The 72,089-nt window shown below is 33.7% G+C and overlaps 4 protein-coding genes and 1 non-coding gene across 5 annotated transcripts; 2 read left to right on the top strand and 3 right to left on the bottom strand.

The window, feature by feature from the left end:
* Positions 1 to 22,604: 22,604 nt before the first annotated feature.
* Positions 22,605 to 22,710, bottom strand: LOC111878041 (small nucleolar RNA R71). The gene has a single exon (XR_002845606.1). It is a non-coding gene; the product is annotated as a small nucleolar RNA R71 (small nucleolar RNA).
* A 1,217-nt stretch (positions 22,711 to 23,927) lies between these two features.
* Positions 23,928 to 24,494, top strand: LOC111877962 (uncharacterized). The gene has a single exon (XM_023874461.2). It carries the CDS (start codon positions 23,928 to 23,930, stop codon positions 24,492 to 24,494), a length of 567 nt encoding a protein of 188 aa, XP_023730229.2.
* Positions 24,495 to 41,397: 16,903 nt separating this feature from the next.
* LOC111877963 (uncharacterized) lies at positions 41,398 to 42,057 on the bottom strand. Its single transcript, XM_023874463.1, has one exon. It carries the CDS (start codon positions 42,055 to 42,057, stop codon positions 41,398 to 41,400), a length of 660 nt encoding a protein of 219 aa, XP_023730231.1.
* A 5,212-nt stretch (positions 42,058 to 47,269) lies between these two features.
* On the bottom strand, positions 47,270 to 51,531 carry LOC111877964 (uncharacterized). The gene is made up of 6 exons (XM_042902090.1): positions 51,399 to 51,531; positions 50,563 to 51,060; positions 49,966 to 50,109; positions 48,878 to 49,359; positions 47,952 to 47,957; positions 47,270 to 47,890 (listed from the first exon to the last, which is right to left on the bottom strand). Exons 1-6 carry the CDS (start codon positions 51,529 to 51,531, stop codon positions 47,270 to 47,272), a joined length of 1,884 nt encoding a protein of 627 aa, XP_042758024.1.
* An 11,033-nt stretch (positions 51,532 to 62,564) lies between these two features.
* Positions 62,565 to 67,243, top strand: LOC111878005 (shaggy-related protein kinase kappa). The gene is made up of 13 exons (XM_023874512.3): positions 62,565 to 62,876; positions 63,699 to 63,964; positions 64,178 to 64,270; positions 64,373 to 64,432; positions 64,630 to 64,902; positions 65,631 to 65,705; positions 65,817 to 65,873; positions 65,946 to 66,086; positions 66,152 to 66,202; positions 66,282 to 66,377; positions 66,472 to 66,555; positions 66,653 to 66,755; positions 67,040 to 67,243. The coding sequence occupies exons 2-13, from the start codon at positions 63,809 to 63,811 to the stop codon at positions 67,129 to 67,131; spliced, it is 1,281 nt and encodes a 426-aa protein (XP_023730280.1). The 5' UTR covers positions 62,565 to 62,876; positions 63,699 to 63,808; the 3' UTR covers positions 67,132 to 67,243.
* Positions 67,244 to 72,089: the final 4,846 nt, after the last annotated feature.

Here is a 72,089-nt window from a genome sequence, read left to right as displayed (position 1 = left end):
ATTGACATAGTCTGTAAGGAGGCAACTCCTGTTCAGAAGTGATAAGTCAGAATGGAATCTGGAAATGTTTCAAAGTTAGAAATTTCAATCTGTGTAAGGTTAAGGAAACTTAATGCAAGAAGGATACTTCCAAGGAGTTGATCTCCTTTGGAATGCTCTGTAATGATTGTTGTCAAGTCTTTATGACTTTGTGCATAATCATTACAAGAGTATCAATGCATATAAGTTTAGAATCTAACAGATTTCAGTAAATGGCATGAATTTGGAATTCTTGCATTTGCAGTAAGGATTTGGGAGTGTGAAAAGAGAATCATTGAAGTTATGTTCAATTGATCTAGTTCACAAAGTAAAGATCATAGACAAACATAGTATGCATACTTGGTGTGTGGCATGACTAGTGTTTAGAAAAACATAGTGTACATGCTTGGAGCATGGGACAACTATTGTTTTAAATTCAAGAATAAAGTTGATAGCTGAAACAGTATACAATGAATAATGTGTAATCATATGGTGATAAATAAAAGGTGTTTTATTTATGTTCAAAGAGTTGATACCATATTGGATTCAATTATTATTGTGTTTCATTTTGCATGTTTTGACTTCCCGAATAAACTGGGTTATTCTTTCGGAATGACTAAGTTATTCAAACTATCCACAGTCGGTCATATGTTGGAAGTAGATATGAATTAAGACTGTCATGATGGGTTGTAGAGGTCTAAGGTGTTGGACAAGGCTACAGCAATCATGAGTGCTCATAAGTTCTGAGTATTGGATTCAACCCGCGCTCATTGGAATCACTTCATGGATTTTATCACGAGTGATCATGAGACGATAATATCTTATATTCTTTAAACCTAGAGATATGAGTTGTTACTATGAGTCGATAGTACATTGATTGCACGAAACCGCATTTGGTAACTCTGTGCTATAAAACGTGCCTTTGTGTATGACTCAACAAGTAGTAGAACAAGCCATATGAGTCGAAGTTTATCCGTTCCTTTTACCTTCGGGATAAAAGCGATATCTGTGGGCCCCTCGATGATTTGATGATGACAAATGGAAGTGCTCGGCCGGGCCAGGACTGATTTGATTTGTTCAATTAGTCAGTCGTCATAAATCGGAAATCGGGAAACAACAAATGGACAGAGAGAATGATTATAATCCATGTCTCAGTCCATATGATATCTAGAATGGAGGAATATATGATCCCTTATCTAATGGACAAGTCACTGACAAAGGTCAGAGTTCATCGACAAGGTCAGAGTTCGACAGAAGCTTTTGAGAGCTACGATTGCCGGTTGGTTCCTGAAGTCATACGCAATAATAGTTTTAGACTTATCCAAGTGGGAGACTGTTGGATTAATGTCTAAGTCCATAACTATATTTGGTAAGACTTGACCCGACCCGGCATGGTCCATTTGGGTTGCATACCATCATGCACTTGGATGAGAGAAATAAGACACTTATGGTTATTAATATATTATAAGTTCTAGTATATTAATAATAAGAATGATAAGATTATTTAATTAGTATTGATCAAGAATTAATCTAGGATTAATTAAGTGATCAAAAAGAAGACTAATTAAATATATGGGTTGATTGTGTAAATCATCCATACTTGTATAGTGGGCTAATGCTCCATGGATAATCAAGTTGGGCTAAAACCCATAGGATGGTCCATGGATGCTCCATGGTGTATTTGTACCCATGGATCCAAGGAAATGGAAAGTCATGACAATTAGGGTTTTCCCTAATTGTAACACTATATAAGCATCATATTATTCACCAAAATTGGCACTAGTGGGTGTACTAGAAGGGCTAGCCGATTTCATGAAGTGTGGGTTTTCTCTCAAGTCATTCCATGTGTTTTGATGATTGTGATTCCACTTGAGGTGTCACACTTGGGGCACTAAGCACTCAAGCTTCATGAAGACTTTCTACACCAAAAAGGTATGTATTCTATCTTGCTATAGTTATTGTTTTGTATGCTAGATTAGGATAATACCTTGGAAGTTCTTATTTGTATGTATAATAGAGAAAACATAGATCCAAGGTATTTAGGGTTGCATGTACACTTAGGAGTGTTAGAATGCTCAAAACCCAACAGTGGTATCAGAGCCTAGGCTTGTTTTCTTGTTATACCTGCAATAGAAGCTGAAAAAACGAAGCTTGGATCTGATTGTAGCAATGCGTTCTTTGGCTGAGTATATTGTTGGTTATTACCCCCCGATAAGCTCAAGTGGAAGGGGAAACTTGAAGCTTGGATCTGATTGTAGCAATGCGTTCTTTGGCCAAAGATTTAGTGAATATGTCTGCTAGTTGGTCAACAGAAGAGACTCGACAGACTTGAAGATTTCCATTATCTACATGTTCTCGAAAAAAGTGGAAGTCCAGAGCTATGTGTTTGGATCTGGAGCTGATTGCATGATTTTTACACATGAAGGAAGCACCTACATTATCACAGAGAATGGTAAGGGGATTGGGGAGAGTGGCATGAAGATCATAGAGAAGATGTTGGATCCATAATAATTCTGCTGCAGTATATGCCAAAGCCCTATATTCTGCCTCTGTACTTGATCTAGCTACCACCCGTTGCTTGCGAGAAGTCCAACTGATTAAGTTCGAGCCATGAAAAATAGCAAATCCATATTGTGATCTACTATCATCTTTGTCAGACATCTATCCGGAATCAGAATAAGCTAGTAACGAGTGTGCCTTGTTAGGGTGAAAGTGTAGACCATAGTGTAGAGTTCCATTGAGATACCATAAGATGCGTTTGACAGCTTGCCTGTGAAGCACATTGGGTGCATGCATGAACTGGCAAACCCGGTTAAGAGCAAAGGTGATGTCGGGACGAGTTATGGTTGCATATTGAAGTGACCCGACAGTTTGTCTGTATAATTTTGGTCTAGGAAAAGGATCACCATGAAGTTGAATGGAGTAGAGAGATCAGTTGCTGTGGTAGTGGGCTTGGAGTCAAGCATCTTGGAAAGGGCTAGGACAACAACAACGGAAGTATGAACAAAAAGGGGGGTATCCGAATGACAAGCTTGGAAACCATGGGTGACAAGGTTATTCTTGAGGCGATTAAACCAGGCTATAGGAGCCTATTTTAGTCCATATAACACTTTGTGGAGTTTGCATACTGCAGTAGGATGAGATGGGTGTTGAAATCCACTGGGTTGCTCCATGTAAACATCTTCTGTTAAGACCCCGTTTAAGAATTGCATTATTGATATCCAACTGTCGAATGGTCCAGTTTTGAAATAAAGCAATAGATATGACCAACCGAATGGTAGTTGGTTTGATAATCGGACTAAATGTTTCAAAGTAATCGACACCCCTTCTTGGTTGAATCGCTTAGCTACGATTCTCACTTTGTACCTTGCAATCGAGCCATCTGATAGTCTCTTGATTCTGAAAAGCCACTTACAACCAACAATGTTAGCATTAGTTGGACGAGAAACTAGGGTTCATGTCTTATTACGAATTAAGGCATCATGTTCCTTTTTCATTGCAGTCAACCAATAAGTATTTTGAAGGGCTTGAGAAAGATTGTGAGGTTCAATAGTGGGTGCACGTGAGACGATTGAGAGAAAGGCGTTTGGTTTTAGGGAATTGGTATGGGCACGGGTAACCATCTGGTGTTGGGTATCCGTAGCAGGTCGAAAGATGGTTGGAGGAGTGTGTTTAGCTTGAGAGTTGATTGTGGGATGCTAACGAGAGGGAGTATTGGGAAGAAAGGGTGATGGTGAAGGGGTGGAGGATGATGGTGAAATCGAGGAATCAGAAAGATTTTGAGTTGGGTCAGAAGGTGGGGATTGAAGTAATTGTGCTTGTTCAAGAAGCGAATTGGAGGAGGTTTTTGTTGTCGAGGTGGGAGAGTTGGGTGGGTCACGAGTTATGGAAGGAGTAGCAAACGGAAAAATATCCTCGTTGAATACAACATGTCGTGAGATAGAGATTTGTGAACTAGGGTGATGAAGACATATGTATCCTTTATGTGATGTGTTGTAGCCTAATAAAACACCGGGTAGAGAACAGAAATCCATTTTATGAGAGTTATAGGGTCGTAGAAAGGGGAAACATAGACAACCAAAGGTTCGTAGGAAGGAATAATGAGGTGTTTTATGATAGAGTTTGAAGTAAGGAGAGTTGTCGTGAAGAGTGGGGGTGATGGTGCGATTATGGACATAGGTAGCAGTTTTAGAAGCATGTTCCCAGTATTCTTGAGGAAGGATGGAGTGTGCAAGTAAGGATAGCGCTTTTTCAACAATAACACGATGTCAGCGTTCGACAACTCCGTTTTTGGCTGAAGTATGAGGACAGGTGATACGATGGTTAATGCCATGGTTTTGAAGATAGGTAGAGACGTTTCTAAATTCACCTCCCCAGTCAGATTGTACGTTTTTGATTTCAGAATAAAATTGGGTTTTAATCATTTTGTGAAATTGGAGAAATGTTGATAGAACATGTGATTTGGAGGGGAGAAAGTAGATCCAAACAAACTTTGTGAAGTCATCAACAAATAAAAGAAAATATTTATTTCCATTTATTGATAAAGATGGGGATGGATGTCACACCCCAAAAACCAAAGGCGGAAACATTTCCGAGGCGGACTCCACGTTGAGTATCAAATCCAATGCACATAGTAAGCATAGTAAACACAAAACTTTACATTACATAGATTCATTTACATTTGCTTTAAGACAAGAGTTACATGTGTTATACATATACATATCATATGGACAAAAGTAAAGACGTGTCTTCTATGCACTCCGTCTTTGCCAAAAGGATTGCGGGGTACCTGTCTAACGTGGACCTGAGAATACAAGCAGTTTGAAAATCAACATAAAGCTGGTGAGTTCATAAGAGGTTTGTTTTCTGAAAATGTACAAGTTTCCTTTGGTTTTCCGAAAAGTTTGTTATCCAAGAAAATCCCATATTTTCTTATAAGTATAGTTTAGTTATCTGATTTTTATACGATCCGGTTATGTACAGTTTGTTATCCCCGGGAAAACCCTTATTTTCCTAAAAGTAAAGTTTAGTTAAATACCACACTGTATAGTTTAATACATAAAACTATATATTGAAAAACCACTGGGAATTATCATCCAGTATAACAGTAGATATTTTTAATACATAAAAATATTGATTGAAAACCATGGGAATACTATCCCGTACTAGATATAACTTCAAAACCATGGGATTAATATCTCGCACTAGATATAGATTCTCGCACTAGATATAGATTCAAAACCATGGGATTAATATCCCGCACTAGATATAATATAGTTTTAATACACAAAAACTATGGATTAAAAGTCATGGGAAATACATCCCGCACTAGATATAGATTGAAAACCATGGGACTAACATCCCGCACTAGATATAGATACTATAGTTTGAAAATAGATATAAAATCAAATCCGTGAATAAACTTATATTAATACGTATTGTGAGTCGGGTAACCATGATGATGCGACACCGAGACCTCCTTGACGTTCATCAGATGTCAGACGATATCCATAATTTGTCACCCTAGGCGTGCCCGCCTAACTGTAGCTAGCAGTTAAGGTGTGGGATTGTCAGTCCCGAATAGATCTATTCACAAATTCCAGGCTCTCCCTCCAGGAGACTTTGGTTACACTTTCGGGGAGGATTTACTGATAACCCAAAGGGTAATGACGAATCTCACAAGCTAGTATTAAATTATTCACGGTGTTTTCAGACGTTATCAAAGCATACTAATCGTTTTGAAACATAATACAGTGAAAACAGTTATATACAATGGAATTATCTGGCAATATATTCTAAATTAAACAGAGATAAACTGAATCAGACATAGTTTATCTAATAACTTTACATACATCAGTACGCGTTAAACAAGAACTAAAGATCCCAAATTATTCCCATAATAATTTGATTGGTTTGATTGTTTCCTTTACTGAAATCCATATAGTTATAATTGATAAAACATCCCTTATGCTCAACATAATACATAAGGGGTAAAGATATCTATATGTTTGCCAGATATTTATTGAAATACATCAATTTTAGGTTTTGAAAACATTTCTATTTTGCTTGTATTCCCCCCTGAAAACATTGAAAACCATTGAAAAAGGGTAGGGGTATGAACTCACCAGTCGAAGAACGTGTCGTCTAGGATGCTAAGTGTCAGTTCGAGGCTTGATAACGCGCGAGGTTCCTATGTAATATGGAATGATACACAAATGTATCTAATTAGACTTTAATTTACTAATTAGATAAGATTTTACACTCCAAGACGCGAAAACACTTCAAATTAAGTGTTTGGAGTGACCGGGTGACATCTACGGACGTATAAGGCTTGGATATGGAGTTTACTCCCCAAGAGTAAACTCACAAGAGGGTTTACGGCCCTAATGACTATAACCACATGATTTCACGGCCGTGAACTCATGGTTGATGGGTTTTAAGGTGCTAAATGGTCAAATATCTCTTGGGAAAATTAGCTAGGATCAAATCTAGGGCATTGAAATGGATTTAACTCACATATGGACCATATATTGGAGTTTACGTCAGTAAACTAGGAGTTTAAGGCCGTAAACTCCCCCACACACATTCCTTTGATGCTTTGGTGGTCCTAGGTCTTTACAAGAGTTTCTAGTTAATTCTACAAGCCATGGAATGACTTTAAGGCACCTTTTGACCATGTTTTAGGAGTTTACGGCCTAAGAACCCATTCTTGGGGGGGGGGGGGTTACGGCCGTAAGCTCCTATGGGGGTTGTTCTAGCATGTTTAAGTCCCTTAAATCGATTGTGGTTGGTTCTAGAATTTAATCCAAGGCTATTGGTGTGTTTAAGTGGCATTTAAACACTTGGATTTGAGTTTACTCCCCATGAATATGAGTTTACGGCCCAAGCATGTTCTTGGGCAGTAAACTCATGTTTACTCCTCAAAAGTGATGTCTAAGGTGTTCTAATTCCGATTTGATAAGCCCCTAAGTCATATCTAAGCCCCAAATGAGGTTTAGAAGGGTTTTATGGCTCAAAAACCCCATTTACATGTGTTCACGGCCTAAGGATGTTCCATATTTCTCATACAATTCACGAATTTGAAGGCCAAAGGTATTATACTAGGAGCTTGGATAGTTACCTTGATGATTTGAAGCTTGTTTTGGATGATTTTTGGACCTAAATCTTTGGTTTGAAGAGAGAGGTTAGAGAGAGAGAGAGAGTGTGTGTGTAAAACTTCAAAATGAAGTCTTTTGAGCTTTAAATATGTTCTAAGTTTTGGACACGGTGGAATTCTACCCGATACTGACGTTAAACGGGGCTTTTGGTCACACCCGATTAAGTTGTCGTAACCCGACGGGAACGATTCTAAAAATTTTCAAATTAATAATTTGGGCCGTTTACATGAGTTTCTAAGGAGTTTGGACACTCATGATGTTATAATAAACATATAAATTTAAATAACTTAGCCCAAAAACGAAATCGCTAAAGACGGGTTTTACAGACGAAATGGGTTTCGGCGATGGACAACTTCGGGTTGTCACAATGGACCCCATACATTAGAGTACATTAATTCAAATGGTTTGGAGAATGAAACATGAGTACTAGACAAATGACATCTATGAGTTTTGCCTAATTGGCATGGTTCACAAACAGAAGATAAGAAGTGGTGGAAACAGGAAGTTGAAAACTAGAAACTAAACGCCTTAAAATGGCTTCATGAGGGTTGGCAAGCCGATCATGCCAGTCGGTTATGGAAGTTCGCACACAGGAGAGAGCCATTTTAGAGTGGGATTTATTTGATGGAATCTCCAATTGATAGATATCATTGTCAACGTAGCCTCTAAGGAGGGGTTTTCCCTGCAAATTCTTAACAAGACAATGATTAGCCCAGAATTCCATAGAGACATTGTTGTCTTTTGTGAGATGGGAAACACTTAGAAGATTTTTGGTTAATTGAGGGACAACAAATACTTTAGGTAAAAGCAATGATGATAGTGAAGATGAACCAAAATGCGTAACAAGTAAGTTTTTACCATTTCCAACTTGCAATTTGTCATTCCCTGTGTATTGTTCAGTGATGTTAAGCTTGCAGGATTGTCATTCCCATATAGATCTATACACAAGTGTCACACTCTCCTTCTAGGAGACTCTGGATATAATACATAACTTTTGTTGGTACTTAGATAAGTAGTTGAAGACGTGTCTCACAAAGCTATATTGACCGTTTACTTGTAGTATGATGAAAACTCCTTTTTCTTGTAAATGCATATATCATCCTTTTATAGTATTTACATGATATAAAATAATTATGTGTAACGACCATAAATTTTATGCCAAATTTAAACTTTTTAAATCATAAATAAAAACCAAATAGCATTGTTTACAAATGTTTTCAAATCATTTCCCATCATAGTGTCCCAAAAATCATAACATAAGGACGAGGAGCGGTACGGTCACGCCTTCGCCTTTCCATGACCTCCTGAAGTACCTGAAACAGTAAACTGAAAACTGTAAGCCCGAGGGCTTAGTGAGCTACCCCCAAAATACCAATACCACACTGACAATACCATATTCGTAATAATCAATCAATCAACATGCATACTGGGCCATCGGCCTGACTGGACCGCCCTATCGGGCCTTCAGTCTGTCTGAATCTATCCCGAGCATTCGGCATGACTGGCCCGCCACGTGGGCCTATAGTCTCCCCAGTCCGCTCATAGGGTATATTGGCCTTCAGCACAAAGCAGGACCACCTCAACCCCACCACAAGAAAATAACCATGTGCACATATAACAGGTAATCACATAACAGTCCATAGACGAACAAATCGATCTAGCAGATCATAAGGCATAGCAACATCCTAACCAGGATACCGAACTAACCGGTCACTAACATAGCATCATCCTATATACCAGGATACCGACCTAAACTAGGTCACTAACATAATATTGTCCTAATTACCAGGACGCCAATCTAATCAGATCAATAAGCACATCAACCCGTACATGTACAAATATCATATATAACTATCTCACAGATCATCGATCATAGTAATCTCCCATAACCAAAGCACTGACCTAACCAGGTCACTAACATATCAATCCTAACGGATCATAAAAGCATGACAACATACTGTCTATCTGGATACCGATCTAACATATCATAACCACATGTAGCATACCATAACAATAACAACTAGAGGGCCGACCTTGGTGCCGTAGACCCTATCGATATAGTGAGGATAACTCACCTTGCAGATGTCGACACGAAAGGTAAACACCAACTCTCGGATCACTTGACACAGGCTCCACCACCTATCATCATAGTACGTCATACTTATAAGTCTTTAACCTTATAAGGTACTCCACAACCCACTAGTTAACCCCTGGTCAAAGCCAAAGTCCTCAGTTAAGGTTAACAGTCCATGTTGACCTTAACTCGCTGAGTACCCTTGGCTACTCGCCGAGTTCCCTGAAGTACATTCCAACTCGCCGAGTCATCGGAGTGACTCGTCGAGTTCCTTTGATTCTCGATCAAGCTTTAAGGCCACCCGTCGAGTTCCTTCCTTGTAACTCGACGGATACACCTTCATATACATCCAAAAGAAAACTCATTCGAATCGGCGATTTGTTCTTCAACTCGTCGAGTCTGATGGCGATCTTCATCGGACTCGCCGAGTTGTTCATCCAACTCGTCGAATTCATGGCCATCTTCATGTGACTCGCCGAGTCAACCTTGCGACTCGCCGAGTCCATTCAATCCTTTTTCCACACAGACTTGTTTTGAGCCATGCAACGGTTCCAACTCATAGATCCAAGCTTGTAGGGCATGCTTATCACGTAAAGTTGCAAACTTTACGTGCATGCATGGCTATAAAGGCTCCAAATGCCTATTTTAAGTTCTTAATGGAATTTCATGCTCAAGAGGGACCCTAATCACAACCAAGACGGTGACTTTATGCTTCTAAAATCCAAGAAGGGTCCAGATCTGAAGTTACAACTTCAGATCTAGCCCATAGCTCATCATACCAACTTGAAAATCCATAAAAACCCTAGAAACTAAACAAAAGAGAAAAGGGAAGTAAGGATGGCACTTTGATACCTCCAAAGGATGCTAGCTGAGGTAAATCCTACTTCCCACTCCTTCCTTTCTTCAATTTCCTTTGCACTCCTAGCTTTCTTCCTCCAAGATTCTCTTTTCCAAGCTTCAACACCACACCAAGGCACACACACATGGATTAGGGTTTTAAGGGGCTCTCAAAGACTGTAAAGAGGCCAAAGGAGGCTAAGGCTCCTTTAAATAGAGGTGCAAACCCCATGATTTAGGGTTTCCACTGTCAACTCCTACTCGTCGAGTCCCAACATGGACTTGTCGAGTAGGTCACTTAACACACGATCTCACCCCGCTGCTACTCGACGAGTAGGCCAACCAACTTGTCGAGTAGAGCTTAAGCTAATAAATCTTATTTAAGCAATACCTGAGAATCGGGGCGTTACATTATGCCTTTAAATAATTATTTTTGTATTGTGTCTTGAAATGGTAAAATAGTGTGTATGTCTCATAAACTATACCTATTATAGTTTATAAAAATGTTTCAATGAAATGATGAATCATTTGTATATACATTATCATTTTTACTATGATAATAAAATGAATTGAAATAGTTATATATTTATTTTTATATAATTATATACTTTTTCTCAACATGTTACAAAAGGTTATAATTTTATAAACTATATTTATATAGTTTATTTTTGTAACCAAATTTGTACCCTATATATATATATATATATATATATATATATATATATATATATATATATATATATATATATATTAAAAACAACAATTGTAACGGTTTGTATAATAACACAAATTTTCTTGTGCTTTACTAGTATTCCCCTCTTAAAACATAGAAAAATCATGAAAATTGTAGGAGTATGAACTCACCTCGAGTGTGTTCTTGACTGGATAACAATGTGAGAGTGATAATCTTCAAGTTAGCACACTTGAAAGTGTTCGTGTCCTATGAGTTTTTTTTATCACACGTTAACGTGTATAAATTAGTTAAATTAATATGAAAGTGTTTATAAAAACACTATATTATATAAGAGAACTTACCAAATCCTAAGAATTATCTTTGAAGGAATGGCTTTTATGGGAAGTGTTCTTGATGTTTCTGGGTAATTATATGAAGATTTAAAGATGTTATAGGAAACTGTATGATGGTTTGATGATGCTCTTATGAATTTTGAGAGGGAAATTTATGCGAGAATTTGAAGTGTGAATGAGAAATGGGGAGTGATTTCGGTCTTATATATATATATATATATATATATATATATATATATATATATATATATATATATATATATATATATATGGGAAAAGTGAATATGTGGCTGTCATGTATGTAATGTTAGGTATAGAACTATCAAAACTGACTATATTTTGATTAAAAAACACATTTTTCTTTCATTGTTACCTCTAATAGGTTTCATAACTCCTTCAACACCTATCTTATGTATATTTGTACGATTTTTCTATGGTGGCTTATGGAAAGAGTTTTAGTGACTTTTTTAATGAACAATTTCAATCTTTCAATATAGTTTTCTTTATTAAATTTCAATTTAGAGACCTATAAGTAGTTGGTAAAATATTTTATACATAGTTTGTGGTGCAATATTAAACTTATATAATTCCATAAAAATATATAAAAAGCTTAGCATAAGCTCTAAGAGATGACACAAGAAAGATAGATGAGAGATTTGATTGTATTCTGTTAAAACCGGGTAGTTTTTTATGGTTCTATATCTAACATTAGGTACATGACAGCCACATATTCCCTAAGCTCTATATATATATATATATATATATATATATATATATATATATATATATATATATATATATATATATATATATATATATATATATATATATATATATATATATATATATATATATATATATATATATATATATATATATATATGACCCATATGTTATTGCAAATTTTAGTAAATTTAACTTTGCAATTATGGAAATGTCTCCCAAAATGCTAGAACTTATAGTCTCCTCGATAGAATCACACTACACTACTATGTTGCTTTTATTGGTGTCTACGTATGGATTACATATTTTTTTTGTTAAGATAAATTTGAAGTCTTTAGCATTTTTAAGTGGAAACCAAATAGTCATTAACCCATAAATAAAGGAAAATTAAGTAATCTAATCATTATAAATAGGGATTTCAATGAAATTAACCATACTTTTTTCGTTTTTGAAAAACAATTACTTTTTTTTTTCGGAATGACTAATTTCGGAATACTGTTTATATTTTAGAGTTTTTCTTTTCAAAGAAAATTTTCTACTATTTTTTGGGATCCTGAATAATACATTTCGAACTGTTTAATATCGTCGTTTTTCAATAAAATATCTATTTTTATGTATTAAAATCATATATAATTCATATTATTATGTTTCTTTAACTTTATGTTGATTTTAAGCACAACAAACAAATTTTTTTCTTATTTTCGGAATTGCTTTTGAAATTTTAGAGTTTTTATTTTCTGAACTCCGAAATTTTAGTTCGGAATCCAAAATACCGTTCTGGAATCAGTCAAAAAATGGGTTTTTTTTTCCCGTAATATCCATTCTGACTAAGTGATTATTTTTGCTAAAAAAAATTTACTTATTTTTTCAAATACATTTTAAAAGATGATCAGATTACTTAATTTCCAATAAATAAACATCCAAAATTTCATAACTAACAACACATTAGTCTATAATATCACATCATGTTGTCAATTAATGTAACAAACATCATGATATTTTAGTTTTTATCAGTCACTTTTTAAAATTGTTCAAGATTATAGAAATGTTGAATAATTGAAGGAGATGGGGTAGACAAAGTTGACCATTGTCCAGCTGTTGCTTTGCATTATTTCAAATCTAACAATCGCATCCTCATTTGCCCACTTCTTTCCACACCTATTTCCCTTTTGTCTTGGCTCTTCCTTGGCACGTGGAGATACACATATGTTGCATGCATATATATATATATATATATATATATATATATATATATATATATATATATATATATATATATATATATATATATATATATATATATATATATATATATATATATATATATATATATATATATATATATATATATATAATTTGGTCACTATTACCTCTACTGCCCCATCTAGCTAGAAGAATGAATGGGTATTCAAAGATAAAGCTGATGAACAGAAGCAGCAAATCAAGATCTATGGACTTCTCAGATCAAACAATCCCAACTCCAAGAATCCAGAAACCCATCTCAATCAACAAATCAATCATCACCACCACTCATCAACAACCAAAAACTCCAGATCGTTATGATGATGATGATGATTATAAGCAATATTCTGGTAATCATCAAGAAGAAGATGCAAACTTTCCAATGAAAATGCTGACCAGAAACAAGTCAGTTGCTTCCGGTGGTACTACTGCTAATGCAAACGGTACAAGCACTCCTAGTAGCAGATTCAAGATCGAGAAACAGAACAGTACCGGAAGAGCATTGCAGATAGCGGTGACAAGAGCTTTTTCAATCAGAAGATCTTCATCTGTGTCTGAAAGGTATGCCAGGATCCATGATCAGTATGCAAATCCACTTGATGATGTTGATCATCTTGAAGCACAAGAACAAGAACAAGGAGAAGGCTTACATAAGAAGAAAAAGAGCAGGGGAAGTATACTGAAAACATGTAAGCGTATTTTTGGACTCTAATTATTTCATTTTGTTTTTGCTATAAACAGATTATGGTTCTTGCAAAAATATAAAAAGTCCGACGTATTTTTTCAGCACGGAAAACTTTCGAAGTTTGAATGATAATCAATTGTTTTGATAAGTTGATGTTTTTTGGTGTAAAAACGTTGATATGTTTCTGATGAAAAATCAGATACGATGGGTGAATTCAATGCTAATTATTTACTTTTTGTAATATTATATACTCATTAGTTATTTTAGTTTTCGTTGAATGTAGACTTTGTTTATAGTAGCATTGAAGCATAATAAAATATCGACATCTCTACACTCATAATCTAACCCTGCCATCAACTATCATTATTCAAATTATATGTAGGATCCGTTTGAAATTTGATGAATTAGATGTTGATTTTTGTGAGTTGAAATTTGGGGATTTCCAAATGTCAACATCGTAGCAACTTTTTATTTATTTATTTATTTTGTTTTATTTTGAAAAAGAGGACGCATCTTATACAACAAGACATTGATTTGTTTAGAGTTGGTAAAAATGGACTCAACTTGTCGATCCAACCGGAACACAACCCAAAATTAGCGGGTTGGGATGAGATATTCAAGCCATTTAATTTAAATAGGTCAACCGTTCTAACCCATTTAATTAAATAGGTTGAGCTGGTTAAAAATTATCAATCCGTTTTCAACCCGTCAACCCATTTAATTTTATTATATATATTTAATTTAATAATTATTCGAATATTATCATATATTAATCAAAGTATTAATTTGTAAATTATAATGTTACATTATTATTATCTATGTTTAATAAAATTCAATCTAGTTTCATCTTTTTTTAACGTCGATAATACTGGTCACTCTCCAAAATTACTGTAAAATCAAACATTTCTAATGCTATTTGAACAATTTATTTGTATTCATGAATTAGGATTGTGTTTCGGTCATAATTATGAAGTTTTATTTACGTTTTATAATTTAAGTGATATAATACTTAATTATATAATTTATTTAATTGATTTTAAATGAGTTAACCCAAGTTTAAACCAGTTATTTAATAAGTTGGGTCGGGAACTACATAAACATGTCAACCCGGTGACAATTCATTTATCTAAAAGGTTGGGTTGGATTGAAATTTTCAACCCAATTATTAAATGGGTTGAACCCGAATGCAACTCAGATCAACCCATTGCCACCTCTAGATTTGTGTTTTTTATTTTTAAATTCCTAATACATAAACTTTCACCTGTTTCTTCTATATGGAAACATATTTCATTAATAGGAACAATCAACTATAGTTTGTCCATTTATAAAATAGTGTTCAATGGTTACTTAAATCTCACATCATATGCAAAGGAATAGTTTGAAGAAATGTGAATCTTCTTAGAACATCTCTAATGGTTGATCTATGTTATAGCTTAAAATTATTGTCACATCATTATTCCATTATCAATAATCTCTAAATAAATGGTCTCTTCAATGATTAACCTCTTCCACTAGTTTTTTTTAATGTTTTATATAACCCCCTGCATTTAGTTAGTCATTTTTAAACACACATTGTATTAAACGCATTTTTATAATATATCTAAAAGTTCGTAAGATGTCACAAAATATTTGATATAAATTAAATAAAGTGACAAATCAAATTAAATACTAAATAAATAAATAAATAAATAGAAAACTAAAATATAATAAAGGGGTAAATTGAAATATAATTAGAAGACGAGGGAGGTAAAATACACAAAATGTTAAACTATATTGACCACTCGAGTGGTCAATAAAAATAAGCAAAAAAATGGTGTGCTCCAATGAGAATAAGTGTTCATTTATAAAAAATCAATAGTAATAAGTTATAAAAAAAAATCTCATTAGAGATGCTTTTAGACAAAATGATGACACTATATATTAACAAGTCTGACATGAAATTTTAAGGCCTTGTGTGAAAATCAAAGTGAAACACTACAAATTTTTTTCCTTAAAATATTTGTATTAAATAACTTTGTTACTGTTAAATTCAAAACTTAAATTTGTTAACATACATCTTGTAAATTCATTATCACAACATTATATCGTCACTTATTAGTAATAAGTTGTAATTGTTATAAACAATTTTTCAAAAAAAAAAAAGATAAAAATTCATTGGATTACTATTTTCTAAACATTCACCTACTAGCACTTTTAGAAACAAATTCATATATTATACTTTCATAATCAATATTATCAAGAAATTTGTTCTCAATTAAAATTAAATCCAAAACGTTTAATATATATTAATACATAGTCGAACACAGATAAGATTTTAAAAAATTTAGTTATGAACAACTTCTTTCTACTGATTCAACTATAATGGGAAGAGTCAATAATATTATGTATGTTAGACAAAAAAATTGGATAAGTTTTTATCATTTTTAAAAATTTTAGTATTCCATTAGCTATATTATTTTCAACTGATAAATCTTTTTGTAACAATTCTAGTCTATTGGATAAATCATCAACATCTTTGTGTGAGATACAATCATTTTTCAACATCTTTTCAAGATTTTTGCAACTTGACTTTAACCCACTAGTATTTGACGCCTTTAAATTTTCTGTTGTGAATAAGAAAACCGAAAATGTCTTCATATAATCATACGAGTTATAAAGTCAAATATGCCAAGTTAATATTCTGCTAGGTAAGTTGCTTCACTTCTGATTTTTATATAAGTTTCTTCGTGAATAAGTTTATACAAAGCTTCTAATATATCATTAGATTGAGTCATTATTGCTTTCATGCTTTTAATTCTACTTTCTCATCTTGTACTCACAAAGATTTAAAAAAAAAAAGACTTTTCTTAGGCAAAGTGACTTTTAGAATTTATAAAATATGAAATGGTTCGCTTTCATACTTTTATTAATTTTTTGGGTAAAGTGTAATTAATAAAATATAAAATGTTTGCTAGAACTTATGTCAGAAAAATATTTGTATTTTTCTTTTGATATAGACACTTTCCTTAAATTGGTGATGGATTTTAAAATTTATGATTAGATTTTGATTTTTTTTTCATAATTAAAATGACTCGCAAACAAGTGTTAGACTGTGTATACAAGTAGCCGAGGTGACTAATTTTCTTTAATGATAGCATACAAAAACATCTTTTATATAAAAAAACCAACACCATAACTATAGATTTGTCACAAATTTTGGAGACCCTTAAAATCGAAGGTCACGTACGGTCGCACCGTCCGCACACCTCATGGCCGCCACTTTATATTAAATTAATTTTTTAATTGTCAAGGTTAATATTCAAGTAAGGTTTCAAAGATCATTTACATTAAAGAATCATCATACATTTTGTAACACCGCGACTCCCAGGTATAAAATTTAAAGCTTATACTCACATTCTTAGACCTACTCGACGAGTTGGATGCCCCAACTCGTCGTGTAGAAGCGGATCAGGCCGCATGATTTATGAGATCTACTCGATGAGTTGGACGACCCCAAATCGACGAGTATGAGCTGGAAAATGAAACCCTAATTTCCAGGGTTTTACACCTTATTTAAAGGGTCATTAGCCTCCCTCTACCTCCGTTACCATCACCTTAAGCTTAGAAAACCCTAATCGCGCCTACTCTCCATTTTTGTGTGTTAAGTAGCTTGGAAGGTGGATTTTGTGAAGTGAGCTTGGAGCAAGGAGAATCTTGTGAATCTGATCTCTACTTCATCTTAGCATCATCTTGAAGGTAACAAGTCGTTACCTTGACTTCTCTCTAGCTAGATCTCTTCATGTAAATGTTTGAGGCTATTTCTAGTTTGTAATGGAGTTATTTCTGGTTTGGGCATGATATGAAGTTGTAACTTCTGATCTGGACTCATCCAGCCCCTTATAGTCATAAAGTTCTAGTCTTTAGCAAGTTATGGCCTTCTCCTTACCTAAAACTTCTTCCTTAGCTTGGTTTTGGCCTTAAAGACCTTGCATGCATGTAAAGTTTGCAACTTTACGTGGTAACTATGCCTTAGGAATCTAGATCTACAATTTGGAGCTTTGGGATAGCTTAAAAACATCTGAATAAGAAATGGACTGAAGGGACTCGACGAGCTGCATGGTTAACTTGACGAGTCAGATGAAGATTGGTCGTTTTTGGTTTCTGCATGGACTTGGCAAGTTAGTGAGATGACTCGACGAGTTAGTTAGGGTTTTCCCGACATTTGGATACCGCATAGACTCGACGAGTTGTCTGGACACTCGGTGAGTCAACTAGGGTTTCCACGATATCTCGAGTTCTGGAAGAACTCGATGAGTCAGTGGGCTACACTCTACGAGTTGGGTTAACATGGACTGTTGACCTTGACCAATTGACTTTGACTTTGACCAAGGGTTGACCAGTTTGACTTTTGGGGGTATTTTAGTAAATTGGAAATTTATGGAAATGGATCACTGGTGGATGTAGGTTATTGAGTTTGGAGTTGTATTTGGAGAGTTGACATTTTCAACCCGAGCTACTTATGAGGTGGGTTGTCCTCACTATACTAATAGGATCGAAGGCACCAATGTTGGCCCTTTTTGGATTTGTATCCGGGTTTATTGCATGTTGATATGTTAGTGACCTGTTAGGTCGGTATCCTAATATATAGGATGATGCTATGCTAGTGACCTGTTAGGTCGGTATCCTGGTAAATAGGATGATGCTATGTTAGTGACATGTTAGGTCGATATCATGGTATATAGGATGATGCTATGATTAGTGATCTTTTAGATCGGTTTGACTGTTATATATGCTAGCGTATAATATTTATGTGCACATGATTGTTTGATTTGAGGGTTGGGTTGAGGCGGACCTGCTTTGTGTTGAAGGCCAACATACCAGGGCGGACCGAATAGACTGCGGACCGAATAGACTGCAGCCCCAGTAGGGCATACTAGTCAGGCCGAAGGCCCAACGAGCGGTCTGGATAGGCTGAAGGCCCTGAAAGGCAGTCCAGACGTGTCGATGGCTCGGAGAGCGGTCTAGATAGACTGATGGCCCTACGAGGCGGTCCAGTCAGACTGATGGCTCATTATGCATGCTGTTTATTTATTTTATATTGATATGGATTGTATGACGTTGGTATTTTGGGGCAACTCACTAAGCTTCGGGCTTACAATTGTTGATTATGTTCCAGGTACTTCTGATGATCGCGAGAAGGCGAAGACGTGATCATGCACCTCCTTATGTTTTTATAATTCGATTATGGGATACTTTGACTTGAAACCATTTTGAAAACAAATTTGTAATAATTATTGGTTTTTAAATGATTTAAAAAGTTTTAAATTGACATGATTTTTATGAGTGTTATAATTTTGTTAGCTTGTTTATTAGTGTATTATATATATATATATATATATATATATATATATATATATATATATATATATATATATATATATATATATATATATATATATATATTATAATTATAAATTTATAATATTATATTTTTAGAAATGTATTGTATCGCAATTAAGTCATCCAAATGCCGAGTAATTTATTTTAATTATAATTAAATAATTTGATACAACATTATTAAATGTAGTCTTCTAATAGAAAAATGAAAGTACAACATTATCATTTTCAAAATTGCTTCAATTAAAGTAATAAATATAGAATGTTATAAATAACATATAACCAAAGGTAACATATGTTGCTTTATATATATATATATATATATATATATATATATATATATATATATATATATATATATATATATATATATATATATATATATATATATATATATATATATATTTGATTTAAGGGTAAATTCCACAAAATTACTATAGTTTAGGTTTGTTTTTAAATAAATGCCACAAAAATCACTAAGTTTACACAATAATTTGATTTTGACATTGTGTTATTTTTTGTTTCAAATTAGATACTCCGTTTCTAATTTGTTATAATTCTGACAAGTTAACTGATCAACCCGATTGCCTGTTCATGTGACAAATTTGATGACGTGATTTGCTGACATTGCATGCTGACGTGACACTTTTGATGGCATCACATTCTGGGTGTCGAAAATGGAAAAAGAACAAAAAAATAGTAACTTTTGTGATAATTTTCTAAAATGGAGTGACTTTTGTACAATTCAATGTATCATCGATCCTCACATGTTTCTTCTTACGGTCTACTTTATTAGTATGTTTATCTTATTTCACACCATATAACGGTTCCAACGATCACAACCTCTATAACGATTCCAGTGACCACATCTCCAAATCTACAACCCCCTCCTCAACCGCCACCACTACCAGGCCCACCCCAATCATATCCACCGTATCCACCATTAAATCCACCACCACCACCACCACCACAAATGAATCCACCCCCACCACCATACCCGTTTTTCACATGATATTATTCCAGAGATCTATTCGTTGTTGTGCTCAGAAAGCACCATTAGAGACTATATATCAAAAACAAAACGAAGAGACTAAAATCAACCAAAGTCACTATTGTTTTAACCATTTTCCGTTTTGACTTTCCTAACCGATGACCACATAAGAACAAGAGGAAAGAGAACACATAGAACCATAAATGATTTGATCTACATGTTTCTAGGAGCATAGATAGATGTTATCTAGCAAGGAACTTGAACGTTCCTTGCTATCGTCTGACCTAAAATGCAAAGATATTTGGTAGTTATATTGTTAAGTTGTATTTTACAGCCAAAAAGAACCTTCTCAAAGAAGTCGACATAGACGAAAATAGGATATATGGAGGATTGGATATGAAACTAGGAGAAGAAGGATGAAGAAAATGTGTAAAAGGAAGTTCCCACAACGTGGACATTTGGTTCCCACGACATGGAATTCAGAAGGTTCTTGATTCTTGCATAAAGATTTCTTTCACAATGTGACACATTACCTTTCACGTCGTGACCACATGTCAATAGAAGAATCCTTTACGAAGATCGACAGTTTCCTTGGTGCCTACAGGATTACTTGATTTTCACGTCGTGACACGCATATGGTCACGACAGGGCGACCAATTATATGGAAACTATATTAATCGAGCATTATATCGAACTTGAAGAATTCTGACCAGAAAGAGGCGATAGACTTGCGACAAAAACCTCTGGAGAACCCTTGGAAGATCAGAAATCGATTGGAGATTAAGCCTGGAGATTTTTAGAAGAAAAACAACATTGAATCATCCGGTTTCCTAGTTTTTAGTATGTCTAGTATAGTTAACTTTGATTCTATGGTTGATTTCGAATTAGTAATCTTTTATGTTGTTTTAACTAGTGTTGATAAATCATAGTCCTTGCATGTTGAAGTTCTAGCTTAAATTTCTTAATCTACAATTTTTGTGTAGTAGATGATTACTCTATTTGTATAAATTTGTTATCTAGTTGTTTATGAACATTAAATACTTAGATCTAATTATTGAACAAATCCTAGAGTTAGGTGATATAAGTTAGTAACTTTAATAATGTTAGAAAAAATAATTAATACATAATTTATGCTTAATTTACTTGTCTTGATCCTAGATAGGTAACTCATAGATTTACCATTCATAGCCAAATTTATCTATATACCAATTTGTGTCCAACTTTTGTTTTGATCATTACATGGTAGCTCATAAATTGGTAAAAACTAGGAATTTGAACTTAATAACTATTTACATAATAATTTGGTAACCAATATAATTATTCTATTAGAAATAAACCATAGGAAAAGGGGGACTAGGAACTAAATGAAAGTACTCTTTAATCTTGAATTAAAATTATTTTCTATTTGTGTTCTTAGTTTTTAGTTGTTTAATTGCTAGTTGCTTTATTTAAGCGGCTCGTCTTGCAAAATTAGTGAAAACCCTCACTTTTAGTTGTTTTTCTTAGTTTAACTTATAGTAGTTATTTTATTAATTAAATATTGTTCCTTGTTTTCGATACTCAACTTACTTTACTATACTATAATTTGACTATCTATACTGGCTAAGTGTGTTTTAGCTAGTTAAGTTTGGTTAGGTTTATAAATTAAAGACAACTAGGTAATAATCTGTGTATCAAGTTTTTGGAGCTGTTTCCGGGGAATGACTTATTTTAGTTTTTAGTTTAATTTCTATTTGTTTATTTTGTTTTTTCTATTTTGACAGGATTCACCATGTGACAGTCTTACTGTCACGATGTGAAAACTGTGTTTTTTAGTTTCTCGTTTATTTCCTTTTAGTTTGTTTTTACCTTTTCCTTTTGTTTTGTTTTAGTATTATATGACCAGGGGATCTACTTTTAAGATTGTGCCTCCACTTGACGATCCATAATTTGCATTTCACAAGAAGAAAGATAAAAAGGTCAGTGAATCTAGGAGCAAGTTTCAATCAGACAAGGTAGAAACTTTCGAGAAAAATCCCGTCAAGAAAGGCACCAAATACGAACCAGAAACGAGAGCGGTTTAGAGGAAGAAGTTAAAAGTGAAGCCAGATACATGGGGACATAGCCAGAATGACCATGGAAGAATATAACAGATGGATGCAAAATGACAACCGGCCGGTTCTTGTGCCACTAGAGATTCCAAAAGAGACGAACTTCGAGCTAAAGGAACACAATCTCTCTATGCTCAAAGATATTCCATTCTATTGGAAAGACCACGAGGACGCCTACAAGCATATCGGTGAAGTGTTGGATATCGTGAACTACTTCAATGTGCCAAACGTTTCACACGATGTGGTATTGTTATGAATGCTTCTAGTGACATTCAAAGGAGCAACTAAGGATTAGCTTAAACCACTTCCACCTGGAGCGATCATGACATGTGCCAACTTACGAACCCGATTCGTTCAACAGTTTAGCCCATCTTCAATAGTGTCTAAGTTGAAAATAATATCGCAAACTTCCAACAACATGATGGTGAATCTTTGTACGAAGCTTGGGAGAGGTACAAGCGAATGATAAGGAATTACCCTCAACACGACCTTAATGTGCAACAAGAGATATCCATTTTCTATGATGGAATAAACGTTACCAAAAGGCAACATCCTAAACTCTCAAGGACCCATGAAAAAAAGGACCTGATGACTAACAAGCAGACCTGGCAATTTCAGACACGAAGACACGAATCTGTGAGAGACACGACACGACATGAATACACGACACGAATACATCTTAAAAATTGAGATAAAGCTTATTTCTCATCGTGTAATCGTATTGTGTCAAATTTGTGGCTGACAGGTTTTCATGACATTAATACACGAATTGCTAGGTCTACTAACAAGGCTCTCATCGAAGAATTCGCCAAATATTCGCTAGAATATCATAACCCTAGAGAAGATGTGATGAGAGGAAACATAAATGAGATGGAGCTTCAGAAAACTTAGTAACGCTGATGCAAAAGCTTGATAATATGGATAGGAGGATAACAAAGATGGGTCAATCCATACTCACTATACAAGTGGGTTATGAAAATTGTCACATGCCACATTTGACAAAGGATAGTGATCTAGACGATAACGGGAATCGGAAGGCTCAAGTTTCTTATCCGAGTGTGGATATGTATGATGAAGATTGGAGGGAGCCTAAGAAGGAGTGGTTTCCATACGAAGAATACAAGAAAGGGAAAGAAGAGAAGTATAGGCAAACAGAGCGAGGCTACCAAAAAGAACAACCACCACCGAGAAGAAACCCGAATTTGAATCAATGTTGAATAGGTTTATGGAAGCTAGTGAGAAGAGGCATGATGATACCAATGCTACATTGAGAAATCAACAAGCCTCCATCTCAAATATCGAGACTCGAGTCGAGCAATTGACCAAACTTGTGCACGAACGATTAATTCTTAGCAAGTCTGAGCTAAAACCGCAACCTCATGTTATGGAAATATCTACTGAAGAAGACATTAATTCTAAGCCTTTGGTGATCCTCAATGCAGCCACAAGGAAACCCGATCCGCAGCCAAATGAAGTGAAGGGCGAGAAGAAAATTTCTTCTGCCCAGTACTCATGACGTGAGGAGCCTCATGTCACATCGTGGCCCCAACAAAACAACATTCAAACTTCTTCCATCAAGTCATATCAACCACCACTACCTTATCCTTCTTGAGATAAGTTGAGCCCACTGGAACAAGAGCATAAAAAAATTATCGAACAAGTGAAGGGAATTCCGATTAACATACCATTCATCAAAGCCATAGTAAAGATGCTCAAATATGCAAATTTTATTCAAGACCTTCTTAACACTCATCAAGAATTAGAAAAGATGTCTAAAGTTGTTCTTAATGAACAATGTTTAGCGATTGTAATGGAAGGAATACCACCTAAGATGGGAGATCCACAATGTCTCACTTTTCCATGTAAGTTTGGAAATGCAACAAAGACATATGCTATGGCAGATTCTGGAGCTAGTATCAATATGATGCCGTATTTTTTCGACCAAAAGCTTAACTTACCGAAATTGAAGAGCACGAGAATGGCGATGAATATGGAAAATCGATCGGTTACTTATCCTCGAGGCATTGTAGAATATTTATTGGTGAAAATTGGAAAATTTGTTTTTCCAATTGATTTTGTTGTTTCAGATATGAAAGAGGATGAAGATGTGCCTATTATTCTTGGACTTCCATTACTCAATACCACAAGAGCTTTAGTTGATATTTGCAATTCGAAGCTTAGATTACGAGTAGGAGATGAAGAGATAACATTCGGGGTCAACAAAAAGATCACACCTTCAAAAGCTAGTAACGAAGTCTTTTTATGGACGAAGTAAGTAAAGAAAAGTATGAAGAAGATAATGAGCTTGAGGAGTTGGAGAAGTTGGTGGAAGAGGAGTTACGAACTTGGTAGAAGCTAATAATACAAGAAGATGTGAAGCTTACAAAGCCTAGAGCTTCGACTCCAATGACCTTTGAAGTGTTTGCATTCACTACCCCAAGGGTAGAATCCAAGGAAAGAAGATCTTACTGACGAGGGGGAGGAAAAATATTTCGCATTTCTTGAAACTCTCACCCAAAAGTCGAAAATTTTCACAAAATTTGGAAAATTTTCTCGACTTTTTGTGCCAGATTTTTGTGGTTGCATTTTTGGCACACATCGAGGGGGAGATTTGTCAAGTTTATTCCTCGAACGCTTCTCATCCTTTATGGGTTTTATAGTCACTTGTTGATTATAAAAAGTGGGAGAATGTAGAAATGGGTATTTGAAGCTTCTCGGGTATTCATTTGTGGATTTGAAGATCGGTGTTACGTCGAGGGGGAGTTGGTATTGATTGTACGAGCTCGTTTGGAAATTGAAGCCGGGACATCCAGTTCTAACTTTGAGGGGGAGAATGTTAGGGTGAAAAGTTCTCCTTAGATGCGGCTTACCCTCTTGTATGTGTCATGGGTTGAATCTTTCCTATAAATACGATGTGAGTGACTCTCATTTATGTAAGAACTTGTAAGACCCATTTGAGAGTTAAGTTAGTGAGAGAATAATCAAAACCTACTTGTACTCTTACTATTCTAATGGAGCTTAAATGTGTTTATTTACTCCTTGTGTTCTTGATGTTTGTATGATTCACTAGATCTTTACAATTCCGCGCATGTCATCATAATAAGGGCCACTACAAACCAGAGAAAATAGTTATATTTCACCTCAGAACCTAAAATTGGGATACTTTTGGTGCTGCTAGTGAAATAAATATCATTTTTATTACCCCAGATGGTCCAAAGGAAGGCTTGGATGACCACTTCATATTTGACTGAATCAAATTTCGACCAACTTGGATCAACCCCGCATTTAAACAGATCATCGATGCAGCTGCATAGACAGGTTGGGGAGCTATTGCCAGCAAACACTAAGGGCTGTCATAAGTTGTTTGGTGTAGAGCATTTCAGAAACAGATGGATAACCGAATCAAGATCGCACTTGCAAGATGGGCATATCATGGAGTGAATGAGGACACCTCTTTGCAACCGATTGTCTATGTTAGGCAGTTTAGAATGGTACCACATGTTTATATGCAAGTAGATCACTATGGGATTTAAATGATTTGAACATCTCATTAAATGGTGTGACAAATGACTCATGAATTGTCGACATTTATCAGAAAGTCAACGTGAATTCCCATACATTCACAAAGCATTTTATGACACTTATTTCTTTATTATGTTCCTTGGAAACGTATTGTATTACTTGAGTATTTTACTCCTGCAATAATAAAAAAAATCTTGATGTTTGTTTTTGAAAGTCAGTACCATGTGGTTGGGAATGTTTTTAGTACATAGTGAAAGTCTTCCGCTGCATTTTTCCATTAAACGGTTTAAAAAATGAAGTAAAATGATAACGTTACAATTGACCACAATCACTGTTTAGATAATTGCTTCCAACTTTAGAACTTGTAACACTTGGTTCTGGTATAAGTTTATTTCCCTAATTTTTTATAATTCCTTTGAGACTCGACGAGTTGGAAGCTTCAACTCGGTGTGTTGAGAGGGTTTTAGCAGCGGAAATTAATGAACCAACTCAGCGAGTCGGGGTGTCCCAACTCGGCAAGTTGGCGGATGGGAAGGAAACCCTAATTTTTAGGGTGTTGCACCCTATTTAAAGGCCTTAAGTCCCTTGGCTGGCCTCCTTACCAGCCTCCTCTGTCCAGGAACCCTTAATAGCATGTATCATCTTCTTTTGTGAGTGTGTGAGCTTGTGGAGGGTCTTGAGTGTTGATCAATTGTGCTCTTTTGAAGAAGCTTGGAAGTTGGAGGTGTAAATCTTGGAGGGAAGACTTAGATCTAGAATCTCCCCACTTTTTGCAATCTCTTGGAGGTATCAATTTTATACCTTGCTTTGTTATCATCTAGATCTCTTTGTTTTGGGGTTTTATCTTGATTTTGGTCTCATGGTTGGGTTGTCCAAGAAGTTGAGTGTTCCATGGGTTGTTATGTTAGATTTGACCATTTTATGGCCTCATTTGGCTTAAAGTTGCAAGCTTTACTAAGTTCTAGTACACATTCATGCAATAAGTCCTTTATTAGCCCATCTTGAGCCTTAGGGTTTCTTTTTAGCATACATGGACGTAAAGTTGGGAACTTTATGTGATTTCCCAGCCTTTGGATGCCATATTTGCATTTTGGGTCTATGTCTTTGGAGTTTAAGGGCTTAATGGGTCAAACCTCACTCTAATGAGTCTATGGTTCGGGTTTGACTCATTGTGGTGGTTCCTAAGGGTAAAGTTGGAAACTTTACCCTTCTAGACATTATTTTGGAGGAGATCTGAGATTTGGAATTCTTAGATTCGATGGAAGCAACTTAATGCATTAAGCTCTTGGATTTCTGGCTAACTCGGCAATTTCATTAGTGAACTCGGCGAGTTGATGAGATTTTTCCCGATATTTGCAGTTAATGGAGAAACACGACAAGTTGAAGGACAACTTGATGTGTTGGGTCAACTCGGACTGTCAACTTTGACTTTGACTTTAATCTTTGACCAAGTTTGACCTTTAAGGGGTTTTGGGGTATTTTGAGTGTATTTAAGAAATTTCTTCTGTATAGGGGTTGAGTGGATCTGATATTCGGAGTCGGGACCTAGTCAGCTATCATTTAGTATTCGAGGTGAGTCTTCTCACTACACTCATGGGTCGAAGGCACCATGGCCGGTCCATTAATCGATATGATATGATTAGTAATGGAGTATGTAATGGTTACTATTTGATATATGTGCAAACTTATGTGATGACCATGGGAGGAGCCCATGACACTTGGCAAGACCATGGGAGGAGCTCATGGCTAGGGATACAAGACCATGGAGGTAGCCCATGACATTCCAAATGAAGACCATGGAGGGAGTCCATGGCAAATTTATATATATGTGTGCATGACATTATGTGATTATATGTTTTGCGTGTTTTGGGAAAACTCACTAAACGTTTGCTTACAATTTTGTTGGATGTTTCAGGTACTTCTAGTTCTAAGGGCAAGGGTCTGACTTGATGGCGCGATGTGCATTCTCCAGTGTTTTCATATTGAGTTTTGATACTCTGTTCTTTTAAAACACTATAGTCATGTAATGAGATTTTCTGGAAACAATTGTGGTTGGTATTTATAATTATAAAGAGTAAAATTTTCTATAAACTTTGGGCTGTTACATAACTCTTATGGAATAAAACAGGACGTCTGCGCTAAACAACACTACGAAATTGAGTGTACATTAAAGAAAGAGGAAATGTGAACCTTTGTGGAATCAAAAAACTGTATATGACTTTATTTTTTTCATTTATTATTTATTTTTATTTTATTTTATTTTATTTTTTTGTTTTTGCATATAGTGGTTATTGAATCAATCTATTCAAAATGTTTTTTTTTTCTTTTGGTTTTTGTAACAAGCGAATTCTTGATTTAGTTTAAGATGATGTTGGTTTAGATTAAAACAATTATTGGTTTTAATTTAAATATTATGTGTGAGACCCGTGTATTACACAAAGTGATTTTAAAAAAGATTAAACATTAAAGTGTAAACAAAAAATATTTTTTAATGTACAACTTTAAAATATCCTCCTTAATAAATGAAAGTTTTTTTTACCACATGTCAATCTCTCATGAGTTTTGACACTTGTCATTTTGTAGTATTTTTGAAATATATATTATCCATTTGTCAATTTTTTATTTATTTCGATTTTTAAAATTAAAATCATATATATGTAAAGTATTAAATATCATATATATGATATTAAATTGCAATAAATACGTTTATTCTTTTCTTATTTTAAAGTTGTACATTAAAAAATATTTTGTGTTTACACTTACTTTAATGTTTCATTTTTTTTAAATCAACCCGTGTAATACACGGGTCTCACACCTAGTAAGAAATAAAGAAATGTATTTATTGCAATTTAATATGATATATATGATATTTAATACTTTACATATATAAGTATATGACTTTAATTTTAAAATTTAAACAAACCAAAATTTGACAAGTGGATAATATTTATTTCAAAAATACCATAAAATGACAAGTTTCAAAACTTATGAAAGATTGACATGTGACAAAAAAACATTCATTTATTAAGGATCGATGATGTTTGTTGGTTAAGAAACAATTGTTGGTTTAGATTCAAAAGTTTATTAATTATAATGAAATGAGACTTAATAAAGGATAAAATTTTATTGGCATTAATAGCAAAAGGCCAAAAAAAAGTTTTATTAAAAAACAGTAAAAATAATTGAACCTACGAGGGAAATAAAACGAAATTAAATATTTTGTTATCTTTTTCCAAATATTCCCAAATTAGAAGGAAAGAATAAAGTTTCCTTACATTTCTTGCTCTCCTCCGATTTCATGCATTCAATCTGAACTGCGATCAATGTTTTAAAAACCCGTTTGAACCGGGAACGGGGGAGTGAGCGGTTCAACTATCACCGATTTTACGTCGATTTTTGAACCGGTCGGTTTTTAGAAAAAAATCTGGTTGAACCGGTCAAAATAAATCGGTTGAACCGGTTAAACCGAATAAAAACATCTGGAAAAGAACCATTTGCATAATAAACTTTGGTGATTTTTTTTTCAAATATATTTTGTTTTCTCTAAATAAAAACATATGGTGTATGTTATAACGTTTTTTGATATGTTCTCTGTAATCTAAAACTATATTTTTTCAGTATTATACATTATTTTCTATTTGACGTATATGGATTGATGTAAAACACTAAAACTTCTGATTATGTGTTATTTTAATATATTTGGATTGATTTACAACTTAATTATATATATATATATATATATATATATATATATATATATATATATATATATATAATGTTTGAACTTGTAAACATCAAATCATGATTTATATATGTACTAGGCGAATGCCCGCGCGTTGCGCAGAAACACTTATATAGTTGAAGTCTTTATAATTATATAATTTTTTGAATATAACAATAACGTTGTTGTTAAATTTGATATAATAATTTCTATATACTATATTGATATAATATATTGATTATTTTGAATTATATGATAATACATACATTTATTATAACTTCATAATCTCAATCGTTTGAATGACTTCTACCCGCGAGTTACACATAAATAAAATTAAATATAATATATGATTTGATGTTATTTATAGTTGTTTTTATTGTTAATTACTTTTTTAAAATTTATTTGCTTAATGTTTTAATTTCTATCATTATCATTATTTAAAACATCAAACATTGTTTTTTATTTTAAAGCTAACAATATAATCATTTATATAGAGTTGTTTTTAACTATTGTTATTGTAAGTTATTTTAAGCTACTTATTTGGAAACTTTTAACGATTATAAAAATATATTTAAGAAATATTTTAGTTAAATTGAAATAACAATTTAGTTTTTGCTTTTATCACTACAATTTATCACTTTTAACTATTTACAAGATATTCTTTAGATTTTTTAAATGGAACTGAAATTTATATTTGAGTTGACATTGTAATGCGCAGAAACACCTATATAGTTGAAGTCTTTACAAATATATATTTTTTAAAAATATAACACTAACGTTGTTGTTAAATTTGATATAATAATTCGTATATTAATTTAATATAATATATTGACTATTTTGAATTATATGATAATATATAAATATATTATAACGTCGTAATCTCAATCGTTTGAATGACTTCTACTCGCGAGTTACACATCAATAAAATTAAATATTATATATGGTTTAATATTATTTATAGTTGTTATTTTTAACTAATTTTTCAAAAATATATTTGCTTAATGTTTTAATTTCTATCATTATAATTATTTAAATCATCAAACATTATTTTTTGTTTTTAAAGGTAACAATATAATCATTTATATAGAGTTATTTTTAACTATTGTTATTATAAGTTATTTTAAGCTACTTATTTGAAATTTTTTATCGATTATATAAATATATTTAGGAAATATTTTAGTTAAACTGATATTACAATTTAGTTTCTTGCATTTATCACTATAATTTATTACTTTTAACTATTTACAAAATATTATTTTGTTTTTTTAGTGGAACTGAAATTTATATTTAAATTGACACTGTAATGTTATATTTAAATTAACAATTTAAGTATTTTGTCCAAACTGTTGAAAAATTGTAGCTTTAAACTGCTAATGGTTTACATGCAACAACATTTTTAATCTAATAAATTAAGTATAATATGTTAAAATTTAATGAAATAACTTTATAAATAGAAGTAAAGATAGTATTTTAAAATTGAAATTTAGTGTATTTATGATTACAATTTAGGTTTGATATTTATTTAACCTTATTAACCAACTTACAATCATTATTAGAAAGACACTATAATTTATCACTTTTAACTATTTATAAAATAATCTTTGGGTTGTTTAAGTTAAATAAAATTTATATTTAAGTTGAGCCTATAATGTTATATTTTAATTAATAATGTAAGTATTTTATACAAATTGTTCAAAAATTATACCTTTAAAATGATAATGGTTTACATCCAACAATATATTAAAACTAATAAATTAAGTATATATGTTAAAAGTTAAAAAACATAATTTTATAAGTAGAATTAAAGATATTATTTTAATATTGAAATTTAGTTTATATATGAATACACTTTAGATTTGATATTTATTTAACCTAATTACCAAATTATAATTATTATTATAAAGAAATTGAAAAGTCATGGGAGTTTCAAATGAATGTGGTGAAAGGAAAAAAGAATGGGAGTTTCAAATGCATGAGATTCAAGAAAAAATGTTAGCTTTATAAGTATGTATGATGTATGTGTAGGAAAATAGAAAAAAAAATATAAATTATAGAAACCGGTTTACCCGACGGTCAGGACCGGTCCTGAAAAATTAAATATTTTCAAAGGCCCATAATAAACAAGAAAAAAAAGAATCTTATCTTTATGATATTTTTTTTATTTTTAAATAAAAATATATAATGAATAAAATTGGGCCCTATACATGCCAACTTTGCCCCCTCAACGCCCCATGCCAACGGTCTAACAACTTTTCCCCAACGCCCCATGCCAACGGTCTAACCGGTTCAACTGGTTTAACACCGTTCACCGTACCCATTCAAATTGCGATCGATCATCTTCCTCACTCGGCTTATATATCTTGCTCGTGGTGCCAATCTATCTAGCTCTCAAATAATCTCTATTTACTCAGGCAATTTTCTATCCTAATCGCTTCACTGGTCTTCCTCTCGTATATGAGTATATCTCACCTCTTGGTAAACTGCGTATCAAGAAGCGGATTCTTCCTCTGCTTATCACCAATTTCACCTTGTCATTCTCTCAGGAGTCTCTCTTCTACTCGAATCAGGTATGGAGACATTATTTTGAGTTATTTTTCAAGGTTTTCAATGGTTTCTTACTTACCTCAATGTGGATGCTTGCATATTCCTTTTACTTATTTTGGTCATTAGTTCATTTATTTAACAAAACAAAAAAACACTACCCTTATTTTGTATAATCCCAATTTCTAACATATGACGAGTTCACCTTAAGGTAGTGTTCTCTATGTGCAGACATAGATAGCTCTTTTTATTTATTTATTTATTTAAATAAAAGAATGAAAGCAAGATGTAAGTTGTATCCTAAATTCTGGAATTTTGGAAACAGCAAGTATCCTATTCAAAAAAATGAAAAATAAAGTAAGTTGTATTTCTCAATTGTGGTATGCCGTTTTCCAGATTTTAATCTTCTAGGTTTTGGTTAATAACTACATTAAGGGGGTGTTTGGGATTGAGTGACTTATTGGGTTTTTAAAAAGCTTATAAGTCAAAAAAAAATGTTTGACAAACTCAAAAGCATTTATCAGAGTAGCTTTTCCATTAGCTTCAAAAGCATGTAAAATTTGGCTTTTTAATCAAAAAGCACTCCCAAACACCCCTAAGTAGGTGGATTATAATCTTTAAAATACTCGTCTCTATTTCCAGAAAAATCATTTCTAAGAATTTTCTACAAAACAATTCTGAAACTAAAGATGCATTTACGATCAATTACAGCATGGGTTAGCTGAATTTCTGTAGAAAATAGATGAGAGGTATGAGGAATTATATATTTCGCATCCAAAATTATATTAATAATTATGAGAATTTGGTTTTTTGAGTTCCAGTTTTTATGTTTAATTTGTTTGAAACTAGTGATTAATGCTTGCTTTTCTATATGTAAAGGATGTGAATTTACAGGGGGCATACTAAAAGAAGTAGAATCGTTCATGTAAACTTCAGGTGAGTTTAATATGTCATGTACTTGGGATGTTTTTCTTCGTTTGCAGCTAATTGTTCCCCTCATTCTTGAGGATGTCATCCCTAAAGCACATTGTTGATACTTCATAGACAGGCCCATAAGGGATGGATGATCTACATGAAAAAGTGGATTACTTTCAGGTAAAAAAAAATACATTTTAAGTTGGATTAGTCTTTGAACCTCTAGCTCTTTTATTTTGTTCACATAATCATGCTTAGCAGACTCATTGCATTTCTGAAAATCCCGCTTGCAAAATCGAAGCTTAACTTTTAAGATAAAAAAAAAATCAACTTTCTGCCTAAAACTTAAAGCTAATGCAAAAATAGCATTGTAAAATTTTCTAACTCCAATTCTGATGCTTATTTGGGTCATTTCAAATAAAACCACCCTTATATCATTGTAGCATTGTTTCCTTCTCGAAGAGTGGATTGACTGATGAACTAGAGTTTCTGTATTTAATGCTAAAAATGGTAGCTAGTAGCATTTCTATTGCATTTAATAATTAATGTTAAAATACAGAAAAACTTTTTGTTGCATCTCTGAATGGGAGGTCTGAATCCAACATTGACTTGGGTTATGCTTCGGATTTTGAATTTCTCTATTACATCTTATTTAATTATATACAATAAGATTTTTTTTAAGAGTTAGCTTTAATTGTTTTTGGCACACTAGGTTTTTGATTAAATGCTTTGAGTATTATCATTTTTTTTCTTATTTAGGACATTTTTTTTGATAACTTCATCCAATTATAACATCGTAGTTTGATTTTTTCATTTACAACATTCAGCTTTAGTTTTTTTCTTATTTAGACATTGTACATTGAAAATCCACCCAATTATAACATTCTAACTTTATTTTACAAAATACCCAAATTACCCTTCATGGGTCGTGTTGAGCACGATCCTTAGAACGTCACTAGTATATATATATATATATATATATATATATATATATATATATATATATATATATATATATATATATATATATATAGGGTTAGGTTCATTTGAGACCATCTATATTTTGTGAGACCGTGAGACGCATTTTTTTATTTTTTTTAGTTAATTCAAGTTCCGAAAATAATATTTAAAAAAAGAATTTTTGGATTTTTCCATTTATTTTGCATTTTAAAATTATTTTTTAGAATATGTACAGTGTAATATTCTATTAGAATATTTCACGTATTTTTCAAAAAAAATGGAATTTATTTTTATTTTTTTTAGTTAATTCAAGTTCTGAAAATAATATTTAAAAAAAGAATTTTTAGATTTTTCCATTTATTCTGCATTTTAAAATTATTTTTTAGAATATGCCAGTGTAATATTCTCTTAGAATATTTCACGTATTTTTCAAAAAAAATGGATTTTTTTAATTTTTTTTAGTTAATTCAAGTTCTGAAAATAATGTTTAAAAAAAGAATTTTTAGATTTTTCCATTTATTCTGCATTTTAAAATTATTTTTTAGAATATGTCAGTGTAATATTCTATTAGAATATTTCATGTATTTTAAAAAAAAACGGAATTTTTTTTATTTTTTTTAGTTAATTCAAGTTCCGAAAATAATATTTAAAAAAAGAATTTTTGGATTTTTTCATTTATTTTGCATTTTAAAATTATTTTTAGATTTGGTCTTACGGTCTCACAAAATTAGAATGGTCTCAAATGAACCTGAATATATATATATATATATATATATATATATATATATATATATATATATATATATATATATATATATATATATATATATATATATATATATATATATATATATATATATATATTAAGAAAAAATATTATTGAATTGCATGTATATGAAATACAATCTAAAGAGTTTTTTCACTTTTGTACACGTGAAGTCAATTCTTCACATCTGTTTTGTAATTTTGATGATCGGCTTTTTGGAATTACTTTGTAATTTATTTTATTCACAATAATGAATTGAGTCAGATTTAGGAATATTGTTTTCTGAAATTTTTTAATTGCATTAGTGCTCTCCTTTCTGCAAACGGATCACTCATTTGGGGAATACACGAATAGAGTAACATTATGATTTAGAAAAAAAATTTAAATCCCAACCAAATATTCTTATTTTCGCATATTGGTGATTATTATTAATTTTTTTTTCGTACAAGTGATTCCCTAATTTGTTTTTTATTCTGTTACATTCTTATGACCAGGTAGAGCCACCGGTTATGTCATTTTTTTTTGTTCCAAAACGGCCTCTAAATTTTTTACCCATAGGGTCCTTGAACAACTAAACTATTATTTGAGCTTTTGTGTATAATTTTTAATCATTTAATGTATTTCCTCATAATTAATTTCTCTTAATTAGTTTGATAAAAGGGTCATTTCTTAAGGTATTCTTTCTATCTAACAAAAAATATTATCTTAGTGTATTCTCTTTGTTCTGATATAGAATATTATCTTACTAGAAAATTAAAATAAAAATAATAATGTAAAAGTAAGTCAAGTAAGTACCTTAATCATCAAAGTCGGAAGTCTTTTCTAGCTTTGTTGTTGTTGGTTTAGAAGTTGTTTCGGGAAATGTGTCTCATGGAATTAAGTACGTAGCTTATAGATATATCATGAGTCAGAACTCGAACTGGCAAGAATATTAGATTTCCTGATGGAGAAGTAAGAGAAGGCGCCCTAGCAGTCGGGATTACACCATAATCTCATTATGGTAATCTTAAAGGTAGCTCATTCAGTTGAAATCAATCCTGGGGTCTTTGTTGTTGTTAGCACTTTAAATTAACTTCTGAAAGTATCCATGACCTCGAGACAAAAGTCTAATATGCAATACTTGAATTAAGCTTAATGGACTAATTTCATTTGGTAAAATGTTTCTTTGAAGATTAAATCTTATCTTATAGTGTCGGTAAAAATTTGATTGCTTCATTTTTTGAATATTTGGGTATTTATCTATTAGGTTTTTTTTATTATACTCCCTTTCTTCATAAAAGTTCAACGCTATGCATCTTGGTTTGTTTAAAAAAATATAACTTTCCTTTTTCAGAAAGCTTTATTATGCAAATTTACATAAGTATTTGTTAATTTTGTCTTGAAGGGTATTTACGTTCTATAATTGTTTCTCTTGTTGGCCCTTGTAGGTAAAATAGCCAAGCTCCATCTAATATCACTAATCGCAAGGACTACCAAAATTCAAAATACTATGTTGTTCAGGTGATCTTTTTGTTTTACTTTTTTTGTCATGTCTCTTTAAGCAAAATGTGACATACATTGCCTTTAATTTATCTTCTAAGTATTTCTTTACCAAGTACACTGCTCGATTTAGTGCCGAAAATGTAAAGAATTATTCACTCAATAATGGCAAGATACCCAAAAAAAAAAAAAGATTTTAAGTGTAAGTAAAATCTACTATAAATTTGGATCTACATTTTGTATAAAATGAATTTTGGAGGACTAGAAATAGTTTGAAGTTCCTCATAATTTGGGTTAAAGGCAAGAAATAGCAATGTAATTTCATATATTTGTGCATTAAAGCATCCTACTTTTTATTTCTTTCTATTACAGTCAAGGATCTAAAAGGCGCGCGCCAAGGCATGCCATAGCGTGAGGCGCGACTCCGCCATCCAAACAATCCTCATGGCAGGGCTGTTAGGCGTGGTGCGAGTTTTTTTCCTTCTATATGAGGCCTGTTTTTTCTTCTTTGTTTTGCATTTTTCTGATCCGACATAAAACCATCAAGTTTTTGTTAACTTTTTGTTATTAGTTGTTGATAAAACATTTCTAAAAACTTGATATATTTGATATAAATATACATTTGTATGTATACTATAGTTATGCATTAATACAAAATCGCCGTCTTACATCAAGCTTTGAAAAACGCCATGACTTTTAAAACTTGAGGTTTGACATTGAAGCTACGCTAAGCGTCACACCTATTAGAACATGGGTTACAGATAATCACTCTTTTTTCTAAGGCATCATACTTCGGAAAATCTACTTGATTATAACATTTTACTTTCAAAATTTTATTCTTTTTATATTAGAGAAAAGTGATTTGTATGTCAATGACATTGCTATAACCAGGTAGATATAAAAGTAAAATGTTGTAATAGGAAGAAATGGATGTATGATGCTATAATAAACTAATCAATGAAAGTTCATTGCTATTTCTTGTCGATAACTCTGTTTCCTTTTACTTAATGAAGATAGCTCTTGTTTTTGTTTTTCTATTAAGTGTTTAAATGATTTTTGAAAATGTTTGAGAAAATGACGGCATATTTAGGAACTAGAAGGAAAAAAATAAATGAGGGCCAAATTTGTAAAAACTTAGGACTTAATGGGAAAAGTCTCATTTCCTTTGCCTTTCACTATCGTACTTTTGGCATTAAGTTAAAAAGAACGAATCGGTATATAATTCAACTCAACGGATTAAGTGCTTTTTTTTCTTTCCACCTAGTGATGTTTGAATAAAGTGTTAGAATGGATAAATGATGTGTTTGCAGAGTAATTGTATATAAACAAAGACTGTGTCTTATATGGATTGAGTGAAGCGTCTATATGTGAGTAAATGACCATTTTATATTTGTCTATAAGTGATGCTTAATAACTGTTACATCTAAGATTGAAGAGAGGAATTTGAGAAAGAAACTCTTCAATATTCTTCATTTCTCATTACTGAATTGAATCAATACAAAGAATAAGTTCTAATATGTACAGACTATCAAACTAACTGAACAAATAACTGAAATTACATAAATGCCCTTCTTCTAACTAACTGTATAGCTAATTCTAACTAATCAATTAGTTAACACCCCCCGTCAAGCTTAGGACCATTGAGGAGACCAAGCTTGGATGTAGCCTCAAAATGTCGAGAACCTGAAACTTGTTTTGTAAGAATGTCTGCCAATTGTTCATTTGTATCAACACGAGATAGACGGAAAACCTTCTTGAACCTTGTTACGGACGAAGTGGAAATCAATTTCAATGTGTTTCGTACGTTCATGAAATATATGATTATTGGCAATATAGATGGCAGCCCTATTTTCACACTTAAGGGGTATAGGAGTAATGTCTGTAACTCCTAATTCATCAAGAAGACGACTCAACCAGGAAAGTTCAGCAGTGACTCGTCGCATTGATCGGTACTCAGCTTCTGCAGAAGATAAGGATATAGTTGATTGCTTCTTTGATTTCCATGAAATTGGAGATCCACCAAACAGAATATAGTATCCACTGACTGATTTTCGAGTAATGGGACATCAATCCCAATCCGAGTCACAAAAAGCATCCAACTTGAAATCTTTGTTATCGTTAAAATACGAAGCTTGTGAAATAGTACCTTTGATGTATTTGAGAACATGAATAGCAGCAGAATAATGTTCTTGAGAAGGTGTCTGATTAAACTGACTTAAATGTTGTATAGAGAAGGCTAAGTCAGGATGAGTATGCAACAGGAAATTGAGTTTACCAATAAGCTGTCGGTAAATTGTTGCATCTGGAAGTGGATTGTCTATTTTTGGAAGTAACTTCACTTGAGGAGGAAGAGGGCTTGAAACTGGTGTAGCATCATGTAGATCATAATCGTGAAGTACTTGTTTGATGAACTTGGTTTGATGTATCATCATGTCATGATCAAGTTTATTAAACTCAATTCCAAGAAAGAAATGTAAAAGAGCTAAGTCTTTAATCTTGAATTGATGATGTAAAAACTTTTTTAAGCATTGTATCTCTCCAATGTCATCACCCGTAACACGTATATCATCAACATAAATTGCAACGATTGTAATTGAAGAAGAGGATTTCTTTAAGAAAAGAGAATAATCATTAGGAGAATGAAAATACCCTCTAGAACGTAATGCAGTGGAGAGTTTAGCATACCACTATCTAGAGGCTTGTCTTAACCCATAAAGAGATTTTTTGAGTTTGCAAATGAGTCAAGGACAGGAAGAAGCGTCATGACCAGGTGGTAAATGCATATATACCTCTTCATGTAATTCACCATGTAAAAACGCGTTATTAACATCAAATTGATGTATATTCCAATTCCTTTTGACTACAATAGCAACAAGACTCCTAACAGTGGTGAATTTAACCACAGGAGAGAAGGTTTCATGAAAGTCTATTCCATGTATTTGAGTGAACCCTTTGGCTACTAAACAAGCCTTATACCTCTCTATATTTCCATCAGATTTTTGTTTGATCTTATAGACCCATCTACAAGCTATAGCCTTTTTTCCTTTAGGAAGTTTAACAACATCCCATGTCCCATTTTCTTGTAATGCATCCAATTCATTCTGCATTGCTTGTTCCCACTCTGGTATGCCCTTTGCTTGATGATAAAAGGTTGGCTCGTTGATGATAGTTCCCACATTAAAAACATATGAATCATGCGAAACCATATTACAACTTGTATATTCGTGATAATTGTTGATGCAAAAATTTGTAATGGTGTGAGGACAATTAAGATCAGAACTAATAGCAGCATTGCACACATAATCATGAAGATGAGCAGGAGGAATATGGACTCTAGAAGGCCTTCTGAGTTGTATGGGAGGTTCAAGGGTATTTTGGGAATTTAATGTAGAAGAAGGATTCGAAGGTTGAGTGGGAACAAAATTGTGAATAGAATCATTTGAAACATGATTTTCTGGTTGAATATTGGGAATGTAGGAGGGTGTTGGGCTAAATGACTCAACAGATTTGAGAGCATGTAATGGAAATATATGTTCAAAAAACTTGATATCTCGAGAGACATGTATTTTGTGGGTGACAAGATTAAAACTTTGTATGCCTTTTGACCAAAAGGATAGCCAAGGAATACGCAAGGGTAAGCTTTAGGCATAAATTTGTCTCTACCAATTGGAGTAGAAGAAACAAAACATAAGCATCCAAAGGCTTTTAACAGTTATATATCAGGTGGAGTACCATATAAAACTTCAGATGGTGTTCTGTTTTGCAGAAGTTTGGAAGAGGTTCTGTTAATGATATGAACAACAATTTTGACACATTCTCCCCAGTATGGAGCTCCTATTCCTGATTGAAAAAATAAAGCTCTAGCCACCTCTAAAATGTGTCTATGCTTCCTCTCAACAAGCCCATTTTTTTGAGGTGTATGTGGTGTTGATATTTGATGAATAATCCCTTGTTTCTTGAAATAAGCAACCCCATCATTGTTTGATCCAAGTTCTTTGGCATTATCACTTTTAATGCATTTGATAATTTTGTGAAATTGGGTTTTGACAAGATTGACAAATGCCTGAATTATAGAGAAGGCATAACTCTTGTATGTCAACAAATGAATCCAAGTGTGTCGTGTATAATCATCAACAATAGTAACAAAGTATTTGTAACCATCATATGTGGTATGTTTATGAGGACCCCATAAATCAATATGTATAAGATCAAAAGAAGCCTTGGAAGTTGAAATGCTATGTGGAAAAGACAATCTTGTTTGTTTTGCTTTAACACAAGTTAAACAAGATGCAATAGCATCATTATCATACTTCATAGGTAAATGTAAGAAATGTTTGAGTTTATCAATAGAAACATGTCCTAAATGTTTATGCCACAACATAACATTCGAATCAGAAGAATTATGGGTTACATGAGAAATTGAAGACAAATGAGAATTGAATACAGAAGTGAAAACAGAAAAACTATAAGAAATATTTTGTTTAAGAACATGATACTCAAATACATAAAGATCATTTATCCGTTTTCCAATGACTCCAAGAGCTAATCTACTCTTCAATAAGGGGTCCTGCATGAGACATGTCTCATCAGTAAACAAAACAAATGTTTTCAACTGTGATGTAAGCTTGGAGATTGACACAAGATTATATTTGAAGGATGGAACATACAATACATTTTTGAGAATGATTGATGCATGAATTTGAACATCACCATAGTGCGTAATGAACAAAGAATGACCATTAGGAAGCTCAATCGAATGTGGCTGTGTGAAAGGAATTAAAGATAAGAAAAGTTCAGAATTAAAACACATATGGTCAGTAGCACCTGTGTCTATGATGAATGAAAGATGTGGTGTAAGAAATGCAGATGACTTGGACACATTAGCTACAAGTGAGCATAAGAAAAATAATTACCATCAGATGTCATTGCTTCTTGAAGAATAGAAGAATTTGCTTGACTGGATGATGGTATATTATGTTGTGAAAGTAACTGAAAAAGTTGATTGTACTGTTCTTGAGAAATTGCAGAAAAAGCATCAGAAGTTTCAATTTGAACAACATACTTTGGCTCATCTTTCTTTGTCTTCGTGAACTTGAAATTGGATGGAAAACCAATTAATCGATAACATTGAGATTTGGAGTGCCATGTCTTCTTACAATGAGTGCAAACTAACGATTTCTTTGAGAAATTAGAAGAAGAATCGTGTGAAACATTCATTGCAATTGTCTCATGATTGATGTTAATAGGAATAGTGATTTCTCTTTGTCGTTCTTCTTAAACAATCATAGAATAAGCAGTTGAAATATTTGGCAGAGGTTTCATCATTAGAATTTGACCACGAAGAACTTTATAAGTATCATTCAATCCCATGAGTAATTGAATCAATCGTTGTTCATCAAGGTATTTAGCAATACCTGTAGCAGTAGCGCGTGTACATGCAGCAATGTTTTGAACAAGACGAAGTTCATCCCAGATTTTACTCAATTTGGTGAAGTTAGTTGAAAAATCGTCGGATACTTGAGACAAAGAGTAAAGTTGTTGTTGAATTTGATAGATTTGAGCGCCATCTGCTTGTTCATATCGGTGATTAAGTTCTTTCCTGATGTCATAAGCAGTTGGGAGAAAAATAAGACTATCAGCAATATTATGATGTAATGAATTGAGTATCCAACTGATAACCATGGAGTTTACTCTCGACCAATTTACGAATAATGGAGAATTATCAGGAGGCTTCAATGTCGTGCCATCAACAAATGTAATTTTGTTTTTGGCAGATAAGGCAATCGTCATGGAACATTTCCAGGCAGAAAATCCAACACCATTGAAAACATTAGAAACAAGAGCATTACTTGGATTATCGGAAGAACCAAGATAGAATGGATTCGAAATATCAATAACATGAGATTGAGATGAGGAATTAATAGATTGAGACATTTCTTTTGAAATTGAATTGAACAAATCAATGAAAAAGAAAGAAATTGAAGAAGAATAGAGTGAATGTGGAAGATCGAATCACCAAACTGATACCATGTTACAACTAAGATTGAAGAGAGGAATTTGAGAAAGAAACTCTTCGATATTCTTCATTTCTCATTACTGAATTGAATCAATACAAAGCATAATTTCTAATATGTACAGTCTATCAAACTAACTGAACAAATAACTGAAATTACATAAATGCCCTTCTTCTAACTAACTGTATAACTAATTCTAACTAATCAATTAGTTAACAATAACACATGACTGTTTAAAATTGTAAATGACAAAGTTAGAACATGTTGAATACTTAAATAAACAACACATATGACTAAGTGATCATTTTACCCTTACAGTAAGACTTGTTCATACAGAGATATCACACAAGTTAATGGGTTTGAACACAATTGAGTATCATGTTTTGGCATGGAAAAAGACGTTCCGATAATATACTTGGAGAAATCCTGTAGAACTTAATTTTTTGTTTATGCGATTCTAAAATGTTATATATATATATATATATATATATATATATATATATATATATATATATGTAGGGTTTAGTATTTGAATTTAATCTAGAATGTCACAGGGAGATCTATTTATAATGGAATAAATTCACATATGACTGCTTGTGGGCCAGGGTCTACAAACCTAATAGGTCACCATCTGGTCCAACCTCTAGTCGGCCTTCAAGTCAGGATTCTGATGAAGAAACTAACAAATTGCCCTGGTAGCGGCAACAAGGCCAAAAGGGAAATCAAACTCCACAATTTGACATTATGATCATGGATTATTTAAAAACTAATTACATGTAAATTGAAGCAACCAATTTAAATGTGTTTATGCCTCAAAATAGGAATGAAACAAAGATAACATACTTGATTTGATGAATCTCAAGATAAAGATAATAATTGTTCATTTTTTTAGTGCATTCGGAGCCGGACCAAGAGTACATTGAGTTATCTTGTAACTCGGAACAATCAATAATTATCTTTACATCAACATCTACATAATGTTATGTGCTCACTTAACATGAGAAAATTGTTAGTCTATATATTATTAGCCCGCTTGTTGATTCGTTATCCGATTGATTGCTTCCGCTGGTTTGTTACTCCTTTCATTCTCAGATTCTTATACTGTCTTTGTGGTTATTTATTCATTGTCAACATGGACGGAAAGGATGATTCCCTTCAGTCAATTAGTACTCGTTTGGATGGAAAGAATTATACTTATTGGAGTTACGTTATGAAGAACTTCCTTCGTGGGAAGAATATGTGGGGCTATGTCACCGGGACAAAAGCAATCAAACTGAGAATTATGATTTGTTGCTTGATGCATGGGAGACTGATAACTCCAAGGTCATTACTTGGATCAATAACTTTGTTACCCAGTCTATTGGTATGCAGTTGGCAAAATTTGACACAACAAAAGAAGTTTGGAATCACTTGGAGAGACCGTATACTCAGTCCAACTTTGCTAAACAATATCAGTTGGAATATGATATTCGTGCCCTTCAACAGAATGACCAGAGTATTCAAGATTTCTATGCTGCTATGTCTGATCTGTGGCATCAATTGGCTCTTACTGAATCTAAAGAGTTAAAAGATTTCCAGCCTTACATTGCTAGGAGGGAAGAACAACGCTTGGTCCAGTTCTTGATGGCCTTGCGTTCTGATTTTGAAGGCCTACGTGGAACCATTCTTCATCGCTCTCCTCTTCCCTCAGTGGATTCTGTTGTCCATGAGTTAATTGCAGAAGAGACCCGTATCAAGTCTCATGAGGATAAAGGTTTTAAAACAACCTCTATTCCTACTCCCGCTCCTGTTGTGCTTGCTGTTTCCTCCAACCAGTCTCGACAAACTTCAAGGGTTGCTCATGATGAGTGTGCATTCTGCAAACAAAAAAATCATTGGAAAGCTCAGTGTCCATTGTTAGTCAACAAGGGTAAATCTGGTCAACCTCAGTCAGGGCAACAAAATAGGTCTGGTCAATAGAAGTTTCAGCCACGTTCCTCTAGTACTCGTCCATAGACCTCTCGTCCTCCGCAGTTTGCTGCTGCTGTACCACCAGTTGACACAGAATCTGTTGGAAACATGCCACCATCAACATTGGATCCCAAAGTGTTTGAGAGTTTCAGACAATATTTGGCCTCTAATCCCACTGTCATGTCTGCATCTATGGCTCAGTCTGGCCCTTCTTCATCTGATACATCAGGTATTCCCTCATCTTTGTGGATTTTAGATTCTGGTGCAACTCATCATATGACTCCTCATTTGTCATCATTTGTTTCTTTGTCTCAAGTGTCATCTATTTCTGCTAAGTCTGCTAGTGATACATCTATGCTAGTTAAGGGTGTTGGGTCTGTCTCTATTTCTCATATCACTCTTCCTGATGTTTATTACATTCCCAAACTTACTTTGAATCTTGCCTCAGTTAGTCAGTTATGTAAGTCTGGTAACTGGGTGTTCTTTTCTGATTCTGTCTGTATTATACAGGATCACCACACCCAGAAGGTGATTGGGATCGGCCGTGAGAATTATATGTCTTGGAGGTCCTCAAAGTATCTGCTGTTGCTGCTTCCAGCATTGATCTATCTTCTTTTCATTCGAGTCCTTTGTCATCTGAGTTTTATCTTTGGCATTCTCGTTTGGGACATGTGTCTGTATCACGTTTGAATTTTTTAGCATCTAGTGGTGTTTTGGGTCATTTAAACTCTTGTGATATTTCTAATTGTAGCGGTTGTAAACTGGCAAAATTCTCTACTTTACCCTTCAATAAAAGTATGTCTTGTTCTACTACTCCTTTTGACATTATTTATTCTGATTTGTGGGGTCCTGCACCAATATCCACAAAGGGTGGGTCAACCTATTATGTATCTTTTATAGATGATTATACTCGATATACATGGGTTTATCTTATGAAATGCAGATCTGATTTCTTTGATATTTACAACAATTTTAGAGCTCTTGTTAAAACTCAACATTCGGCTGTGATTAAGTGCTTCAGGTGTGAATTAGGGGGTGAATATACCTCTAATGATTTCACTCAGTTACTTGCTTCTGATGGTACCGTACACATGTCTTCGTGTACTGACACACCTTAGCAAAATGGTGTTGCAGAACGAAAACATCGTCATAGTGTTGAGACTGCCCGCTCATTGCTTCTGTCTGCACAGGTCCCTAGTGCCTTTTGGGGAGAAGCAATCCTAACTGCTGTGTATGTGATTAATCGTATCCCTACCTCATTGAACTCAGGAATGTCTCCTTTTGAGAAGTTGTATGGTCATCTACCAGACTACTCTTCCTTACGAGTTTTTGGATGTACTTGTTTTGTTTTTCGTCCTCATCTTGAAAGGAACAAGTTGGGGCCGAAATCTGCTATTTGTGTATTTTTGGGGTATGGTATTGGACAGAAGGGATACCGTTGCTATGATCCTGTGAGTCAAAAGTTATATGATTCTCGGCATGTTACTTTTTTGGAACATATTCCTTTCTACTCAAATGGATGTCAAGAATGCCTTTTTGAATGGTAACCTCCATGAAGAGGTTTATATGACTCCTCCCCCAAGTATTCAACACCGTCCAGATGAGGTTTGTCGGCTTCGCAAAGCTTTGTATGGGCTCAAGCAAGCCCCTCGTGCTTGGTTTGAGAAATTCTCTATTGTGATTACCTCTCTTGGATTTGTCCAGAGTAATCACGATTCTGCTCTGTTTGTTAGATGCTCGAGTGCGGGACGGATTCTTCTGTCCTTATATGTGGATGACATGATTATTACAGGTGATGACCATGGTGGTATTGAGTCTTTGAAGCATGATCTTGCTCATCGATTTGCTATGAAGGATTTGGTCTTGCTTCGTTATTTCTTGGGTATTGAGGTTGCTCAGTCTAAGAAAGGGTACCTTCTTTCTCAGACTAAATATATATCTGACTTGTTTACACGTGCGGTCCTCTCTGAAAATCAGATTGTTGATACTCCTCTTGAAACCAATGCACGATATTCTCCTACTGATGGTATTCCTTTGTCTGATTGAAATCTTTATCGCACTATTGTGGGAAGTTTGGTTTATCTCACAGTTACTTGTCCAGATATTGCTCATGTTGTTCATGTTGTCAGTCAGTTTGTTACTGCTCCTACCTCTGTTCATTGGGGAGCTGTTCTTCGTATTCTGAGATATCTTCGTGGCACTCAGTTTCAGACTCTCTTGTTTCCCTCGACGTCTTCTCTTGAGTTACGTGCCTATAGTGATGCTGATTGGGATGGTGATCGTCATGATCGTAAGTCCACCACTGGATTTTGTGTATTTCTTGGAGAGTCTCTCATTTCATGGAAGAGCAAGAAACAGGATGTTGTCTCTAGATCTTCTACAGAGGCTGAATATCGTGCTATGACTGTAACTACATGTGAGATTATCTGGTTACGGTGGCTGCTTGCGGATATGGGAGTTTACATTTCTTCATCTACTCCCTTGCATTGTGATAACAAAAGTGGGATACAAATTGCAAAGAATTCTGTTTTTCATGAGCGGACGAAGCAAATTGAGATTGATTGTCACTTTACCCGTCATCACCCTGCAGCTCGGGACCATTTCGCTTCCATTTGTTTCATCAACATTGAAACTTGCAGATATTTTTACGAAGGCTTTATCGGCTTCTCGATTTCGGTTCTTATGTGACAAACTCTCAATGCTAATTGTTGCGGCATTGTGAGTTTGAGGGGGGATGTTAGTCTATATATTATTAGCCCGCTTGTTTATGGGCCCTTTAGTCTTTAGCCCATTAGGGTTTCTGTCTAGCTAGTATTTATATCCGCTTTATTCTTTGTAGTCTTTATGCTTTTTTTTGAGAACTCTTGTAATAGCTCTTTATCATAATCATATGACAACATTTACAAAATTTTGTTGACTAATGCATGAAGATCAACCACAATCTCACAAAATTGAGGAACCTTTCAGTTTAGTTACCAAAAATGTACATAAAAAATAGTAATGAAAACAAGCATTTGTTAAATGTTGTTCACGCTGTAACCGTGGATGGTGGTACTTGATCATGTTTTATGCTAATATAATATAATTGGCTTCAAACGGAAAACATAATCATGCATGTGCATTATCAATCACCATCAATAATTTATTAAAGTACATATCGTAAACAAACATTACAATGACTTTTATTGGTAAAGCATACGTTTCTTGGGATAAAAGAGAGCTCTCGACCGATATGTTGAGTAGAAGATATCCTTCAAAAAAGTAAATTGTATGAGGGCAAATAGAACGATTAGCTCAGCAACAAAAACAGCGACCATGATTGGTATCCATTTCAAATTCTTATTGTAATAAAGTACGAAGAAGCTCGCACTAAATGCAATCATCATGGTCACGATAGAGGTGTAGAGTGTTGCAAGACCAATCATCAATTTTTTGGGTAGTGCTTCCAAGAAATCACGTTCAGCGTAACGACTTGTGAACATAGATAGCAACATGAGGATCGAGGCTGAAGAGAATATTAATGAAAGGGCATCTGCGATCAGAAAAATAAGGAATGCTGGTTTGTGGAGCAACATTGGAATACCAGTGTTTTGGTCATATCCACCCGGAGCTGTAAAAGAAGCTGTAAATACCATTGTTGCTATAATTGTCGCACCCACCAAACATTGTGGAGCTGTTTCCTTTATCCACTTCTCACTTTCGGCAAGTAGCTTATCATGGTTCTTTGTAAATATTTCATATGGTGTTTCACCAACTCTGTTCTTCTTTGCTCTATAAGCAGGAGGGATCATAAGTTCTACTTCCTGCAACACACATATATAGATATATATTCAGTCATGGTTATTACCATGTCAAAAACATTACCTTTGTCTGTAGTTTATAAATTCAAAACTTAGATATGATATATTCTGGAAAATCCATGTCGCTTGATGAACATATCAGAAGCTAGCAACTTTTTTTTTTAAACGGAAAATTTTATTATTCTTACTCTACTCCTAATATCACCTATGTCCCAAGTGGGACTTGAATCCTGGATCTCATGAACACACCATACTGCTAGGCCAAAGGCCTTTTGGTAGAAGAAGCTAGTGACTAGCAGCTGGTGCTATTTAGGCATATATAATATATTGCATATGTTAAACACTAGGTGTGAGACCCGTGTATTACACTGGTTAATTTAAAAAAAATTAAACATTAAAGTGTAAATTTTTAATATTTTTTATTGTACAACTTTAAAATAAGAACGGAAGAAATATATTTATTGCAATTTAATATTATATATATGATATTTAATATTTTACATATATAGTATATGACTTTAATTTTAAAAATTGAAACAAACAAAAATTGACAAGTGGATAATATTTCTTTCAAAAATACCACAAAATGACAAGTATCAAAACTCATGAGAGAATGACATGTGGCAAAAAAAACCTTTATTTATTAAGGAAGATGCTACTTTAACCTGAAATTTTGTATAGGTTTTGAGTGGGGTGGGGGGTTCAAACTCGCCTTATGGCTTATACAAGTGCGATTCCACACCACCAAACTTGTATATTAGATCACAATTTGATCCTCTTAGGCAATAAAATAAATTCCAATTACAAAAAATAACAGGTGAGACTCAAATCACCAACATCCTCTTTAGTATCAACTTAAATAGTTGTTCATTGATGACATATGTATTGGATTATTAGATTGCAAAATAGTGGTTATAGTGTATGTATATATAAAAAGGCTGATATGAAGAAAGAATGATTATTGATCATAAGCTTGAAAGAAAGGTGGACCTTGAACCATAATATCTCCCGTTGCATTTGTAGAGCAACTCCTGGTACATTCTGATATACTTTTGGATGTGCAATCTTCGCAACTATATGCAACATATTATTGCCATTTTTGTCTTCAATACTGGTTATTAACTCTTTCATTGAGCCAATCTCATATAACAAATTATATATAGCTTCGTGGCGATATTTGACAGCTATGTGAAATATACTTAACCCTTCATCATCTACCATCCACATTAGATCTGGATATGACAGAAGAAGCTCGATTAGAAATCCTATATTACCCATTTTTGCAGCAATAAAGGGTACTCTGGATGGGTATGTTATCTTCTTATGGTGTTCCTCTTCAATTTCCACAGGTGGCCCTAGGAGTATTTCATCAATCTCGTCATTAGGTAGTATGGCAATCTTATTCCAAATTGTTCTTAATAATTGCAACGACTCACTTTCCCTTTGTGCAGGACCTACCCTCCCATGGAATACTGCAAAAACATAAAACAACATCCACTTAGATCATCATACCAGATACCTTGAGGATCTCAAAATATGAATTTTCATTATTATGAAGGAAAACTTTGGATACAACATGTAGTCCTAAGGCTATGCCCATGATGCTCTACGTAAACACCAAAGCAAGTTTTGGAAGTGTAGAAGTGTAACCGTATGTCCTGACTTGCATATTGCTTGATGGTAAACACCAAATATCGCATTTTGTTGCCAAATCTACGTGCAAAACTTTTTGCGTATAAATGTAAGATACACACCTGTAACCATTCTTAGATTCAAAATATTGTTTTTTTTCTCAATGCAGGTTGATCTGTGACATAAATGTATCCTGGAACCCATTTTTTATCATTCTTTTAATCCTTCAAGTTTGAGCATTTGTGTTCTGATCCAAGCTATTAGCCTAACTCCAAGAAATTGGCATGAAAAATGAATGCATAATATCACAAATCACAAGCATAAGAACATTTTGCATATGCCAAAAATGACCAATCATGCATCACACCAAAACAACCAGCTTAAAAGTGTACACACATCAAAAGAGGATTGAAACAGAGATATTAGACTAAGGAACTGATGCTTACTTGACTTTATGATTGTCGAGATAATATGTGGTTTCCTTTCTATGAATGCATCAGTCTTCTGAGCCAAAAGTAAGAGTACATCTCCGAGTATTCTCTTGTCAGTGGTGAATTGGGTGCATTTATTCAGTATTTCTACAGCAACATCTACAAAAGGTTATGTGGTCAATTAATTAGAAAAAACTAGTTGATTAGCCAATAAAAATTAAGCACGTAGTAGTTGTGAGGATATAGCCTAAAGATTTTGACAAGTAAAATCAGGGTGGGTTCAAATTTCACCAAATCAAATGAAAATGGAACGATTTGTGTCGAAAGTTTCACAGTTGCCGATCTTTTTAAAATTTAAATTCATACTTTCAATTCAATCAGATTCTTGTCATGAATGAAATCATTTTTTATGACTTCAGTTCAACTGAGACGATTCAGTTCTAAGGCTTGGAATCTAATTAGATAATAAGGTAGATTTTGAGGGTATATATGTGCTCAGGAACCCAAGCCAGTGACTGCCCATTTAGAGCTAGAAATGCAGAACACTTGCTAAAAGTGAAGGAAAATAAAGAAGCCATGTTAAAATAACAAAAGATTGTAACAAGTACTTGCCATAGATATCAGCTTCAACACATTTTAGGAGAACCCAACCCCGATGCTCATTTGTCCAAAAGTCGCTAGACATGTTATTGGAGTTAGCATGGAGATACCTCACCATGTAATCTCTTGCAAATAAAGCAGCCACATAGAGTGGCATCATTCCATGGTTACCGGGGATTTCCAGCAGTGCTCTGTTTTTACGCAACATCATTTTTGCTGTTCTGACATTTCCTGCAGTAACTGCTAAAATGAAGGCAGTATTGTAACTTTTATTTTGTAACTCAATATCTTTCTTTTCCATCATGTACAGTAGATTTTCCACAAACTCTTCCACAGCCATGGTCCCTCTTGCAGATGCTGCAATATGCAGTGGGGTATCAAAATTTTTGGTGATAGCAAACCGCACCATCTCTGGATTTTTCTGGAAGATAGCTTTAGCTGCTTTCCAGTCTCCTTTAATTGATGCTTCAAAAAGGGGAGCACCAAACTTGATGTAGTCTTCTCTACTTCCTTCAGTTTAAGCAATTTCAAAAGTTAATTTGTTTTACATCAGAACTAACCAGATTATGGTTTGACTTTTCAGGTGTAACCACCCCCAAAATTACTATTTACATATTATCTATGAGGATGAGGATTGATTGACATTCATCAGCATCTTTTAAAAGTTTCAATGCGAATCCCCTTTCCATCCACCGAGGAATTAAACATTAATCAATCATGATATATAAACATAATCCGGCAATTAAAGATGCATTAATCTCGCAATTAAAACATAATCTGACCAACAAAGCACGCATCAAATCTTATGTTGTAAAGTTTTCCTGGTAAAATTCCAAATTAGAAATTACCTTCAAATAGCTGTCCACAAGGTAGGTTCAGTGGCAGTGGCGGTGGTGGACCAATTGGAACCATGATTTGGTTCTGTTGCTGCTGCAGCTGGTTTAAGGTGTTCAGTGATCGTGGTGAAGGTGCAGTGTTCATCTCTCAGGCTGCTTACTTCCCTGTGCACCGAGAATATCATTAATTATCAACTCAAATACAATTACCAAACGTAAAGTTTAAAGTTAGTGGATGATTTATTTGAATATACCTCCAACTGATACAACAATTACCAAACGTAAAGTTTAAAGTTAGTGGATGATTTATTTGAATATACCTCCAACTGATACAAAAAAGTTAGTCTCTTTAGTCTGTATGAATCGATTGTTTAATGAAGGTTGGACAATAAATTTATAATGCGGAGTCCCCTGCTGAAGTCAACGGCAATAAAAGTCGTTTTTTATTAAGTTCCGGAAAATGCGTTATATGCACGTTAAAAAGGATGAGAAACTTGGTATACAATAAACTCCAGGAGGGGAGGGGTGTAATATATACTTTCTATTATTTTCTTATTAGTTAGTAGTTACAAATTATTTGTTATGAAAATAAATAACATGGGAACGACTCAGGAGCCGGTATTTATGATTTTATAATGACCTCAATAAAATTATATGGTAGTCGCATCTGTAATTTTGTAATTCAATACTTATTTAACTATTTATCAAGTTGTTTTAACATCAGTTATTTATAATTTTAAGAGATATCGTCACTACATTTCCATTAGAAATAGTGTTGCTAATGCCACATCATCTTTCTACATGTTCACTACCACATTATTTTGGAAATGATTATCACTCCATATTGTTTATCTTTTTATTTTTTATTTTTTTCTTGACATTGGATTAAATAAAACACACAATTACTAAACATAAAAAAAATATCTACATCTTCTAATAAATGAAACCTAAAAATGATACGTGTTAGCTTTTTAAAATATCTTTTTGACATGTGACATTTTTCTATGATTTTTATTATTTTCTTTTTTTGGTAACAAATCAAATTCAATTAAAATTTTGAAAATACAAAATCATATATTAATAACATTATTATGTTTATTTTGCTTAACAAATTAATTTATAATTATTTACAATCGACAGTTGTTTTTATTTTTATTTTTTGACATTTATTATTTTTTATCTATATAAAAATTTTAAATATACCAACGGTGGTTTCCACGGGTTATAACCTAATTTTTACTAATAAAAAAGTACATTAAATTAAATAAAAAACATAATTTTAAACTTAAAGAAACCTTTTACTAAATAAAAAAAATACATGAAACATTAAAACTTAGAAATTTAAATCTACATTAGAAATTGAAAATACATAATAGTTAAAGCTTACATTAATAATAAAAAAAACATTGAAATTAAACTAGCAAATAGAAAATACCACTCTTCATCGACGTTGTCATCGTTGTCGTTCTTGTCCTCATCGTCATTGGCCTCGTTCTCATCGTTCGCGCCCTCATCATCCTCCTCGACATTTTCATGTTTGAATTCTCTTCGACATATGTGCCCAGTCAAATCGGGACATAGATTGTGATGTGTTTCACTGTTTTGTATTTGTAACATCCTGAAATAAAGGTATGCATCGATGACCCTAACTTTTATTGCATTTGTCAAAACTAGTCTTATTTGAGAAAATGTGGCAATTGAGTACGCGGGGTGTATGCATGTGTATGCTCAGCATACTCATGTGCATTGCATGAACGTGGAGGCCACCCAGTACGTTGGGCGTACTAGGCTCAGAGTGTAAATCCTAATGCCTTGTGTGCCCCTATTTAAGGAACATGATAGCCTCGTTTCCAGCCTCCAACTTCCCTCAAACTGTAAATCTCGTTTCTATAGCTTGTGTGAGTACTTGTGGCTTATTGAGTGTTCTTGTGCAGTTCTTTTGTGAATGATGAGCCTTGAAAGAAGAAGTGTTGGTATCCAAGCTCTTGGATCTGAGTTTTTATGTGGTTGGTGCATCATCCAGATTTATCAAGCTCAAAGCTTTCTCATTGTTTTTATTAGTTCATGTTTTGGTCCACTTTTAGGGTTTTATGTCCCAAGCTTGAAGCTTTATGAGTTTGATGAACTCCAGAGCATAATATCTATCATTTTAGGTATTTCTAGACATTTAGATTCATAAAAATGAGATTTTGGTAGTCAAGATCTCTCCATGCATGAGATATGTGGACCTTTGTGAGTAAAGGACTAGAGGTTATGAGTTTTAGACTTGTCCAACCATGCTAAGGCTTAAAACACCAACTTTGTAAAGTAATAGGCTCTAGTTAACCCAGATTTGAGTTTGTAGCAATTGTCTTAACGGATTAAAACCAGGGGAATAAGAAAAGTGAGCATGGGACGTACGTCGTGCATACCCCCAGTTACACGTAGTGTAGCGCTGAGCACATCCCGATGCATGCATGACTAGTTATACGCCTAGCATACTCGTTGGGTGTTGACTTTTAGGGTTTTAGTCAAGTTGTGGACTTTGGAGGCCATGGAAGGGTAAAATGGTCTTTTACCCTTCTGAGGTTTAGTGGAGAAATTTAGTCTAACATCTTTGGGGGTTGTTATTATCAATTACTAATTAGAGGTATAGGTGACATATGTTAAGCGGAGTCTAGACTGGTAGTTCGGGTGCGGGATATACTTGCTTTACTTTACGAGGTGAGTCTTCTTACCATATTTCCCTGAATGGTAATTACTCTGCGACCGGACGGTCTTATTCGTGTTATTGACCGGAGGGTCTTATTTGCTTATACTGAGATATGTGTTATTATGCATTATGTCTTTCTAAATTATGTTGTTATATTATTCTGTGCATGTATTGAGTTATGACCCGAGGGTCCATACCAAGCAATGAGACTGAAAGGTCTTCACTGAGACACATGATCGGAGGGTCCATACAGAGTCGTGAGATCGGAGGGTCTTCACTGAGACACATGACCGGAGGGTCCTTATCGATACATAGCCATGAAAGGCTAATTATTTATGTATGTGATATTTTGGGGAACTCACCAAGCTTCGTTCTTATAGTGTTGGTGAAAATGTGTTTCAGGTACATCTCAGGATCACGGGAATGCGCCGACATGATTGTACACACACCATCTTGATGATTGAGTTTATGTGGATTCTGGGATACTTTGATAATAACTTATTATGTTTTGTGTTTGGGAACAAAAAATGAAAATTTTGGTTGAAAATTTTATAATGTTACAAGTTGGTATGAGAGCCTTGGTTTGAGGGATTCCGAAAAAGAAATGATTTTCTAAATGTAACGACCTAATTTTTACAAAAAAAATTATTTTTAGTTAATCAAAACCAATCTCATAAACCATAAATCCCAAAAATATTTGTTTTCAAATCATCATTCATTACATATTTGTTTTCCTTTTTTAAAACATCAGAGGGTCCTAAACACTAAAAAGCGAGATAGAGTGCATCCCACATCATCACGCCTTGCCCTTGCCTTTGGGCTTAGAAGTACCTGAAACAAATCACCAACCTGTAAGCGAAATGTTAGTGAGTTTCCCAGAGCATACCGCACACATTCACATACACATATCCTGATAGCTAATAAAGCTATAATCATGCCACATAAACCATGCAATACGATTCAGCAAGAATGCCATAGGCTACCCCACATGGTCTTTACTTAGGACTGCCATGTGCTACCCCACATGGCCTTACATCCAATGTCATGGGCTACCCCACATGGTCTTTACCTAGGAATGCCATGGGCTACCCCATATGGTCTTATATACGATGCCACAGACTCCCCCTGGGGTCTTCCATACCAACATAATATCACATAACATATCAACTCATAAATGAATAACACACACATAACATGTTCACATAATGGGCCGGCCTTGGTGCCGTAGACCCATAGGTATGGTGAGAAGACTCACCTCCGTCCGATGAATACGAATATTGTCCTCCTAATAATCCGCAACCCCCCGAGCTGAATAATAAAAATAATAATATAATCAATGATAAGGCCTTAAATTACCCAAGGAAAGGCCCAACCTTCAAACTCTACCCCCAAGGCCCAATTACCCTTTTCTTGCAAATGGGCCCCAAAGTCCAAGTCCAATATCCTTAATGGGCACCTTGGCCCAATAAGGCCAAACTGATAAGTCCATGACCCAAACAGATGAAAAGGCCTCTAATTCATAGAATCCAATCAAGCCCAACAACCAAATGAGGCCCAAAGGCCCAAAACAGCTTAGGGCCCAACTGAGCTGCGTACGCCTAACATACCACCCTGGTACGCGCAACGTACTGAAGGTTTAGGGACTACGCACAACGTACAACCACTTACGCCCAACATACAACCATTTTAAGCACTCTTTCCGTTAAGTGCTTAATGCTCGAATCCTTCATGCCCAACAGCTAGATCTAAGTCTGAAAGGATGTCCTAAGGCATAAAGTTGGCAACGTTATGCCCTTGCATGTCTCATACACACCCAATTACTTCATTAAGACCTTTCCAAGGTCTTTTACCCATGCATGAGATCAAATCTCTCATCAAGCTTCCATTTTTATACTTCTAACTGACCAGGGGACCTCAGATCTGCCTTTCATATCAAATGGGGAAGACTTAGCTCAACAAAAGAGGTCCAAAGTTCATCAAAGGGACAAACCACCAATACCCTAGCTAGATCTAAAGATTAGAAAGGAAAGATGCAAGCTTTTTACCTCCAGAAGCTTTGCAAGATGATTTTGGTGCAGGATCTTGGAGCACCCACTTGATCCAAGCTTGTTTGACCACCCCTTCTTCTTGAAATGCACACAGAATTTTGGATGTTACAACTCTCCCCCACTTGAACTAGACTTCGCCCTCGAAGTCTGTGGCTGAAAACAGCTCGGGGTAATGCTCCCGCATCTCCTCCTGTGGCTCCTAAGTCCATTCGGAGCCCCTTTGGTGCTGCCATTGCACATTCACCAACTTTACTTCCTTGTTTCGAAGTCCCTTCGTCTTCCTGTCTAGAATGGCAACCGGCCTCTCGACATAATTCAGGCCCCCATCCACCTGAATATCATCCAATGATATAACCGCGGACTCGTCAAAAACACACTTCCAAAGTTGAGACACGAATAATAAATAAGGCCAAACCAAACATTCTCATGCTATAAGATCTTAATTATGTACAACTATGATCCATACACTAAGCAACTACAATAATTATGTCAATTTCATATAAGGAAAACCCTAAGCTATCAGGCAATTCTATCATGCAATCTTGAAGATCCCTATCATATCACTAGCATGCTATTTTAACATATCACAATATCAAATATTTGTATGGTATTTTGGGGTCTACTTACTGGCTCCAACTGATCGTACACTGTGCATCCTCATTTAGTATTTGAAAACAATTTGAAAATCATTTTGAAAATCCTTTCCTTAGTTTAAGATTGGATTCACACGAGTGTTCCTCCAATTCACTCAAACTAAGGCTATGATACCAACTTATAACATCCATAAAATTCATGAAAATTTAAAACTTTTTCAAACATCTAAAAACACCATTTAGTTATAAATTGTTTTCAAGACAGTTTCATATCAGAATATCCCAGAAATCAAAATCATAAAATGTGAGGAGGTGCATGATCAAGCCATTCGCCTTCCCGCGGTCATCCGAAGTACCTGAAACAAAATCCAAAATCGTAAGCCCGAAGCTTAGTGAGTTCCCCCAAAATACCGATACATAACAAATAGCACACATAATAACATCATGTAATGTGTCCATAACTCTTCAGACTGGATTAACCCCAAGCCTATAGTATGAATTTGGCTTGCCTTTCAGGCCCACATCTCACATCTGGCTTGCTCTCGAGCCTACAGCATAAGTCTGGCTTGCTCTCGAGCCTACAACTTATGATTGGCTTGCCCCTTCAGTCCTAAGACTGGAACATAACTGATCAGCCCTCAATACGAGTCTGGCATGCTCCCCTGGCCCTCAGCTTGCATCTGGAATGCTTAAGAGTCTTCATTATGAGTCTAGCATGCTCTCCTAACCCTCAACTCATATCTGGCATACTCCAGGATTTGTTGACCACCGCACAGAGCAGTATAACCTCAACCCTACCCACACAACATGTCGACATGTAACAACTAAATGCACATACAGATAATCAGACAGTATCACAGGTAGTCCTCCAGATCTACCAGACTGACATAACAAACTAGCATGCATAACTAACTCATACTCAACATATCATCAACTACTAGAATATCAGATCCAATGGGTCGACCTTGGTGCCTTCGACACCTAAGTATAGTGAGGAAAACAAGTAGTGCTGAATCAAGAAGATCAAACCCTAACTTTAGGCTCCAAACTCAACTGCATGTAACCACCATATGACCGATTCCATTAGAATCCCAAATTACCAAAATACCCTCAGAAGTCAACTTGGTCAACCCTTGGTCAAAGTCAAAATCAACGGTCAAGGTCAACAGTCCATGTTGACCCAACTCGTCGAGTTCATCTACTGACTCGTCGAGTTACCTCAGAACTCAGAAACTGAAAACTCGAGTCAACTTGTCGAGTTACCTAAGCAACTCGTCGAGTTCTTCAGTGTCCAAAAAGACTGGGAAAACCCTAATCAACTCACCGAGTCATTTCACCCACTCTTCGAGTTCACTCAGAATCCAGAAGGCAGGTAAACCCTATCTAACTCGTCGAGTTGGCTATGCAACTCGTTAAGTTCCTTCATCCTTTTTCTCATTCATACGCTTTACGCGAAACCAAGGCTCCAAACTATAGATCTAGCCTCCTAGGGTGTAGTTACCACGTAAAGTTGCTAACTTTACGTACATGCAAGGCCTCAAGAGGCTAAAACACCCAAAACTAGTCTTAGGAAGAGGTTTAGGGCATGAAGAATGGCTAAAGCTTGCTAAAGTTGAGAACTTTATGTCCATGAGGGCCTTGAGGAGACCAGATCTAAACTCCTAACTTCAAAATGTGCTCAATATCAGAAATGCATCAAGAATAATCTAGAAATGACCCTAAACTCTTAAATGAAGAGATCTAACAAGAAAATTATCAAGATAATGACTTTTTACCTTCAAATGAATGGCAAAGTGAAGTAGGTGCTAGATCTACAAGCCCCTTCTCATTCCAAGCTTCTCAATCTTCAAGTATCTTCAAGAAATGCACCAAACACACACTCTTTAGCCTCACTCACACTCAAAATAGGGGTTAGCTCGATTAGGGTTTGTTTCTGGACGTGAAGGTGGTAAGGGAGGCTGGAGGGAGGACTCAAGGTCCTTTAAATAGGGTGCAAACCCTAAAAATTAGGGTTTTCAAGCACAACCTTAACTCGTCGAGTTGGGTCATCCAACTCGTCGAGTAGGTCCTAAAGTTCACGCAGCCTGATTAGTTTCTACACAACGAGTTGGGGCAGCCAACTCGTCGATTAGATCTAAAAATATGAATATAACAGTTTCAAATTTATACTTGGGAGTCAGGATGTTACAATTTTTGAGCACGTTACATACAAAATAATGGATTTTAGACCCTTTATGGAGCACTACAACGAACTCCTTCGCATAATTGGACAATTTAAACAACATAATATGCATATTGATAATCCATTTAATCATTTATATATCAAGAGATATAGAATCGTGTAAGGACTTTAAACACATTTTGAAGCACAAAAAGGAAGAGTTGTTAATTATACCACTTGGTAGCCACTTAAGGGTTGAGGAATCTTTACGGGTTCAATAAAATGGCAAAAGAAAAAGAAGATGTTGGTCCATCTTTCTGTTAACATGATCGAATGTGGGAAAAATCAGAATATTTCATATATAATAAGGCTGATAGTTAGGACATTGTATCATTGTTTTTTTTCAAACTCTGAAGAAGAATATTTCCTCCTGCCATGTATATGTAGGCCAGGTGGCGACATTAAATATTGGGTTCTTGTATGTGTAATTTTTTATCTTGTATATTCATAATAGTTATCATAGCATTTTAGTACAAAGATATTAATCAAAACATTCAAATAGTAACTTGTATACTTGTATGCATAATGTATGGAATCTATTTTTTAAAAGATACATATATATTTTTTATCAAAAAAAATTGCAAATTATAAAAAAGGAAGTGATTCGTACACAATAATTTTTATCCGTACACAACAATTCATACTTTATAGAGTTGTACTATACAATACTTTAATGCATAAATTGTTGTATATGGAAAAAAATTGTTGCGTACGAATCAGTTCCCTAAAAAAATTATATGAATAAAAAAATAAATAGTCTCTATTCTAATAAAAGAATAGTTTTATTCTCCTTTTGACATGTGTCACCCTATTAGGTCTCTTAATTAATGCATATTTTATTCTTCTTTTGCCATGTATCATCCTATTAAGATTCCTAATTAATGCATGTCACTTGTCAATCTATTAATTCTTCATTTCAAATTTCAAATTTTAAATTTTCCACTCTAATTACATTAAATTAATAACATTAGAATAAAAACTACAATAAAATTAATACAAATTATAAAGTGATGTAATTTTCATATATTTATTTAATTCGATGATTATAATTTTATATAATAAAAAAGCTCTTAATTAATAATTTATTTAAAATAATTGATTAATAATTTTGAATTTTTATACTATGAAAGTTTAATTAATTTTGTAACCGTGGTTCCCACAGGTTATAAACTAGTTCAGTAAATACATAAGTACATTTTCTTTTATCATTTTATAAATTTCTAAATTTGACAAAACTAAAGTGATCGTTTATTGTATATTGATATTCATGTGGTAGGGGAGGGGTGGGGTGGGAGATGGGGAGGAGGGACAAAGTGGGCAACTGCACAATGCTAATTTTTTTAATATATATCATATACTTTTGTTTAAAAATAAAAAACTCATAATAACGATTGGGACCATTTTTCTTACTTGTGATAGTAGGTGATGTTTATTTTTTCTGAGACAAAATGTCTGTAATCTGTGGACCATATTTGTAGACCTCTGTAGTAGAAGACTGGGATCAAATGTCTGCAGTTTGAAAGAAGAAAATTGTTTGTTTTTTTAATATTTGGTAGCTGCTAGAATAAACTAAAATCTAATTAAACTGATTTTAAAAAAAAAAATTAAAAGAGTTTTTCAATAATTTTTGACTTTATTATAAATAATTAACAAATATAGATCAACTTTTATATATTATTGTATAATAAGTGAAAATAAAATGATATGAATTAATGTATATATTTGATAAAGACCAACAAACTTTGGTCGCAAAATTACACTGAAACACTATAATTATGAATGAAATAATTAACACATAAATGGATGAAAATAAACTTTGATTCAAAATGAAAATTTTTATTTTACTTATTCAATTAAATCAATTAAAACTGGGCATAAATATTTTTCCAAAAAAATGAATGATACTACATTAAATAATATTTTATAAAATTCGGCACAAAAAATAAGACAATATTAGGATTTTTTTAATATCTATATAAACAACTCTAATGATCATTACTGTAATTAAATATTTATTTATAAATGTTTCACAAATATCATGGTTATGTCGTTGGACATTATTTCTTTAAGTATTGTAACTTTTTTTTTTTCTAATTGTTTATCGTAGATAAGGTTAGAATAAATCTAAGTTTAAAAAAAAACAAACAAACAAAAATATATGTTTTTTTAAGCTAGAAGATATCTAAAGATTTTTGAAGTCTCTAGTTCACATTTGCGGTAAGAAGAAGACGTTCATATCTTTTTAGTTCTGCAGTCTTAAAAAAACAAATAGTGAAACATAATGTATGTGCATGTGTGTACGACACAGACAAAAAAGACCAAAAAGATCTCGAGATAAAAAACATACAACACCTACACAAACTAATCAAAATATTTAAAAAAAAAACTTTAATTCAACCAAAGTTTTATAAGCGTTTTAAAAAAACATAAATTATTTTAGATAAACAATCCAAGCATCCCTTTAACTTGTCATACCCACCAATTTTAAAGATGAAAGCATGCAACTTTACTTTTGGAGATCTTGATTATTAACGAACCCGACACTGTGACTTAAAGGCCAATATTCATTTATGTTCCTAGAGTACGCAACACAAATTTGGGACAATATGCATTGCTTACATTGGATTTGCTTTTTTTTTTTCTTTTAATACAAATAATCAAATTTATTGTGATATTGATCGATTTAGTGAAATATTAACTTATACATGAGGTTTCATTCACACATAATATAGCATCGAATATGACATAACGATATGATTAATTTTTTTTATTACAAATATATTTTATCTTTTGCGTTTTGCTTTTTTCTATCTCAGACTTTCCAATATGAGCACGAGGCTTGTCGTGGTCGACGTGGCCACGACCAACGTTGTACACACTATCCCGACCCTCTGTTGTTGCTCGTTGTCGTGGAGGATTGTGGTCACAACATTTGACAATGTTCTTCTCTGTTTTTTTTCTCCTTCTCTGTCTTCTTTCTCCCTTTAACCATGATATTCTCTCGTGCACACCATCCCACTTGCAAGGGGGAGAATTGTAGTGGTGACGTGGAGGTGGAAAAATGTAATGGTTGTGAAGACCATTACAGATCGCCTCACAGATGAATTAACTATTTAGTTAAACTTATTACAACCAATGAAAATAATATGATTAATGCATTTATCATAATATAAGTATATTGATTTCTTTTGTTTAAATATGTATCACTATTTAAAAAATAATAATAATATAAGAAACAATGTGTTAGTTTTTCACTCTCGTTTGTTTAAATAACACGTAACGTTTCAATTAATATATAACGTACACGTACATATCAATTATTCAAAAACCAATAATATATAAGGTATCAACCAATGTAAAACATTTATTAAAAATTAATAATGTGTATTTCAAATGTGTACGAATACTGGTTGCATTTAATTGATTTTTAATTATTTTTATTAATATATATATAATGGTTTAACAAAATGATTGTATAATACTATTATTTAACGAGAAATCGAATATCCTTATTTAATACTAGTATAGACTATATAGAAAAACAATAAACTAAATTAAAAAATATGGTAATTTATGAGTTTATTATCCCGTTTATTTAATGAAAGAGTGAAATGAAAACAAAGATCTGACACCCTACTTGTCAGCAAACAAAGAAACGCAAAAGACTTTTATCATCTCTCAGTTGCAAGTTTGTGATAGTATCCCACACCCAAAAGATCAAAATTCCAAAAAACCCTCTCGCTATCTCTCAAGAAGACGCAGTAAACTGGTGGAGAGAGAAAACCCAATTACAGATAATGGTAAAATAAAGAAGAAAACCCCCCCAACACCCAAAACGATAAAGCAATCGGATCAAGAAACTGTCACTCGTCTATTTCAACCAACTACAGTGAAATGCACAAAATCTGCTCACAATTCTCTGCGAAATTCGTTACGGTGAGTGATTTAACTTTACTTTTTTAAACCGATTAGCTCCTAGATGATCAAAATCATCTCTGATCCACTACATAATGGGTTGAAGAATGATTGATCGTTTAAAATTCAGATTTATTATGCTTTTTTGTAGATTAATTTGGATTAGATTGTACTTGGATCTGACTGATGGTGAATTATACTATTTTTGTGGTTCGTATGCCATCAAGCTATTTCTGTCGAATAATTGATTTATGATTCCCTTTTAATGGGATGTTTGGATATAGTTTTGAGAGCGATTACATGAAACGACAATAATCAGTTCTGTATTTGGCATTTAGCCATCAAATAAACACTTTCATTACTTTGCCTAATTTTATTAACTATTTCAGGTTGATGTTATTTGCAACTCCAACTCCAAACCCAAGAACTCTCTCTTACGTAGCTGATTACTTTATTTTGATTCACTATTACATAATCACTTTCCAAAACCAATTCAAACTATTATAGGATTGGTTGGATTTGGAACAAGGACGGCCTGATTTTGTTATTATATTATCTACAATTCTCAAAAAGGAATAGAATAAGGGTTTTGAATATTTCCTTTCATTTGTTTATTTATGCTTGACTAATCTAGATTTGATGCATGCATCAGAAGTTTCTCTTGCTATTGTTAGGTGATAATAACATCTAGCTTACCATTTATGCTGCATTTGTAATCACATTCTTTACATGTGAATTTTGCATGCTTGTTTTCACCTGACACTCAAATACATTGTTTCAGTTACATCAAAGATTATGCGAGAAACATACTATTTAAATCTTTGGTTTGTTATATTTTGTCAGGAGCACATGTTTGTGAGTGGAATAATCTTGAGGGACACAAAAGTGTTTGTGAAGGGTAACAATTATTAGAAAGTTTTAGGCATCATTTGGCATAAGATAAGAACTAGAAGATGGCCTCTGCTAGCCTTGGACATGGGGGAGTTGGGAGTTCAAGAACAGTTAGTGGCTTTAATGAATCATCTAGTGCTGCAGTTGATCGATTGGGGAGGGGAATGCTTGAAATGCGTATTAGAGACAAAGTGGAACGTGATGATGACAAAGTCAGTGTAAGTACTTTCTCTAGGGATATTTTCTATGATGAGGGCATTTGCGTCTTTTGGGTGGGACAAATAATTCTACTTTTGTCCCATTTGATGTTAGTCTCAGTCCTATGCATGCCAAACACAGTACAAAGTTGTTTGTGTGTAACAAATAGGGTCTATAAATATAATTAGTGATTAGTTGAATTATTTTGTTGAAAATTGAATTTAATATTTCAGGATAGTGAACCAGTGATGATACATGGGGCGGGTACAGAAGCTGGACATGTGATAAGAACAACAACCGGAGGGCGTAATGGTCAACCTGAACAGGTGAGAAGTAATAAGTTTTAAACTTTTAATATTTACATGGATTCTCATGAAAATATGATATATATGCTAAAATATCTTCCTTTTTTTTTCTATTTATGACAGACTGTGAGCTACATAGCAGAGCATGTGATTGGGACTGGCTCTTTTGGTGTTGTTTTTCAAGTAAGTATGGCTCAGTTGTTTCCTTTTAACTAATACAGAAAGAACGAGTTAATAGAAATTGTCCCATTAAGTCCTAGCATTTTACAAATCTACCCTCATCTATTCTTTCCTTCCAACTTTCAACATCATTTATCAACATGGTGGTTGTTTAATTCAGTTTCTAATAAGTTGATGCATTTTTTGTAATATTGGTTCAGGCTAAATGCAGAGAGACAGGGGAAATTGTGGCAATTAAGAAAGTTCTTCAAGACAAACGTTACAAGAACAGAGAGCTGCAAATCATGCAAATGTTGGATCATCCAAATGTTGTGGCATTAAAGCATTCTTTCTTTTCAACCACTGAAAAAGAGGAGCTTTACCTCAATCTTGTTCTTGATTTTGTTCCTGAAACTGTTAGTCGAACTGCAAGGCATTACACTAGGATGAACCAACGAATGCCATTGATATATGTCAAATTGTATACCTATCAGGCATGTGCATGTGCTACCTCACTTTATGTTACAATTTTCGTCCCTGAGTATACTTTATTTTTGCAAATGTGGTCCCCATAAGTTTTCTTTTGCAATTTTGGTCCTTATTTGAGCTTTTTTGTAATGTTTTTGGCCATGTACCGAGTAAAATGACTACTTTTTGTCCCTTGGTGTTGTTTACTTTTTGCAATTTTGGTCCCAAAAATAGTCATATTATTTGAAACATGGACCAAAAAAGTTACATAAACCTCAAATAAGGACCGAAATTGCAAGCAAACTTTTTTAGACCAAGATTACAAAAACAAGTCAGCAGAACCAAAAATTTAATTTTTCTTTTTGTTATTAACTCTAAAATAAATTACAATATTAGTCCCTAAGTATCGCTGTTTTTTGCAAATTTGGTTCCAAGAAGTTTTCTCTTGCAGTTTTGGTCATTATCTGAGGTATTTGTAACGTATTGGTCTGTGTTCCACCTAAAATGACTATATTACCCTTTTTTGGTTTTTTTTAATATGCATGATTAAACCTTCGGGGACCCAAATTGCAAAAATCAGTGATACTCAGGGACCGTTTTTGTAATTTAATCTTATTTTTATTTTTCACTTAGACTGTTTCTCATTTATGGTAATATATGGGACATAATTATTTTCGGATTAAAGGTATAAACAGCAGGAGAATGTAGTTCCAATTTCAAAAAATCTGAATCTTTTCTATACTTTTTGGTGCAGATATGCAGGGCACTTGCATATATTCATAATTGTATTGGGATATGTCACCGTGACATCAAACCACAGAATTTACTTGTAAGATTAGTCTTGATCATTTATGCACTCAATTATAAAACTTTTTTTTTTTTTTAATTGTTATTATTATGTATTTATGTGGTTGTGTTAAATCTTATTTCTTACTTTTAGGTGAATCCACACACACATCAGCTGAAACTTTGCGACTTTGGAAGTGCTAAAGTTCTAGTAAGTCTAATCAACACTGCATAGTGGTTGAATATGTGATGTATTTTTTTAATTCTTTATTTTTTTTTTCAGGTGAAAGGAGAGCCGAATGTTTCATATATCTGTTCAAGATATTATCGTGCCCCAGAGCTGATATTTGGTGCCACTGAATATACAACAGCCATAGACATATGGTCAACAGGTTGTGTCATGGCTGAACTACTACTTGGACAGGTACTCTTCTACTTTTATTTTCAATTTTTTTTTATAATTTTTAAAAAATTTTATTTTGTTTGCAGCCTCTGTTTCCTGGAGAAAGTGGTGTTGATCAATTGGTTGAGATTATCAAGGTAAGTTTTCCTTTCATATATATAAAAAAATTACATTTTGTAGAACATAAAATATAAGTTTGTGTAATTGTTTATATAGGTTTTGGGAACACCTACAAGAGAGGAGATAAAGTGTATGAATCCAAACTACACTGAGTTCAGGTTTCCTCAAATTAAGCCTCATCCATGGCACAAGGTTAGTAAAACTTCAATTATACCAATGCTTTACATGGATCCTTAAAATTATTTCTTTATTTTGATATTTAACATTTTTCTTCTTCTTTTTTCAGGTTTTTCAAAAGCGATTACCTCCTGAAGCAGTGGATCTTGTTTGTAGGTTTTTTCAGTATTCACCCAATTTACGCTGCACTGCTGTGAGTTAAAATCTTATAAATGAAGCTTCAGTTGTGTATAGATGAATGAAGTGGTGATTGTTTTTTAATATTTTTATAAATTAACATTTTTTTGAAGTTGGAAGCATGTGTCCACCCCTTCTTTGATGAATTGCGGGACCCAGCTACCCGTCTTCCCAATAATCGTCCCCTTCCTCCACTCTTTAATTTTAAACCACAAGGTAAGTAAGAGTTACATTCATAACCTAATAATAGTTATAATAATGTAAATTGGTATTATTCTTTCTATTAAAGAATCTTGTAGACACAACTCAGTGAACATCATTATCATTATATTTATAATATAATGATGGTAATGGTAAATGAGTAACTTCTAACATTTGAAATCTTTCTAAAGAAGCAAATGTCGCTTCAATTATGTGAAGTTTCCAAAAAAAGAAAATGTTACAAGTTGAGATATGATTTTTTTTGTAAGGGTCTGAATGAATGTGTTTTTGTGTTGCAGAGCTTGCTGGCGTTCCAAGAGAGACTGTTCACAGGCTTATCCCAGAGCATGCTCGGAAACAAAACTTGTTCATGGCTTTAAACATTCAGTGAATTTGGACTATTTTAGTGTCTGCACCAATATGTTACTTGCTTCTTATTACTTGTATGTTATTGTTACATATGAGCTTGTTGTTATGATATGAGGCTGAGTTGGGTATAGAAAGTGAGCCTAAAGTTTTTAAATCGTAATATATATTTTTGTGGTTTGTTGTAGTTGTTAATTCATTTCCTTCCATTTTGGTGTCTTTCTCATTCTATTTTGTCGTCTCTACATGTTTGCCCTAGTAGCATTAAGTAGGTGGGAATCTATAGGTTCAATTACTAGTCTCTCCTTCATCTTCCTTTTTTCGTTTTGGGGACATTATTGATTTTCTTTTTTTATTCTATGTTGGCTGTGGAACCGAACACAAAATCTATAAAATGTATCAGATTTATTGTTGATTGTTACCTATCATTTCCTTGTTTTTTTTTTCTTAAATAAGTGGGTAAAAGTTATCATATTTATGAGCATGCTCCTCAAAAGGATGAAAACGTAATCAGTTTAATTGTTGTCATAATGACTTGCAACACCTCTCAACGTTCAATCTCATGCATGCATGTGTTTATCTTTACGTTTATGCTCTTACGCTTATTTAGTATTTTCAGTCTTTGACTTTGTCATGAAGGTAGTGGGCAGTTTACTAGCAGTTGAGGTCATGTGTTAGTAGTGGTTAGTCTCCTTTGAGTCATGTAAGCCATATATGGCACTCCTTACTTGCACGTTGAATAAGATAGCACATACAACTTGTGTGTAATATGTTTTTTTCCTTCTTTAATTCCTTGCATTGTAGTTCTTTGTCGTGTACAAGGAAAGTTCGGATCTTCAAGTTAACAAATTGGTATCAGAGACTTCATCAATGGCTGTGTTTAAGCAGAGACTTCATCAATGGCTGTGTTTAAGCAGTATGTGGTGTCAAGAAACTTAATAAGCAAAACTACAACTCTTGGTCTGCTTGCATTATGTCGTATATACCAAAGACAAAACAACCAAAAGCTGAAGACAACAATGGAGTTTTATGAAAGTGGAAGATCAAGACGGGAAAGGCTATCTTTATTTTGAAGACAACGGTTGAAGAAGATGTATTAGAACATATTAGAGATGTGATGACTCCTAAGAAGCATATGATATTCTCTATGCGTTGTTCTCAAAAAGAAATGACACGAAACTTCAACTCCTTGAGAACAAACTTCTCTTAGTGGTTCAATATGACATGTCTATTCCCCAATACTTTCACAATGTAAAGTCCATGTGTAGAGAGATCGCTGAGTTTCATCCTCATACATATATCAGGAACCAATGATGAAAGGAATCATCATTCATGGTTAATTTAAAACATTAATTTAGAAGTTGTGTGGCTTCAATATACAAGGATGGCCTACCTGGCCAACCAATCAACCATTAACTTGTTGAATTTGAAAGCTTGTTGGTAGACCACGAAGCTTTTTAGCAAAGCAGATGGGTGGTCTCTCGTTAAAAACCGAAGAGAAAGCCCTTTAAGTGGAGAAGGGTAAGGCTAAGTTCAGATCTAACCCTAACCATGGTCCTAAACGCAACTTAATTTGATAGAACCAAAACTCACGAATCTAGTCAAGTATGGTAGTAGCTAGTCGATCGGGTTGTAGTGATAGTTGACAACTCAAAAGTCAAAACTCTCCACTGCTTATATCGGTGTTGTTAACTTTTCTCTAGACAATAACAAGAACAAACCAACGCTCAAAGGTGTATATACCACATACCAGGGATGAAGTAAAATTATATATATGAGAGAATCCCTGCCAAAAATGGAAATGGATGGCTTGTGATTAATGGTACTTGAAATGTATATCTATAGACAACCCCATCCGTATCAGTACATTGGCACTATCATGTCATCCACTACAAAGTATGACTTATAACCTCTTTTTCCCGTTTGTGTTTCAACGCGTTACCCCTTGACCACCGCGCGCTATTAGGTGTGATCGAAATCAAACTAGCTAGCTTATGTGATTGCGTGCTTCGCACCTCATAACTTGTACCAGTTTAGCTCAAGTCCCCATTGGTCTCATGAAAATCTTAGTTGCCTAAAATGCCCAATGATGCTGGATTCACCAACATATAACTCAAATCCTGAATATTAATTTCATTATGAAAGCATGCATTTTATTCACACGTTTTTCTTGACAATCCATGTAATTTTGTTTTCTTACTTGACATCAAGATGAAGATCACCATCTTTTCAAACTCTCTACTTATTTTTATGAAGAAAGTAAACGAAGACGATTAGAAAAGATTTTTTTTACGATCAACAATGTACATAAAAAAACACGACATATTAGCATGAACATGCAAATCTCATAAAAAAAAAAAATGTTTCACATCCTCCTTGAAAGCCCATGTTCAAACCTTTTTTAGTTGATTCTTACACAACATTTTTTCATCATACACAATATATATATATATATATATATATATATATATATATATATATATATATATATATATATATATATATATTTACATATTTTACAACCATTTAAAATATAAATTATTGTGTATAATAAAAAATTAATGTGTGTATGAATCAATTTTTTTAGTCTACATATATTTAAAAAAGAATTTTTTTTGTCAGGGTCTCTTATGCACACCTATTTTTAGAATCCATTTCTATCTATATGGCAACCCTAGGTTGTTTGTCATTTTCTCACTTTTATATTCCAATGTCATTCACTTTAATCTTTGTTCTAATTTTGAATTTAATTTTGAGTTTTGACATACAAAATATATTACAGTTTTGAGTCTTATAACTCAATCCAAATCACCATAAGTTTAGTTTTTGAGTTTTGTTAAACCGTGGTCCGTGCATAAAAAACCACTTTTAGCAAAGCCTATGGCCAAAATAATTCGATCTTGTTTACATACAAAATATTGAGAAATCTTCGATAAAATTTTAATATTTTATATTAGTTTACGGTTTAATCTTAACATTTATTTTTTGAACATAAAAGTCCCAATTATCTAATTTTATACGACAATCTGTTATTTTCTATTGAAAAAAAATAATGTTTATTTCGTTAATATTGGCAAAATTTAAAATAATCAAAACTTTTTGTTCAAAAATAAAATAAAAGTTTGGATTAAACCGTAATCTGACCCATAATATTGGGACTTTATCGGAAATTTCCCACAAATTATTAAAATATGTTACAGTTGTACTTTCAAATCCTAGTCAAAGTTTTGGCCAACATTGTCATTTCTATAAGGTCATCCGTAATACATGCAACGAGAGGGGTCGTGGTCCATGTGGCCACGATCTATATTCATGAACACCACCCCCGAACCTTCGTAGTTGGGCGTGGTCATTTTTCTTCATGATGCATTCGACGGGTGAGAACGACCAATCAGGACAATTCCTCTCTTTGACCCATTGACTAGCCGTTGAATGGTGCAAAAAAAATTTAATATGTAAACATTACCTATATAAACACAACATTTACATAAACCTTTACATCCAAACCTTTCATTTCTTTTATACTCTCTAAAAATCATATTTATGTATTTTTTTAACCATTTCGATTCGGATGACGACATGGAATTTATCTCGACATTTTCAATGTTGTGCAACATATACACGATGAAGAACGTACGGATGTTACACATACAAGAATGGTTGTCATTCGAGATCATGAAGTCGCACATGACTTATTAGTACACGATTACTTTGTCGATAATTGTCTTTATAATGATGAGTCATTCGAACGTTGTTTCCATCTAAATAAGACTATATTTTTACGTATTAGTAATGTTTTAGAGCTTCGTTATGATTATTTTAAACAAAAACTTGATGCTAGATAAAGAATGAGTTTTAGTAGTATACAAAAATGTGCGGTTACACTTAGATATTTGGGATGTTGTAACGCCCCAAAATTACTAAGTAAAAAATTTTGTTTTAGATTAACCAAAACAACCATTCATTCATTCCAAAATCCCATCAAAGTATAGAAAGGTATTAAAGCTTAGTGAGTTCCCTTAGGATACGGAAGTACCTGAAACATAAACATAAACCGTAAGCACAAAGCTTAGTGAGTTCCTCAAAATACCGCATACCATACATACATCGGGCCCCGCCCGGCTAACAGGCCCTACCTATAATACATAATGGGCCTTGTCCAACATACATAACATGCAAGAGTCACAAAGACAATAGCAATCCAATAACACCTAGTATCTTACAATATAGTGAGAAAACCCACCTCTCAGTCGATAATCTGCTCTTACTGCCAGAAACACCGATGCTACGCACCACCTATACAGTTATCCCAAGTAAGCCCTTAGCTCTTTTTCCAAAACTAGGAGTTTAACCAAAAGTCAACTCAAGTCAAAATTCAACGGTCAACGTTGACCTTAGTCAACCGCCACGTCATGGCCATCCATGACCACGACGTGGCCCTCGTTCAACAAAAGAGTCGCCCATCCCCTAGTCACCAATCCATGATGACCTAAGGCCACGTTGTGGGCACTAGGTTTCTAACAGTTTAATGGATTAAGTTCTTTCCTTCGATCCCAATAGCTCCAAATCTCATATCTGGTCCTTCCCATGGTCTAGATGGATAAAGTTTCCAACTTTATCCATTAGGACACCCAAAGAGATCAAGATCTCAAACCTTAGTTCCAAGTAAAGAAAAATACAACAAGGACTTAACCATTAATCCTTTAATTCGTAAAGCCCTTAAGTGAACCGCTCCAGAAGAGTTTCTAGTACTGGATCTAGCATAAAGGTGGGTGCTTTATAGACAAGCATGTCCAATGCATGTCTAGAATCCATTTTATGGTGAAATGAGCTAAAAGTGACCAAAAACTAATGCAAGGTTAAGAACCCCAACTAACATCTAGATCTACAAAATATATTGCTCATGGGACTCAGGAGAGTCATAAAGTTGCAACTTTTATCATTTCAAACCTACCAACCATCTCTTATGGACCAAAATATGCT

This window comes from Lactuca sativa, chromosome 5, assembly GCF_002870075.4.
Source record: "Lactuca sativa cultivar Salinas chromosome 5, Lsat_Salinas_v11, whole genome shotgun sequence".
NCBI classification, from domain to species: Eukaryota; Viridiplantae; Streptophyta; class Magnoliopsida; order Asterales; family Asteraceae; genus Lactuca; species Lactuca sativa.
The sequence above is the reverse complement of the archived record's forward strand: the minus strand, read 5'-3'. Positions and strand labels throughout refer to the sequence as shown.

What these genes read in the sequence shown, in the direction of transcription:
- LOC111877964 (XM_042902090.1), bottom strand. Translation starts at nt 51,531, where the DNA reads ATGAACACTGCACCTTCACCACGATCACTGAACACCTTAAACCAGCTG. An exon ending in TTGTGGACAGCTATTTGAAG is followed by an intron (nt 51,061 to 51,398) that starts GTAATTTCTAAT and finishes CTTAAACTGAAG; the next exon opens with GAAGTAGAGAAGACTACATC. An exon ending in CTCGACAATCATAAAGTCAA is followed by an intron (nt 49,360 to 49,965) that starts GTAAGCATCAGT and finishes ATGTTTTTGCAG; the next exon opens with TATTCCATGGGAGGGTAGGT.
- LOC111877963 (XM_023874463.1), bottom strand. Translation starts at nt 42,057, where the DNA reads ATGTCTCAATCTATTAATTCCTCATCTCAATCTCATGTTATTGATATT.
- LOC111878005 (XM_023874512.3), top strand. Translation starts at nt 63,809, where the DNA reads ATGGCCTCTGCTAGCCTTGGACATGGGGGAGTTGGGAGTTCAAGAACA. An exon ending in AGCCTCATCCATGGCACAAG is followed by an intron (nt 66,378 to 66,471) that starts GTTAGTAAAACT and finishes TTCTTTTTTCAG; the next exon opens with GTTTTTCAAAAGCGATTACC. An exon ending in CCAATTTACGCTGCACTGCT is followed by an intron (nt 66,556 to 66,652) that starts GTGAGTTAAAAT and finishes ATTTTTTTGAAG; the next exon opens with TTGGAAGCATGTGTCCACCC.
- LOC111877962 (XM_023874461.2), top strand. Translation starts at nt 23,928, where the DNA reads ATGCTCAAATATGCAAATTTTATTCAAGACCTTCTTAACACTCATCAA.